Below are 72,089 nucleotides of genomic sequence, written 5' to 3'. Positions count from 1 at the left end.
CCAGAACTGCTACAATTGCAAACTGAAGAGCTGCTAAATTAAAAGTTAAGTAACTCAAAGACCACAAATAATAAAAAATTACAAATGCAAATTATCTCAGAATATCCCCAACTAGTGGCACAGGAGTAACACGTTGCTCTCAAATCCCTTGTTGTTGTTCCCAATGGCCTCAAAGCAGGTGTTTATTTTTTTAATTCCTGGCTCAGAGGCAAGTTTTGTTTGCAAAAAACACAGGTGTACTGCCAAACAGAGCCTCTTGAAGGCTGCCAACAAACATAGGGGCTACCAAATAGCCAATCACAGTCCTTATTTTTTACCCCAGGAACATGTGCTGCTCTCCAACTTTTTTTACATGTGGATATGGCTCATGGGTAAAAAAGTTTGGGGACCCTTGCTCTGCATCATACTAAAAGTTAACTCAAACATGAACAACCCAGTGCACACTTTCAGGCAAAAATTCACTAAACAGGGTGACTCACGCATCTCTGATGTCAATGAAAAATATTCTCTTGTGGGTACTTTGTACTGTACTACAAGTAGAGACAACCATAATGCCCTGTGTGTTTTTTGGCTTAGATGTTATACTGTACATTTGACGCTTTAATGGCAAGGTCTTCAACATTGACAGCAATGGCACAAGTATATTTTTAAACAATGCATGAGTTGCATCCAGAACTTTCTAAATAGTGTCTGATAAGAAAACTCTTTTAACTAACTTTTCTAAGTAGCTGGAGTGGCATAAAAACCCTTGTTTGGCAGTATTTAGTACTCGTTCCTCCACCTGAACAGCCATTTATGAGGTAATTGAACGAGACCCTTCTACAAACAATCAAGGCACCTAAAGTCCTTTGGGACTTATCTGTAGCTGCACATTTTACATCCTACAGGTATATCTTATCTATGTTTAAACATTTGACTACAAATAACCCCCTTTACCTAGAGGTGGGGGCTTACAAAAACAAGCAGAAGTTCATCTCTCCCTGGAATGCTTTGCCGTCCATTACGTCTTCCACTATCACATTCAAAGTTTAATAAATCATTTTTATAAAGCCAATATACTCAACAACACCTATTATAAGAATGTAAAAACAGTTTTGGCAATGCAGAAAGAATGTGCAGGTAAACAATTGTGGGGTTTTATGATCAAAATGCAGCTCAATTAACCACAATGTTGGTCTTGCTGAACACAGAACAAACGTGTGACAAACCCCTGTACTAGAACTAATGACACCTTTATGTTGGTTGGAAAGCGAAGGAGATAAACATATAATGATGGGGAAAATCAATCTAGTTTAAAAGTGAGGTAGTAAGAGAACATTCAAACTGTAGTATATATTAATCTGAACCCACAATTAACACAGGGCAAGGGATACTGTGGAAAGTGAGACAAAAAGATGGCCAGCAAAATGTAATTGGTTGAGGAGGTTTCAGACAAGAAACTGCTGATCAACTGTGTCAAATACAGCAAAGAGGTTGAGGAGGATCAGTGGATAAACAGCAACATCCGGTAAAAAGGATCAAGAGGCAATGAAATGAATGTGGAATGACCATTACTAGGGGGTCCAAGCAAGAGTGACAGTCAGACTGTTATAAGCCTACATATCCTATGTCATTATATCTATGTGATTTCTTCAGCTTTTCAATAGAGGTACAAGGACCTGCTATCCAAAAATGCTCAGGACCTGGGATTTTCTGGATTTGGATCTTTCTGTAATTTGGATCTCCATACCTTAAGGGGCATATTTATTATGCTGTGTAAAAAATGGCAAAATAATACACCACACATCGCCAGGCATCGCCATGTAAAAAATGGCATAAGGGTTTTATGCATTTATTCTAAGCGACTGCCGGAAGCAATAACATCAACAAATCTAGCATTCGAATAGCGTAAAATTACAAAAACTTTTTACGCCGTTTTTCAGCGAATTTCATTTTACACAGCAAAATAATATGCCCCTTAGTCTGCTAAAGATCATTTAAACATTAAATAAACCCAATAGGATTGTTTTGCCCCCAATAAGGATTAATTATATCTTAGTTTGGACCAAGTACAAGCTACTGTTTTATTATTACAGAATTTTTAAAAATTCTAATTATTTGACTAAAATGGAGTCTATGGGAGATGGGCTGTAATTGAGAGCTTTCTGGATAACAGGTTTCCGGTACGGATCCTATATTTGTATTTGCTTTTAGAGAGATATACAATATATATAAGATCTTTAAGAACTTATAGTATGATGTAGAGAAAGATATTCTGAGAAAATTTGTTATTGGTTTTCATTTTTTGTTATTTTTAAGTTATTTAGCTGTTCTGGTTGCTGGGGTCCAAATTACCAAGCACTGATTTGAATAAGAGACTGGAATATGAATAGGAGAGGGCATAAATAGAAAGATGAGTAATAAAAAGTAGCAATAACAATAAAGAGAATATTTATCAAGGGTGGAATTTCGAATTGAAAAAAACGGTGAAATTCGAATTCAAAAAGACCAACCGAAATTAAGTTGAAGTTTATTTTGGTCGAATAGGTCCGTTTTCAATCATATAGGTCCGTATTCGGCCGAATTCGAATCATACAAATCGAAGGAATAGGGCATTAGATAAAATTCGATTCAAAGTTTTTCCCGAAAAAAACAATTGACTCCAAATAGGTTCTAGGAGGACCCTCATAGGCTAAAACAGCAATTCGGCAGGTTTTAGATGGCGAATGGTCAAAGTCGAATTTTTAAAGAGTCAGCACATGATAAATTTCGATATTCGAATTTTTGAATTTTTTACAAATTCAAATTGAATTTGGGCTATTCCCTAGTCTACGTCAGCGCCGATCCGCGCCTTCTGTTGCCACCACGACCCCTCCTCACGGCACTCACATTTTCTGTGCAGCAGGGGGTTGGGGCGCTGCACGAAGCAATTGCGCTCTCTGCACTAGAAGAGCCGAATTTCCGGGTTGAAAACCGGAAATTCGGCTCTTAGTTACCAGGAGCGGGTAACCAGGGGGGCGCTGCCGCCTGAGGAGAGTGGAACAACTCGCTTCATTGGTGGAGCTCCCCTGGTCAAAGTAAACAAAAATAGTTCGAAAGTTGAATTTTTTTCATTCGAAAATTCACCTCGACCTTTGATAAATCTGCCCCTAAATGTGTAACCTTACAGAGCATTTGTTTTTTAGATGGGGTCAGTGACCCCCATTTGAAATCTGGAATGAGTCAGACAGAAGGTGAATAAAACTATAAAACAGAAAAAATGAAGACCAATTGAAACATTGCTTAGAATGAGCCATTCTATAACATACTAAAAGTTAACTTAAAGGTGAGCCATACCTTAAATATAAGAAAGGGAGTGAGAGAGTGAGGTAGGTAATAAAAGTTGCAAATGTGGAACAGGAGTAGTAAAATTACGCAAGGCATGAGGGTTGTAAGCTTCAATGACCATTACAGCATTAGCCAAACAGCATTTTCAGTTGTAGGCTGTTATGTGGCAGAAAAGGAAGGCTAACAATTGAAAGAATGTAAAGAAAATAAAGAACAAACTAGGGATGCATTGATTTGATTCGGATTCTGCCGAATCCTTCTGCCCGGCTGAACCAGATCAGAATCCTAATTTGCGTGTGCAAATTAGGGGCAGGGAGGGAAATCGCGTGACTTCTTGTCACAAAACAAGGAAGTAAAAAATGTTTTCCCCTTCCCATCCCTAATTTGCATATGCAAATTAAGATTTGGGTTCGATTCAGTATGATTCGTTTGAATCTATCGCAAAGGGTTCGGGGGTTCACCGGAATCCAAAATAGTGGATTCGGTGCATCCCTAGGACAAAGGAAAACGTTTATTAGTATAGTAGACTAAAGGAGAGACTAAAAGAATAACCATATTTTTAAAGGAAACTATCTTCTTTCAGTATAATAATAGGCTCTTTATCAGATGTAGATTTCCTTGAGCTACATATGAGGTTTTGTTTCATTAACACAAACGTTGCTTTTTATGTTCAACAGGATTTCCTTTCAGCAGACTTATCCCACTGGTCTGACTCATGTGGTTTCTTTTTAATGCTTTTTCAACAAAGATAATAACATTCCAAATGAACATTGATGTGATATGAGAGCAGTAAAGGCAACAATACCAAGGAAATGTGAATAGGCAAAATCTACAAATGCAGAGGCTAAAACTGCCACATTGAAACCTGCACATACCACCAAAAGAACTGGCAACTCATGATGTACTGTGAAATGTTCTCTTTTTTGCAATTGCAATTTTGCTATTGGTCTCCTGAAATCTGTAGGAAAAATATCCCACCCATAACATCTTGCTGAAGGCAGACAGATTACCCGGGGCATTTTGGCAGATTAAATCTGCTAACAGTACCATAGCCTAAAGGTGGCCATAGACGCAAAGATCCTATCGTACGAATCAAGGATTCGTACGATTTTCGGACCGTGTGTCCCAACATTTTTCGTCCGGCGGAGATCGTCGTTTGGTCGATCGGACAGGTTTATTTTTGTCTTGACTGTCCCGCCGGAGCCTTTTGTGCTCTCATCGTAATCTGATCGTTCGCGATGTGTTGTCGCCAAACGAGCGGATCTTTGCGTCTATGTCCACCTTTAGCTGTAAATAAAGTTTACCATACTTTCACAGCAGTTTCTCCCCATTGAGGTACTTCACAGATCATTAAAATGAGTTCAACCACAGAAGAAATACTTCTGTAAGAAAAACTAGGCGAAAAACTGGAACTGGCAGAGCATAAGCATTAGAACTGCTGCTTTAAGTGAAGACGTCCTACTGCACAAGCAACTCTTACCAAATTGTGTAATGTGAATAAGCATACCTCCCAGCTGTCCCGTTTTCAGAGGGACAGTCGCTCTTTGGACAGCTCAACCCGCAGTCCTTCGTTTGTACTGGAAAGTCCAGTTTTTTCTCTGCACTGAACAGCCAGAAAAAGAAACAAAGTTTCTAACTTAATTGGCTTTTGGCAGAGAGCCCAGAACAGCCACAGCTGCAGATAAGATACTTTTGTAATAATTTTGAGATAAGCAAATAAGTAATTGTGACAATATAAGATAACAGGTCCCTTGGGAGAAGCTAGGGCAAATCGCCTTCATTAGCAAAACTGTAATAACTGGGGAAAAAAACACAGAAATATGTTCAAACTTTCAGAACCTGCCAAATTTTGTAAAATGAACATGGTAATTAGGGGGTGTGGCCACAAAAATAGGTATGGAAAAAATCTCTCTCTTTTTATTTTCAAAATGTTGGGCGGTATGAATAAGCTGATGGCTGCAAGTACCTGACCTACTGACCAGAATGCAGCAAGTAGGCCAGTGGATTTTATAAATAGTAGAATCACTTTTTCTCCAAATGGGTAAGTTCTTTGCTAACTAATGGATAATATAACAGTGGTTTTCAAACCTTCCCCCTAAAGAGACATTTTTGTTGGTAAACTTATCTTTTAGTCATGTTCTGTAGAAGTATATAACACAGTGTCTCTAATAGGACACACAACCCATTTTTTTAATAACACACGCATTACATACGGTACAGATAAGTGAGACAATGGCTTACGGTTTCCCAACTGCAATCAAATGTAATGCCCACAGCCTATACTGTATATCTAATGGCTAATGGTGCATGCCATGTTTTCACTTCCAGTCTTCTCAGGCAAAGTGCTAACAGTCAAAACGCGCTTTTATTTACTAAGCTCTAAACTCACATTTTGATAAATCTGCCCCTAACTTAGGGGGTTATTTATCAAAGTCCGAATTTATCTCAATATTTTCTGCTACAAACTCTGATTAAAAAAAAAATCAAATTTTTGCGATTTTTTTCTGATTTTCCATCCAATTTTCATGTTTTTTTTTGAAAATTTTCACCCGAAAAAACTTCGGATATTGCACGAAACCCAGTGCACATCAGAAAATCATTGGGACTTTTCCCACTGACTTATATGCAACCTTGACAGGTCTCAGATGCCGGATTTAATAAATTCCAAAAAATTTGTGATTTTTTAAAAGTCCGATTTTATAAAAAAAAATCTAAAATTTTTCGTGGTTTTTTGTATTCAGAGTTTAGCAAATAACCTCCTAATTGGGGGTTGTTTATCAAAAGTCTGAATTTATCTCAAATCTACAGTACAAACTGCTACACACTCCGATCAAATCGGCTTGGGTTTTTTATGCTTATTTATTATTAAATATTCCTGAAAATTTCCTTTCCGGGAAAAAAATCCGATTTTCATGATTTTTTTCAGAATTTGCATGAAAACTAGCGCACATCAAAAAATCATTAGGACTTCTCCCATTGACTTATTTGCAACCTTGACAGGTCTGAGATGCTGGATTTTCAGATTCAGACGTTTGCATGCTCTGGGTTTAATTAATTCCTGAAAAATTCATGATTTTTTTAAAAGTCAGATTTTATAAAAAAAAAATCACACATTTTTCATAATTTTTGCATTCAGAGTTTAGTAAATAACCTCCTTAATGTTTAAATCTTTTCAGCAGCCTTAAGGTATGGTGACCTGTATTATCCATAAAACATATATTCCACATAAGAAATCCCACAGCTGCACTAAAATGTAAAACAAAGATTAGTTTGCCGTATTTGTGCAAGGCCAGTATAACTGATCAGTTATAAATAGTCCTATGTCACAAGTAATGGAAGGCTTGTGAACTGCAGAACATATTCAAATAATATACAGATTAAGTAGACAGAAAAACTTTACTTTGCTGAATGGCTTGAATGAAAAATTATTTTTTACAGGTGTTTTTTTTTTTTTTTAAATAAGTGGTTATGCTTGTGTGTAGTGCCCTCTAGTGTTCTCTCATTAGTGTATTCAAATTTAAGTGTGGTCAGCAATAGGGCACAAGAAAAATTCAAGCAGATCAGGTAGATCTCTTAAGTCTTGCAAAATTGCAACTTACACAGCAGCCAGGATACAAAATCTGCCCAAATATTTCCCTATATCATCAGATTTTGTATCTTGCTGAATGAGCTACATGGAGCTTGCTGACTGTGTTTTCCCATTTTTTCTCTTAGTAAGCTATTTATTCTTAGAGGTGATTTACAACCCCAAATAAAACTCCACCAGCCTTAATTTTCACCTTAAAAGATTAACCTTTGTTCAACATTCTTCTGTTACCTTTTTTGCAAAGAACACACTTTAATTTTACATAGCATATAGTATTTGCTGTACATAAAATTCATTCTCCTTTAGAGATTGCAACCTAATTTTGGTTTCAGGGAATGCCTTGCATGAGATAAGCCACAATGATTTGGCAACAGAGGTGCCAGAGGAATCAGTCAGGCATTTTCCCACATCTCAATCTAGCAATTTTAGATTAAATTTGACACAGTCAAACTGTGGCTTAATGAGCAGACCCCCACACTGGGGAGAGGGGGACCATTAAATACTGTCATGGGGTTTTTTCAAAACACATCAGTTAAAGGGCATGTAAAGTCTAAAATAGAATAAGGCTAGAAATGCTGTATTTTGGATACTAAATATAAACATGAACTTACTGCACCACAAGCCTAATCAAACAAATAATTTATGCTTTCAAAGTTGGCTACAGGGGGGTCACCATCTTATGGTGGGGTCCAAAGAGAGGGACCCTTGCTGCTTAAGCCATATCTCCATGATCTGCCTAAATAACATAAAAACTTCCCTACAATTAAAACATAGTGGTTAAACATAAAAGTAGCTCTATGCCAATTTTTGGGTAGCAAAGCTGATTCTGTAACACACTTTGGGTCCCTTGGGAAAAATGATTAAAAATGACTGGCCTAAATGAAAGTGCAAGAGTAGAGGAAGACAAGATATATACAATGGCTGGTACAATATCAGTGGTGTCAAACTGCGTGAAATTAAATGAATGATGAGGAAAAAAAGAGCCGGGCCTTAAAAGCCCTGGTGCAAGGGACAATCTACCAACAGAGAAACAACGAGGCACTGTAGGCTGGACTGCTGTTTAAAACTCTCCAGAATGAAGGGACTGTTGAGACATTATCTGGTGTATGGAAGAAAGAGAAATTTGCTGTGAACGAGAACTGCTCTTGAAATACTCATGCTGAGATATAAAAGCTGCCATCTTCCGTGTTGTTATAGCATAATATAGATAGAAGATGGGTATTTACTGGATTCCTGCATTATAATTTCTTGTACTACATCTATTTTTCTCTTTGCAGAAAGACGGATGCATTTTAAAATGTATTTGTAGCTGTGTATGATGCAAATAATGCTTTCCTGTTTCCAATGCAGCCAGCCAATGTACATTATCGGCTTGCAATTCTGCAAATGTTCTGCATTATATGTTGATCAGACACATAGGGGCACATTTACTAAGCTCGAGTGAAGGATTTGAATGAAAAAAACGTTTAATTTCTACGTTTTTTTTTGGCTACTTCGACCATCGAATTAGCTACTTCGACCTTCGACTACGACTTCGAAACGAACGATTCGAACTAAAAATCATTCGACTATTCGACTATTCGGTAGTCGAAGTACTGTCTCTTTAAAAAAAACTTTGACTACCTACTTCGCCAACTAAAACCTAGCGAGCACCAATGTTAGCCTATGGGGACCTTCCCCATAAGCTTTCTTAGCAATTTCTGATCGAAGGAAAATCGTTCGATCAATGGATTAAAATCCTTCTAATCGTTCGATTGGAAGGATTTAATCTTTTCCTTCGATCGTTCGATCAAACTAAATGCGGTAAATCCTTTGACTTTGATATTCGAAGTCGAAGGATTTTACTTCGATGGTCAAATATTGAGGTTTAATTAACCCTCGATATTCGACCCTTAGTAAATGTGCCCCATAGTGGTATTAGATCATTATTACTTACTTTTCTTTAAAGTAACAGTAAAAACTATTCTGCAATCTGGGTTTCAAGGTGCCCAGACCATAATGCTTATCTGTGTACTCCTTACAACTTACAACTTTATTAACTGCCATTCCCCCCCCCAAAACAAAAAAAAAACAAACAAATATATATATACAGTATATAGATAGATGGATAGTCTGACGTGCAAGGACATTAGGCTGGCAGTCATTCGTCTGCTTCTTCACATTGCTAAAGTGAATTTTAGGACCTGTGTTGTTCATAGTGAGTGGTGCCCAGATTCTCAGAAAAGCTGAGTATCGATGCACTTGAATAAGCCTATGTCTAAAAGAGGAGTATTTTTTCCATGTAAAGGTCAGAACCTGTCAAATTTTTATGGCTTGTGCTTATTAAAGAATATGATATTTATTATTATTCGTTATTAATGTAGCACTGACATATTCTGTAGGACTTTACAGAGATTGTGTGTGTTTCACTCTAGAGCTAACAATCTACGGTGTGTATCATATTAACTATAATGTTCATTTGTCAGGACTAATTGACTTGCCTGTATTTTTCTGGGTTTGTGGGAGGTAACTCATGCAAGCACAGGGAAACTAGGACCCCAACACTGACCCTATGACATATTATTGAAAAGTTCAGACAAGTGCCACAAACAACCAGTATAAGACATTGTAGCAGTTAAACTAAACATTATAATCACAGTAGTGCTGACACTCTAACTGATGAACAAGGTTAAAAATGCCCCTCGGTACTGCATGCATGTTAGTTAAGAGCTGTCTAAATTGAGTAATGTAGTAAATTGTTAAAACCCGTTTTTTTTTCTAGTCAAGAAAAATCTTTAGAGAGTAGTGATGGGCGAATTTATTAGGCATGTGCGAATTCGCAGCGAATTCCAGAGATTCGCAAAACCGCCGCAAAAATTCGCCGGAGAAAAAATGGACGCTGGCGTAAAAGACACAAATTTGTTGCCGTTTCGCGAATTTCGCAGGAAATTCACAAATTTCTCGGTGAAGCGAAACGTCCCAAATTCGCCCATCATTATTAGAGAGAGGAAAAAACTCAAATTCAAATCTAAAACCTGTTGAACTCATTTGAAATGTTAAACCTGTCTAATTAATGTAAAAGGCAGTGGCAGCTGTCCCTTTAACCACTTGAAGATGTTTTTAACCTTCACGAACTGTGGGAGTTTTGGGGTGTTTAAGGCTGGTTTTTTTCTCTCAAAAAAACTCAATAAATTAGAGTTTTTGGAGTGGCAAACTGATAAAGTCATATGATTCAAATTGAAACTTTTTTTTTGTTTTTAAACCAAAAAATTCAAGGTTTTTTTCCACCTGAAATATTAGTAAATAAGCCAAATTTGTGGATGGGTCTTAGGTCGAGTTTGTTTCTGGTAAAAAAAAAAAAAAGTTTTAGTAATCAGCTGCTACAAACTCCAATCTAACTAGCTCGAGTTTTTAACGCTTATTTATTATTACATTTTCCTGAAAATTTTCTTTGCGCGAAAAGCTTCGATTTTCACGATTTTTTTGTGAATTTTCCCCGAAATCTCTGAATTTTTCGTCGTTTTCAAAGCTCTGAAAACATAGTAAAATTGCCCGAAACACAACCAAAAATCAATGGGACCGTTCCCATTGACTTTTATGCAACCTCGACAGGTTTGAGATGCCCTGTTTTTATATTCAGGATTTTTAGCCCTCGGGGTTTAATAAATTCTTAAAAAATTAGATTTTTTTAAAAGTTTATAAAAAAAATCACAATTTTTTCGGATTTTGGGTACTCGGAGTAGTAAATAACCCTCTTAGTGTAGTGTGAGAATTTACACAGTGGCCATAGTGCAGGAAAAAGCAACACGTGACTGGCAGTTTATACAACATTGTACTTAATATTCTAGTTGCTAAAGACCAAATTTTATGGTAAGCCATTTTTAAAGCAACCCTCATAGCTAGAAACTGGTTATTTGAGGCAGTCTGAAAGACAAGACCGAAACAAGAGGGAAAACACTGCAGATGTTTGTTAGACAATGGATTTTCTTTGAATAATTTATCATAGTATTTCTTTGCAAGTTTCTTTTTCCTGTCAAAAGAGGAAAATAAAAGCAAATAAGTGGGGCACCAGACTTATACAATGGAACTCACTATGAGAGACATTTAAAATTAGAGCAGTTATACATTTTTGATGTCAATAAATATATTTCTAATTTTAGGTAGGTTATTTGAAGGTTTCTGGTGTGCGTGTTTTGAATAAGCAAATTGTAATGCATATGATGACTTTTCTTTTCGTTTAAATGCACAAAAAAGGAAACTGTCTTTATATATCTGTATTATAGCTTTATGAAATACAAATGGTGCATTATTAGCTCATGGAGTGAACTGCACTTTAAAATAAAGGTAGAAACTTAAGTCACCGAAAAAATTAATGGGATGCCTGCTAAAATACAGACCTCTATATTGTATCTTCACATAGAAACCAGCTAAATATCCCTCTACAGATTGTGCTTAGTGATGGGCGAATTTGCGCCTTTTCGCTTCCCTGAAAATCGTGAATTTCCCACGAAATTCGCGAAACGGCGAAAAATTTTGTTTTTGACGCCAGCATCCGTTTTTTTGACGTTTTTTTTTCTCTAATGACATCCAAATCTGTGTTATTACTCTCTCTGCAAACAAAAACAGCAGTAAACATAACAAAATAGAAAATGTTGTACATTTATGACCTATCCACAACACAAAAGTGTGCAAATGCAATTAAATGAGCATGCCAGTCTGTCCAGGCCTTGTGACCTAAATGGTGGCAATACACGGGCACATTAAAGATATCAATATCAGTCCTTTAGACCGATCCTGCATCTTATCTGCCAGCGTATGGGGGGGGAGGGCTTCCAAACGAGGACAACTTTGTCTAGTTGATATGGTTCTCATCCTGTCGGCTCCCAGTCTTTTTGTTGTAATCCAATCATTTGGCCATTGGTGGGCATATCGGTGGAAAGATCTGCACGTTTGGGGACCTCACCAAATGAGCGGATCTTATCGTATATAGCCACCTTAAGCTAGTCTTGTTGTGTTGCAAATGCACAGGTATGAGATCTGTTATTCGGAAACCCGCTATCCAGAAATCTCTGAATTAAGTAAAGCCTAATCCTTATTGGAAGCAAAACAAGCCTATTGAGTTTATTTAATGTTTACATGATTTTCTAGTAGACTTAAGGGCAGATTTGCTAAAGGGCAAAGTGGCAAATGCTGACGACAATTCAACATCGTTACCGCCCGTGGGGACATCGCGCGGGCGCCAATTCACTAGCGAAAGAGATACTCATTCACACCCTATCGCCAGGCAACAATTCGCTCTGGCGAATGGATGTTACTTGGCAAATTGACTAAAATGCGGATTTTACTGAACGTTACCTCTTTCGCCAGACTTGCCTTCACCAGCTCAGACCAGGTGAAGTACATTGGAGTGCATAGATCTTCCTCAATCTTCTGTTACTTACATCATATTCTTTAGTGGAAAAAGCATCAAAGTTCAAAAAACGCTGGGTCTTTTCCTTTTTTCAGAGTGATAGCCTGCAAAAGTCCTTAAAAAATTTTTTTTGGGTAACCGGTTTCCACCATACATTTTCTAACATTTTCTATTTCTAACATATGGAACATTAATTATACAGTGGGCTCATGTGTAGGGCATTATAACAACTTTAATGTCTTTATAAAGGTTCCCTGGACATGTGTAATTAACAAAATGTAATGTGGAAATGTAATCTATTTGCTGCAACATATAACATAAAGACGTCCATTCGCCTGGCAAAGTGTGGCGTTGAATGCAAAGCAGTCGCTGGTCACTTTTCGCAGGTTAGTGAATATGCCCCAAGATATGATCCAAATTATGAAAAGATCCGTTATCTTTCTGGATAACAGGCCCCATACCTACTGAGCTTTCAATTATGAATTCTGCAAGCACATGAAAGCTGGTAATATATTAATGAATGCAGAAAACTCGAACATTTGTAAATTACTCCTAAGCTAATATGTTATGAAAATATGAGAAATATATGCCAAAAAATAACTAGTGTTTCCTGCAATGTATAAAATAAAAACAGTACAAAAATAAAGATCTTTTTAAAAAAAATCTTGTTTGTCTGATCAAAAGCTGTGTTTAAATCCAAATTCTAAGGAGATCAATATGTGCTGGGCAGCATTATTTAGAGACAGGATATGACATCATCCTAAAAAGAAATGAATAACACAATTTTATAAAGGTATTTTGCAATCAAAACCACATGAAATTATGTTCTGTAGCCAAGCTAGCAATCACAATAAGCTTATGGTTCCCCATGCAGTCAAAATAATTGTTTAAAACCTTTGAATTCATATAGTATGAGTTCAATCTAGTGTATGAAAAACTTTCAGGGTTCAGTCGTTGATCCTTTTATACAAGGTTCACATTTGGCCAAACTTGTCTTGTGAATTTAAAGCAATAAACAATTGAAAACACAGTTTTGGTTGCATTGCCAGAATTTTGGATCTCATTTGGCATACAATTGATAAGTTCAAAATGTTGGTATTTGAACTGATCTCTATATATAGAGTTTGCTAATGAATGGTACATTTAGAGTGTTTTAAGCGTGATATACTTACAATCGCAGATATCTCTGGTAACAAGTTATAGCATGATATTTCCATGTGGTGGGGGGGGGCAGGTTGGCAATATCCAACAGCCAAACAGATAGGAACACCAAGATAATCCATGCTCAAAGTGATTGGCTCCTTGCACACAGTAAAATCAGCACATAAGCCAAAAGCAGTTCTCCAAAAACTCTCAAAAGCACAAGGGCTGCTGAATGTACAAGCAGGTGCCATAACCAATATATTGTCCTTTGCTTGCCCCACTGGGGTTGCTGATTAGGTAATATTCTTATGGCCATAAAGCACAGCATGGAAGCAGCTTGCAATGGTTGTTTTCAGTTGTTTAGTGCCGTAACTGCACAATCATTGTCTCGTTTACTTGCAGGGCTACATGGGAACATTTTTTTGCAATACAATAAATCACACAAAAGATACATTTATCCATAATTAAAAATTAAGATTTGCCCAATAAGTGCCATACAGAAGCATGTATAGCCTATGACTTGTTTTGATTTCAGCTTCACTGCTAAAGATATGAATATAGACACATATATACTGTAGACAACGGTGGGCGTATCTACTGTATATCAGTGTCGGACTGGCCCACCAGGATACCAGGAAAAGTCCCGGTGGGCCCAGGTGTCAGTGGGCCCTCATGCTGCTAAACATTTGGCCTATTTCATAGCCATTCCCTATTTCTATGAGAACAAATTGACTAAATAGATGGAACAATAGATTACAGTATGTAAAGAAAAGAGACTAGGGGAATAGAGGTTGGGTGAGAAGATTAAGAATAATAGTGGGCCCCTGGTCTAAGGTTTTTTGGTGGGCCCCTGGTTTAAGGCTTTTGGGTGGGCTCCTGGTGTCCCAGTCCGACACTGCTGTATATAGATGGAAGGAGTGAACGGTTTCAGTATTATACAGACAACTTTAACATTTGCTATGCTTTCACTGTCTCCACATTCTAGCCATACTCTTCTTAGTTTATATATCCTATATAATAAAGTTGAAGTGTCTCTGCGTCCAGTCCCTGTGTCCGTGGGATTGCGCTACTGCGCATGTGCCCCACGGACCGTCTGACTACATATGTTCTAGCGCCCTTTAATTTAACGGGTTTAATGTCTAGTAAACATATAAAGGAACAGTGTCCTTTAAACACAACATATTAATTGTCAAAACAATGCCCTAATAAGAACTGTACAAAGTATTCAATCTTTAATGAGCAGTTAAATTTATTTATTTCCATTAATTATTTGCAGTTCTCCTGCAGTTCGCACACAACCTTTCTTTTTGAAGAATTGGTATGTGCCTTCATAAAGTACTCTAAAGCCCTCATTACTTAACCAGGCCTGTTTTAACTGGGTGCCAAACTTTTGTCCACACGCAAATCACCAGTGCATCTTTTATCTTCATCCTGCAAGACTATTTCAGGAATTGGTTAAGTTCATAGTTTTCTTCATCTACATGGAAACTCACATATGACCAGTTATGTAAATATTATTCTGTTTATAAGAATTAGAAGTGTAGCCCACCCGTAGGTGTAGCTTTTGCTGTGGATTAAGGTTGTGTGTGACTAGGTCAAACTGCTTGTAGTGTGCCCTGGACCCCCAGTGTACCTGTGCAACTCCCTGCAAATTCCCGGTACCTGGTGTAGGCCGATACAGCAGAAAATCAATCCAACACGGTTACTGTGCGATCAAACGTAACTGATTTATTGGAAAAGGAAAATAGGAATCAATAGTGTTGTAGCCTCTCCAGATTTAAACGGACAAGTTTTGGGGCAAGTGTTACTACATGAACAATATTGAAAAGGTAACACACCACTCTTGGAGGATCTTCCTCTGGATCTCACCCTCTCTCACTGGATGATAAATCCCTCTTACTGGGCAGTCCTAACAGTCAGGAATTTCCCTTGGGGTCTTGTGTCTTGTCTGGTCCTCACCTCACCCTTTCTGTGATCTTGAATATGGCATATAATAGCCCCACAGCCGAAACACTCGGAAGTTGATCACACGTTGAATGCGTGAGACCCGACAGAAAATATCGGGATCAGCTTTCCCAGGCAGAACCCAGAAATTTCTCTCTTCTTCCTTTGAAATCTTTTCTGGGGCCCACAAACTGTGAGGCAGGTGAAAAAGGGGCGCTTGTGTCGCTCCATCTGGCTCGGCTTCCGCCAGCTCTCCTTCCCAGCCAGAAACGGATTCCGCCCCGAGAGACTGTTGGGGTGAACGCACTCCGGCAGCACTGACTGGCAACACTTCTTGTATAACCTGCCGGTATGGAGGGGGTGCAGGCGCCTCCTGCTCGGCTCCCTGCATGGGCTTTGGTGTAGATCTTCCCTCCTGGGCCTCTAGCACCTGGTGCTCTTTGGGCGCAATCTCCCCTCCCGAGGATAACAAGCTCAAGGTCTTACTTGCGGTGCCGTCCCCGCTCGAGGTCTCCGCCTCCTGGGCTTCCTCGCTCTCCGGAACGTCTGGAAGGGCTGCAAGCTTCTCTTCCAGACTGGCAATCGGCTCTGCGAGCATGGCGGTGATTCCCTCCACTATCTCTCTCTCTCTTTCTTCCACCTCCGGGTGGTCAGACAGGCTGGAGATTGTGGCCGATCCGGTATGTGAACTTGATAAATCCCTCTTAGTGGGCAGTCCTAACAGTCAGGAATTTCCCTTGGGGTCTTGTGTCTTGGCTTCGATCTGGTCCTCATCTCACCATTTCTGTGATCTTGGATCTTGGCACACTATCTAGTCCTCAACTCACCCTTAGAACAAGTCCCTATGCTAGTGGCCCAAATGCCACGGGGTTCTAACCCCACTATTCCTCCTCGTTGGAGCGATGGCTGCTCACCACACAACCTAACTCACCATTCACTCCTAGAGCGACTATAACACAGATAAATCCTCACACTAGCTATACCTAATCTATGCAGAACCAGGTCCCTGGTCCTATAGTACCTCCCTGGGAGGCGCCCAGAGGAGAAAGGCCCAGAACCCCTATTATCTTCCCTATTTATAAACTCCCTCTACCCTCTAGTGGTGGCTTACTTTAACTGCCCAACCAAAACATGGGGTCTCTACAGAAGAATAACAGTATTTTGGATGCTGGACCTATCCAAGTATAAAACTTCTAGAGATGCATCCTGGTCATCTCACCTGTAGAAAATATCAAGGAGGAGAGTGGGTGGTTCACCGTCAAGTTAAATTTTAGTATGTTATAGGATTGCTGATTCTAAGACATTCTAATTCTTTTAACTGGCCTTCATTTTGTATAAATAATAGTTATATAATAGTTTTTGAATTATTTCCCTTCTTCATCTTTTTATAGCTTTTAAATGGGGATCACTAACCACATCTAAAAACAAATGCTCTGTAAGGCTTCACATTTATTGTTATTGCTACTGTTTCTTGTTCATCTTTATATTCAGCCCTTCTCCTATTAATATTCCAGTCTCTTATTCAAATCAACGCATGGTTGCTAGGGTAATTTGTACCTCAGCAACCAGATTGTTGAAATTGCAAACTGGAGAGCTGGTGAATAAAAAGCTAAATAACTCAGAAACCACCAAAAAAAAAAGTTCTCATAAAATCACTCTATATATCATACTAAAAGTTAATTTAAAGGGTAATAATCCCTTTAATAGCACTAATTACAAATGCTAGAAAAGGATACGCAAAAATAATTTTGAAAAGAGAATTGGGGGCTTTTTTTTTAGACTTAGTCATGCACATCCAGTACATACAGTAGTTTGATGAGAAGCTACAAAAGGCATGTTCCTTCAGAAACTAAAACTAAATCATAGGGCCCCTCTACAGTATATGACTTTTTTTTAACTCCTTATAGGGTTGCATTTTAAATATCTCTAGCTGAGCCTTGCTGGGTGCAGTAAGAGGTGGCCTATAACCTATTGCTAATATGATGCCATCATTTATTGACACAGACCTGGTTATGTGAAGGCAAAAGTTAGCATAGGATGTAGAGAAGGAAGCTCAAAGAAGTAGTTTGTGCAAGGTAGCAGAAGGTCTACTATAAATAAAAGCACCAGTCACAAAGAAGCCTTCCTTGCACATCTCAATATTAGGACTCACCTTATTGTACAAAAAAAATAATTTTGGAGTTATTAATAGGAGCTGCCATACTGTGCAGGATCAAGCAAGCAAATGACTGATCCTATTCTTATATATAATTGCAAAGTTGTGGAGAAGGAAAGTTCATACTTTACTTTAAGGGAAACATACAGAAGATATGCCATACTAGGGCCCATTTACAAACACAATTGAAAAAGTTCAGTTACGGGTGCAAGTTGCCATGGTTTTTACCACAATGCAGTGTTTTCCCATAGTTTCAGAATCATTGCATCCTCCAGTTACTGTGCAGAAAATCTTTCACGTGGTGATCATCATTTCCTACACTCTTTATGGCCAATTATGCTGCATCTCTTGACAAAAGCTGCTTTGGGAACTCTGAATTTCTCTGCATCAATAGGTGCACTGTGGGGCAAATTCACTAAACGACGAAGCGCCTAACGCTAGCGTGAATGCGCCAGCGTATCGCATTTTCGTTAATTCGCAGATTCACTAACGGACGCTGGCGTAAATTCGTTAGTGTTACTTCTCACCCTTACGCCTGGCAAATTTGCGCAACGGACGTAACTACGCAAATTCACTGATGCGCGGATTATTCTGAACGCTACCTTTTACGCCAGACTTCCTTCGCCACCTCAGACCAGGTGAAGTGCAACAGAGTAGATAGGGATTGCTTCAAAAAAAGTTAAACGCTGGCGTTTTTTCATTTTTTATGGGTGGTAGGCTGAAAAAGATCGAAGTTTTTTTGGGGCTACCCTCCTTCCCCCCTACATTTGCTAACTCATGGCACCTAAACTATACAGTGGGCACATGTGTAGGGCAAAATAACAATTTTATTTAGTTGTTTTGAAGGTTTCCCAGGCTTGTGTAGTGCTGCTACATATACCTCCATTGTAACTTCAATTTGGCGCCGTATGCAAATTAACCATCGCTAGCATAACTTTGCTTTGCTTGGCGAATTAACGCTAGCGCAACTTCACAACCTTACGCTTCCCCTGAGCGCAACTTCGGATTTTAGTGAATTTGCGAAGCGCGGCGAATCGGACGCTGGCGCAACAACGAATCTTAGTGAATGTCCCACTGTATGTGATTGATCCAAACAGACTGGTAAAGCGCATTGATTCTTTGTACCGATATGTGCAAGTGCATCGGCTGTAGATGTAAGTACTTTTATGAATGGCATCAATTTGTGCAACAACTACAGCCATCTTTGCATAACTGCAGTTGCATTCTGTAAATGAACTGTTCTTTCTTTAAACACACAGGGGCAGATTTATCAAGGGTCGAATTTCGAAGTGTAAAATACTTCGACTTCGAATATCGAAGTCAAAGTATTTTTCACCGAATTTGGCCATCGAACGATCGAAGTAAAATCGTTCGATCGTACGATTAAATAGTTAGCATCGAACGATTTGAACGATTTTAGCTTACGATCGAACGATTTTACTTCGATGTGTGAAGACTTAAAAAAATGGTCTAGAAGGTCCCCATAGGCTAACATAGCACTTCAGCAGGTTTAATTTGGCGAAGTATTGAAGTCGAAGTTTTTTTTAAAGAGACAGTACTTTGATTATCGAATGGTCGAACAATTTTTACTTTGAATCGAAGTCGAGGTAAATTCGAAGTCATAGTATCCTATTCAATGGTCGAAGTATCCAAAAAATTACTTCGAATTTCGATTTTTTTTTACTTTGACCCTTGATAAATCTGCCCCTAAGACTACTATTGTTTAGTAATGCACAAGATAATGAAAATGGGCCTAGTTGGCCCAAAACTTTGCCTTTTCGTATGATGTGGTCTTAATAAATGTATTTGTGTGCACTACTACAACTTATCTCACTGTGCTGCTGGTATTTTCTTCTACATATTGATATACCTTGTGGCAGGAGTGGGTCCTCCAGTACAGCACCTGATACAATAAAAGTGTTTTTTTCTTGGAGGTGAGCACTCCACAATAGTGATTCTTAATTACACAAAGTGATAATAGATTAACCATTTCATTTGTATATGACAACCTCCGTGACAAGTCAGGCAAAGGCCTCAGTTAGATTCAGAAATGAGAGGAACAGATTCTTCAAAGCCACCTACATTATGAGTGTATGGCACAAACCCATTAAAATTTTAAGATTAAGGTACTGTAAGCTGATACACTACAACAGTTCAATGAACGAAAGGAGATCACTCACCCGCAGATTACTGCTTATTTATTATTCACACTGATTAACACAACATGTTTCAGGCTACTGGTGCCCGAAACATGTTTTGTTAAGCAGTGTGAATAATAAATACTTATCAGCAGATAATTGACAAAGTGGATAATTTTGGATGTTTGGCACATCCGTGTGAAAGGATTGATGCACAAAGACGCCATTAATAGGCTGAGCGCGGATCTTCACAGTTGTATACACACTACAACAGTTGTTGATGGTGTCTCCATGTGTCTTGGCAGCATTATAGCGCTACTGTGGAACAAGATATAAGACACATTGGTGGCTATAAATTGTGTTAATGATGGAAAATATTTGAGACCTGAATTTTCATGGAAGGCAAAAACTATTTTAATCTAGGCAAAAAGAGGTAATACGTTCCAGGAGACATTTTTACAATTCTGGGAATACACAATACAATTCACAGCACATACTGGTTTCCAACCACAGTTAGATCTAATTGTATCTTATTTATTTTAAGTCTTTTATCATTCTAGGAGTCACCACGTTTCTTTAGATACATATTGAAAAGAAAAATCTATTAATTTTGCCTAGTTATTTTCTTTTGCTAAGAGTCTAACAGCAGAATCCCAAGGCATACTATTTAGAACCAAATCGAGCTAGTAAAATACACAGGAAATTATTGCTCAGTGTAATGTAGTGATACGAAGGGTGATCTTGTGATTTGTCATGTAGTTCTTTTGGTTAGTACACATCAGCAAAGCTCTGATAAGCAACTGTGTTGTGAGCTCATACAAAACCACTGGCCATGGACCACCTCCATAGTGTGTCCTATGGCCAACAGTGACTCATACAGTGGCAAGTATTCTGCTTGCATTGTCAAGAGTAAATAGTAATTGCTTTCATATGGGCACATTGGGCAGACATATTCATTGTCAATACGGAAGTAAGAATTACAAAATCAATTTATTTATCAAACCTCTAATTCTTATTGGTTTAATAAATATAAACCATTATGGGACAGAATGTTGGCTGTATAGCATTGCTAGCAATGAATTTAAAACCAATGCACCCCTAAGCCAGGCTGCCCCTAGACTGGCTGATGATCATGTCTCACCCTGTGCGCGCATGTACTTACTAGGAGAGCTGAGGGTAAGTGCCCACATCTTTCATCCATCTTCACATATGCCCCGTCACCCTCTACCCAAAAAAACAGGAGCCAGACTAGAGGTGCAGCAATTTCGAAAGCTGGCACAGTCCACCATGTGGTTCTGTCAATATGGCAGTCAATGGCATGCCGTCCCTTTGTTGCCTTAGGCCTGGGCCTTTGTGGCCTTGCGTTAAATCCAGGCTTGAGCATTGCTGCCTTTCTATACTGAGGTCCTTTGTTTCACTCCAGCTAGATCACTATGGTCAAGGAGTTTGTATGTTCTCCTCTTGCTTGTGTAGGTTTCCTCTAAGTACCCAATTTTCCTCACACACTCTAAAAACCTCCAGGCAGGTTAATTGGCTTCAAATAACTCTGTGTGTATGTGAATATAAGATCTACTAGGGCAGTGAAGGATGTCAAATATCTGTTGAATATATCTGGAGTTGTGCGAAAAGAGTGTCTGTAAAGTAACATTTACACCCAGTGTATTCAGTATTTTGTCAGTTTTCTTTTGAAACAGCGTTGCTACAGTATGTACTGGGTGGTGATTCTGTTGGTTGTCTCTGAGTTTAGTAAAGCAATCCATGAGGATATGATAGAACCTAAAATGTAAACTGAGAATCAGCTCTTAAAAAGTAAACGTCATTGGCCACAACTTTATTTTGGAAACAGAGGCCAACAGGAAATGGTTAAAATTAAATTCCAAGTAATACCGTATTAAAACTGCAGCCAACACTTTGTTCATGTCTGCTCGAGTCTATAGAAAAACACAGTAAATGAATCATGGAATAAACATAATACAATCCCTAATTCAAATAAAACAGATCAAATATTATGCATGGAGAGTTTCAGTTTCCCTGCCAACTAAATATATTATACCTTATTTCACAAGGTCTGTTGTTTATACGTGACCTGTCACATGGCATTGAGAATCCAAGCCAGATTGTGGTATCTGATTTTCAACACAATTGCCCCTTGAAACATTGTTTTTTTTTTGTGTAACCGGTTTCCCCCATTTTATAACATATGGAAACATTATTTTACACTGGGCTTTTGCGTAGGGCATTATAACAACTCAATTGACTTTATTAGGGTTCCCTTCGCATGTGTAGTTATCAGTGTAAATGTAATGTATTGGATGCAGCATTTAACATAAAGACGTGCATTCAACTTTAAATTTCCCACCATATGCAAATTAACCTGAGCGCAAGATCTCTAGCAAAGTTGCACTAGGCAGAATTGAATGCTAGCGCTTCTTCGGTTTGATTTGCTCGCATTACCAAAGTAAAGCTGGCCATAGATGTTGAGATTTTTAAAAGATCAGATCCTGATCGTGAGACCACGATCTTCTCAGAACGATCGTACGAATTTACCATCAACTAAAAAGACCAATGTGCCAGGAAAACAAAGGGGAGCTGCCTGCTTGGCCCTGCAAACATAGATAGATTGCACTGGGACCGATAAAGATTTTTTGACCTGGCCGATCAAAGTTGCCAGCGATCGACGCCCAGGAAGAAACTTTGCATTTTAGTAAATTAGAGTTGTCTGAGCGAATTTTTGCCTGACGTAGTGTAACAATGGGTCCGAAACTGGCTGGCGAAGTAAATCTGCTCCTAAAACTGTTACTTTGGATGTTCTTACCAGGAAATATTACAAATTATAAAAACAAAGCCCAATGGACAGTCCTGTTGCACCACTGTTTTTTTGTTTTTTTCAGTAGTCTGCTACTGGTTCAACCTTAAGTTATGTTTTCCTTTACATAAGTGTGGCATTTATACAAATGGCCTGCAGATGTCATTGTGCTCAAGACTTATACTGTGCATAATTCCTGGACAGCTTAAAAGTGAAAGTTACTGTTGTGTAATGGCTGCATGAGTCTCTGCTAATAAAGCACTGTTACACTCTACTCATACTCGGCTATCCAAAACATAACAATAAGCACTTTTTTCATTTTATTTTTTTAGGGCAACAGCTCAGTTTTCAGTAAAATGTACTTACACAAACCCAGTTCAGCATATCTCTTAGGTGTAGATGCAAATTATTTTATTGCATTTATTGACATGGTTAGTGACCAGCCTCTTTGAATAATGACCTGCCTTCTACATGTTCTGCAGGTCCTAGAGTGAGCAGTCGCTCCCTCCCAGCCTGTACCCTGAAGACACATTAAAATTAACAGAGTTCATTCTCCATGTTACTTTTTTTACCTAATTCCAAAAAGGTAACACAGGAAGCACAGTGGTGCTAATTTACTAAGATGGTGTAATGAAGCTGTGCTAGCCTGTGTTGCCAAGATAAATTCCAATATATACTGAAGATGGCTGCTCCTACTGGGTTAACCAGGGGTGACTATCTCTGCAATATTTTTAGATATTGGTTAGACTAATTATCATAGGCTCTGTTCTGTTTCTTGTATGCATATCTGGCTACATAGGTATAATGTGTAATATATTGGGCAAGTATGGACTGCAATACCCATCCCTGAAGCCAGATCTTTTACCCAAGAAGTCCACTGCCATATATCCCTTTCTGAAACAGAAAAATCTTCTGCTTTTTATCCTCTCCTTTAATTCTACCATGATCCCCATAAGCCTATAGTCTTAGCAATTCTCTTTGTATTGATATGGTCACCCTTTATCTACCTTCACATTCTTAAATTTTAATGATCCATCTGTGTGATTGTGGAATTTTACAAAAACTCGTCCCAGACTGCAGGAGAACAAAGCATTTTCTGTAACAAAACAGAAACTGCATAACAAGCCTGGGACCTGTCTTTGCCTTCTTTTGAAGTAGCCATCACCACAACAACCCAACATCCCATTCTTAGGGCCAAGACCAATGGCACAAAACTGAAAACAAGGAAAAATGACTTCCAGACCTAGTTTGCCTCCAGAGAATTCGTAGCAATTGGAAATCAAATTGACATGCAATAGTCAGGGGGTATACAATCCAATGAAAAGTTCTATTTTAAGGAACCCATTTATTATCCTTAGACTGCATGAGAGAAGGACAAGTCTTTTATTCCTAATGCAGCAGATTGGTAAAGCATAATGTGCAGAGAATAGTCTTCTTTGTCCTGCAAACTTTTAGCTATCTGCCTTGCTTTAGTTAGGAATGTTTTAATAGAGTGACCAGACTGCTAACATGATACGAATGTCCAGGAATAACATTAAGAACATGTAAACTTGTACATCTTAAATGGGTTTTGGGCTAAACATTGGATAAAATCTGCTACTGGCAGGTTTGAACACATTAGGTTATTATATTAATAGTTATTATAAATGGGGCCTTGATTATTTCTGTTAACTTATAATTGGCATTATGGAATTGCTTACATTTGTTTTTCATCAATCAGGTTTCTTTATGACAAAATACTAGCAGTATAACTTAACATATAAGTAGCCTCTGTTTATCTAACAGGTGGACCACGATCTCTTTGTGACCTTACACAGATCTCCAATTGTGTTATAAACCCATTACCAGAAGGTACATGGCCTAGCCATCCAAGCAGGGCCTATCACTATTATGCCTGTCAGTGCATTGTAAAAAGGAAAGGATTGGAGTGCATGGGCATTTCTCAGCCTGCTTAGAAAACCCTGTGTGCCATTAGCCTAAGGCGATAAAAGGCTACTCCTTTCTGCTCCCTGCTCTGAATGCAGGGCGAACAGATCCTGCCACTGGGAGGGGAGGTGATTGGAGATTTAGTTTAGCGTTGGGCACCCTCAGCACTGTGGACCCAGCACTGTTTATAATAAATTGTGAAAGAATAGTGAAATTTTTTGAAAAATGGTGGCAATATATAATTGAGTCCTGAACTTATCGTAACTGCATTATAAATACAGGGCTGCCATCAATTCAGTGGTAATTTCAAGCAAAATAAGGACATAGAAGTAGTGCACCAAACATAAATGTATCTACAGTTTCTAATTATAGGGAAAGGAATCCTTTCTCTGTCTAAGGCATTTATTCCCAAACTGTGGGCCTGTCGCCCTTAGAAGGGCTCAAAGCCTTAGTTGGCAGGGGCCCAGTCTGAAGGCATCTTTGACATTTTAAGATAAATTAGATTTTGGATGAGTATTTGATTCCTTTATTACTGGATCAATGGTAACATTTTCATATATTTGTGACCTTTTCATGAATTAAGAGGAATCCTAGACAAATGTTGGGCCTCCATGGGTAGCTTGAACCAAATGAGTTGGAAAGCCATTGCTCTAAGTTCTTCTGTACTTTATCAGGTAGGACAATAGCTTATATTTCCAAATCTATCAGGACCTTTTAAATTGTTATCCTACAGACTGTTCTTATTATTGCTGATTAATACTATGATTCCTCACTACTTATTAGGCTTTGTTTTGCCTATAAAGTACATGGATAAGTAATAATCACCCTTAATCGGGGACAAGAAAATGGGAAATGTATAAGGTAAGTACATGCTGTTTCTGAAAAAAAATTGGTGTATTAAATATACATCATACAAATGTGAGTTATGTTTTAGTCCACTCCTATACTATAAACTATGGTCAGTAAAGTGCCAAGCATATTGCAGATGTTGTGCCATAAAAATTATGAATGTCTTATACCTGTTAATTAGTAGGTTAGAAAAAATGATATAATATATCAATGACAATATATAATAGTCAACACAGGCCGGGGCAGTTCCTAACACGACCTGACAACTTAGACTGACGAGATAAAAAAAGAAGAGTTTAGGGCAGGCAGCAAATGAGCCAAATGAATTGTATAATGAAGTCAAAAACTGCAATCTATCCACACATTCTGCATTCCCTCCTTAGTTTGCTGTCTGTAGAATGAAAGTTGCCATTCAAAGTTCATTTTATAATGTTCACTAAATGCAGATGGTACAGACATGTAGCTAATATTCTGTTCAGAACAACATATTCTTGGATCTTTTCTTCCAATCTGCTTTATACACTATTATAAATATTGGCATGAAAAATGCCATCTATTTTAAAACCAACCTTCTGTTCTACTTATGTCATCCAACATTTTTACTTGTTAGAGACAGGATGAAAGAGCTTTTAATGTTCAAGTGTACAGTATGTGCCTCCAATTCAAACAGTTTTATGCACATTAATCCCTATTGTATGGATAGTAATCGTTTAGATATTGTTTAGATACAAATGTACATTTTTCTTCATTGTAAATTGTAAAATAGTAATAACAATTTGTAGCCTTTTATTTAAGTTGGACTCAATTGGCCAATTTTATCAAAATCCAGTTAACCTGCCTGTATGTTTTTAAAGTATGGAAGTCCATGCAGACACAGGAAAAACATACAAACTCAATGGGTGTATACACTGAACATACAGAATACAGTACATACAAAAACAACCAATAACCAATAACTGCTACAAGAAGTAAAGAGGGCCCTACCCAAAAGAGCTTCACCAATTTTCAGTGCAGAAGATCAGGGCTAAGAACTTAAAAGTTCAAAAGAATGAACTGAAAGGAAAGCATGCCCGTGGGGACTGAAAGGCAGTGGAAGGAAAGGGACATGACAGGGCAAGGAAGAAAGAAGGGTTTTGTGGGAAATGTAGTAGGGAGGAGCACGAGGAGTGAAGTGTATAGCGCCAAAAGGGATCGGCGCCATTTTGTAAAACAACCCCGCCCGCCTTAGATTGGAACAAGAGGGGAAGGGGTCTTTTACAGTCGCAGCTAAGGATTGAAGTGTTAGGAGTTTTAATTATGGCGTAAGTTGTGTAGGTCTGAGGCTAGGGGTGATGCTGACTGGCCACTGTTAAGAGAGGGAAAAGAAAAGGAATAGCCTCAGGATTTGGACAGGTGCTTGGCAAGTGGATCTCCACAAGAGCAGCCTTCAGCGGCTAATGGGGATGGGGAGATTCCAGTGAATAGTTTTTTAAGATTATTTGTTTGGGAAATGTTAAGAGATGGAAGGTTAACTTCTCTGTTACTAAAATGGCTGCAGCCTTTTCAATCCACAAAGGAAATGTGTAAGGGGCCCATTCACCAAGCTCGAGTGAAGGATTTAAAGTAAAAAAACTTTGAATTTCGAAGTGTTTTTTGGGCTACTTCGACCATCTAATGGGCTACTTCGACCTTCGACTACGACTTCGAATCGAAGGATTCGAACTAAAAATCGTTCAACTATTCGACCATTTGATAGTCGAAGTACTGTCTCTTTAAGAAAAAACTTCGACCCCCTAGTTCGCCACCTAAAAGCTACCGAACCCAATGTTAGCCTATGGGGAAGGTCCCCATAGGCTTGGCTAAATTTTTTTGGTCGAAGGATAATCCTTCGATCGATGGATTAAAATCCTTCGAATCGTTCGATCGAACGATTATGCCTTCGATCGTATGATCGAATTTTTGGAGCAAAATCCTTCGACTTCGATATTCGAAGTCGAAGGATTTTCATTCCAAGGCAAATATCGAGGGTTAATTAAACCTCGATATTCGACCCTTGATGAATTTGCCCCTAAGTGTGTTTATTGAAAGGTGTTAGAAAAAGGAAGGAGGATCCAGAGATTGATGATGCTCCCTAATAAATTATTCTACATTCAGAGAAACAATAAAAAGTAACAGTAATAATAAAATGTTTTCTCACGGAGAATTCGAGATTCTGGAGACAGACAGAATAGAAAGGCAGACAATTAAAAAAATCTAAAATAAAAACCTGAAAAGTTGCAAAAAGAATTAGCATACATAAAGTGATGTTCCCCTTTAAAGTTGTATTTAAGTATTAACAAGTAAACCAATACACACACATTCTGTTTCTAATTATATGATCTGCCTATTGGTTTTACTCTGCTTGCTTGCTATACTAACTTGAAGGTTCTCAAGCAAGGATCTTACGTACAGGCTTACAGGTCAATGAACAATTTACAGTTCATTAATTTCTACTACAGAGAAGTCTTAATGGAGAATGTGAAATGGTTCTTTATTGCTTGCAGAGACTAGTACCAGACCCTAAGGACTCAAAGATCAGCTATGTCAGGCAGGAAGGTTGCTATGCCCCGCTGAACTAAGAGTTCTTCCCTTAGAGTAAAATGAGCTTGCAGTAAAGCTGCATTATTTATAGAGCCTGCATTACTAACCCTAAATCCTATTCCCTGGATTGGTCACCTTCTCTCTTAGGCGCTAGGCTCTAAGTCTGCACACAAATGGGGGAATGTAAAATTGGTCGCTAACACAAAATTCGTTCACAGTGCGGAAAAATGTTTACAAAGTGAAAAATGTTGCCCTTGCGAAAACTTTGCCTCTCACGCGACAGTAGGATAGCGATTGCTAATTTTACACACACACACAGTACTGGGGCTCATTTATCAACACTGGGCAAATTTGCCCATGGGCTGTTACCTATAGCAACCAATCAGTGATTAGCTTTATAAAGCCAGCTGCAAGAAGAACTATGAATGCAGCAACCTGATTGGTTGCTATAGTTAACAGCCCATGGGCAAATTTGCCCAGTGTTGATAAATGAGCCCCAGGGTGTTTTTAGTTTGCGTTTTGAAAAACACGAGGTTAAGTGTAAATAAGCCAATGAAACCACATGAGCATGATAATGTGTGTTTTTCAGTCTGTTGGTTTTTTCCCAACATGCATTTCTGTTTTTTCTCGTTCTCCAAAATACCGCTCTGAATAGAGAAAAAATGTCACAAGCAATTTACATGCAAAATGTAGCTGGACTGATTGTCAATATGCAACGTAATTGCATCACCAGCAGACAACACCGCAAATATGTATCTTCCATCTACTATCATCCAAGAGTTTGGCCACCATATTGAAAAACCTGCAGCGTATTTAAGCAAAGTGTATTTCCAAACCTACTGATCCCTTAGAGTTCAATAATATGGCTTCCTTTGATATATTGGTGTTTCTGCTGAAAAACGCAAATACTGGAGTCTCGTGGCTAGTGATTTGCGCCATTTTTGGCGCCGGCGTCCGTTTTTTCGATGCCTGCAGAAATTTTTTAGGCGTCTGGTGAATAAATTCACCCATCACTACTCGTGGCAGATGCTGGCTCAGAAACAACCAGTGGGATTTGCTATAGTGCATATTCCATTATTTTCCATAGGGCTTCATTTTGTGCGTATGTATGATCGGCCACGAGTTTTTTAAAACCCAGTGTGACCTTGCTCTTATAGTGCGCAATGTATGTAATAAAACTTCTTAATGAAAAATTTGTTTGGTTTGCTCCAAAAGTTAATTCCACCCTCAAGCAGATGTTAAAGGTTTGCAATGCAATAAAAGCCTAATGAAGAATTACATTGTGACATGCTAATTTTTATTCGCACATTTTTTCTCTTTGCAAATGTTATTACATTTCCCCCTAAGACCATTCATATACTGTACATGTATGGACTATACTGGCTTATTTGTATTATGGATATGATTTTAAAAAGAAATCCTGTATTTGGCAAAAGAGTACTCTGTTCTTATCTACATAACTAAGGGTTATTAAAGATGTTGTTAATTGAAGGGGCATATGTCTTAAAAAAAGAAGCCGAATGTCCTCATTCATTACTTTAAAGTTAAAAAATATCACTGGTAGAGAAAACCAGAATATTTGGGAGCCAAAAGATAAGATCCATAGAGCTGCATGAAACAGTGTGAATAGCATTATATAAATTACAGTTATTGCCAGTTTCAAATGAAACAATGTCCCTTGTTTTGGATTGAATTAGCGTCTGCTGACAAGTCAAATAAATCAGTCTGACAAATTGATGCACATTAACAAGGTTAATAGCCACTTCCTTATGTAAAGGACCTCTATAATATCTCAGAATGTCCTTTGCCTTATTGCTGGTCCATATGTAGTGGTGATGTTTCTGAGCTCATGGAGTTTCATTTCAGGGTCAGTTTTTGGGAAAGTCGCTTAATGCCAGACTTGATTTTTAATCTGTAAATTACTTAGAATTAGCACACTGACCCTGGGGGTTATAAGGAAATATACCATTTGACTGTTGTCCTGTGTGTATGTGTTGGGGAGGGATAGCAACACTCACAACATATATAGGGGCATACAGTATTTATTAAGCAGTGATTTGCTCCTGTTCTGTACAGAGGTTGTGGGAGCAATGCAAGGCAAAGGCAAATTAATTTACTGAACTGGATAAAATTACACCATGGTCAGAAAACATTTTTTTAATAATAAATATAACGAAATATGAAATATGACCAGAGGTAAATAGATAAATAGGAGCATGATATGGTGATATGGTGATGATTTTGAAAATGCTTACACAGAATAATTTTACCATTAATCTCAGGCCTTTATTCCATAAAATCTACATTCCTCTTGAAAACCTGAGTGTAACAAAGTTAACAAGACACACAAAAAACTGTTTATTATGGCTGACACTGCAGACTTTCACATAAAGAAAGAAAGAAAGAAAGAAAGAAAGAAAGAAAGAAAGAAAGAAAGAAAGAAAGAAAGAAAGAAAGAAAGAAAGAAAGAAAGAAAGAAAGAAAGAAAGAAAGATTAAAAATAATATATTATTGTGACAAAAACCCCATTTATGTTTGAAACGTTCATCTTTAAATAAAATTTTTTGATCTTTAGTCCTTGTTTGTGCAACAACTTTTTCTATATAACTATTTACAGTATGTAATATTCATGGGTTTTTTGTTCTGGTTATTTATATATATACTGTGTGTGTGTGTGTGTGTATACATGGGCGTCCACATATAGGGGCAAGGGGACTTGTACTTCATGCCTATCTTGCCAATGTGCATCTGTAATGGCACAGCCCGGGACCCTGAGGGAGAAGGCACTTACCCCACCACACGATCATCAGAGTCAGACTGGGACACCAGGGGCCCACCCAAATACCTAAGACCATGGGCACACTCTCAGTACTATTATTCTTCCTCTCCTCGCTCAACCGCTATTCTTCTAGTCTCTTTTCTTTACATAATATAATACTATCATCTCTTATTCCATCTATTTAGTCTTTTTGTTCTCATAGAAATAAAGAATGACCATGAAATATGCCAAATGTTTAGCAGCATGAGGGCCCACTGACACCTGGGCCCACAGGGAGTTCTCCTGGTATCCCGGTGGGCCAGTCGACACTGACTCTAAGTAATTGCACCTGGTGAAATTTTTTTTGGTTCCCTTTACCACTCGTAAAGATTTCATGATATTGAATATTTTAAGGTACTAACATTTAATTTTAGATAATTTGTTTCTCTCCTAGGGCTGTATTTAAGTCCAATGTCACCCTAGGCACCTGAGCTAAACACGCCCCCTACACTGTACGCATTACATCACTTCCGCCAACCAATTGCCTGCATGATCCCTTTATCTATAATACCCTCACTCATACTGTATGTCTAAAATGTTGGTCTTGCTGTCATTTAACCCCCCATAGTGTCAGTATTACCCTGTTGCTTTATCAGCTTTTTACAGAGGGAATTGTGTAATACACTTTTATCTTGTATAACCTTTCTCCATACAGTACAGCTCGCTATGTTCAACCCTGTGTTCATTCCAGGAGTCTGATTCTGTTTCATAAAACCTCTATAGATTATACCTTCTTACACTAATAAATGGGTGTGATAAAGGCTGGGCAGTGTCAAAGCTATATAAATATCCCACCTAATCCAGCTGCAACCCAGAATAATTTGCCTTTGTTATCATCTACTGAAGAGGCTAAATTAGTAGATTCCTTCCTAATTCCTAATACTCTGAAAAGCGAATTTCCTTCACTAGAGGGAAAAATTCCTTCCTGACCCCTTAAAGGCAATCGGATTTGCTCCCACGATTAATGCGCCACATTGAATCAAGAGGAGCGAAGGTGGGGGGAATATGGTAAGGTAAGGAACTACGGTGAAAATATGAGAAAGAGAACGGTATATGGCAGCATAAACTTGGGCACATTTAAGCCACACGATGAATGCTGCATTCCTTTCCATTCCATTTTACACCGGGCAGCCTGCAGACCCCAGCATTTGCAGTCTAAGGGATGGAATGAAAAGGAATGCAGAGTCTACCAATTGGCTTAAAGGAGTTCCTGTGTATAACACCATATTGGATTAAGGGGAGGAACCACTGGTGGCTGAAAGCACTGTTGGTGAAAGTGCAGTCGATGAAAGGGGGCATCACTGGTGGAATTGAGATGCCCAATACTTACTGCTGTTTCCTGAGGATGTGGTGCCTAGACTGAGGTGCATCATATTTTGTACCGAGGAAACTGCTGGTGATGCTGATATCATGTGCCATTTGTGAGTTGTTCTGAGGTCCATCTGTAAAACCAAACAAGATAACTAAAACTATGTATTTTTTTACCTTAGCAAGGGATATCCCTGTAAAATCCTTATACAGGTATGGGACCTGTTATCCAGAATGCTTGGGACCTGGGGTTTTCTGGATAACGGATCTTTCTGTAATTTGGATCTTCATACCCCAAGTCTACTAGAAAATCATGTAAACATTATATAAACCCAATAGGATGGGTTTGCTTCCAATAACTATATCTTAGTTTAAATCAAGTACATGAAACTGTTTTATTATTGCAGAGAAAAAGGAAATCATTTAAAAAAAAATTGGATTAGTTGAATAAAATGAAATCTATGGGAGATGGACTTTCCGAAATTTGGAGCTTCTTGGATAATGGGTTTCCGGATAACGGATCCCACACCTGTAATATTTAGGAGCACATTAAGCACAAATCAGGTGATTAAGCTAAATGAAATGATTGACTAAGTGTGGGAAAGAAAAGGATGAATTATATAGTGGACCTGAATATCTCTCATTGTTCTAAATCAGTATGGCCTTGTTGATCTTCTCTAAGTCTTTGTAGAGGTGTTTCAGGCGGGCCACCATTTTGTAATCTTCACACAGTCCTTGGCCATCCACAGATCATAGAGTGATCATTGGTGATCTTGTCCCTGATGCACTCGAGATAAGGGCCTGCCAGAGGATCCTGAAAATCCCTCATCTCAAAGTTGTCCAGATCAGGCGAGATCCACCGTGAGTGCTAGAAAAATGTAAAAAGCAAGAAAACATTGCTAAACCCTGTCAAATTTCTGTTTCTTTGTATTTACACAGAAGATATGCCATGCTTAGCATTGGGTTAGCACCTCCTTTAACCCCTTGAATACCTTTCTCAGCAGTCAGAAAATATAATGAGGAAATTAGCTGTGAGCACCTTTACCTTTTCATAGCGCCACTGGTAGTAAAGCCTGCTACTTGCACTCATGCCCATCTTTGATGTTCCTGTAATATAAAATAGAGATTTGGGAAGGTTAGAATTAACGTAAAGATGTAAGACCCCCAAATAAACAGCATAAGAACCCTTTTCATTCAGAAACTATGGTTTTAATATGGTTCCAATTATAAACAAATGCTTACTTATGTAGTGTATATAGAATGCCCCTCCCCACCAGCTCCCCATGTCCCCAATTTTAAGACAATACCAACCCATTTTATTTGGTCCACAAATCAGCCCATTATTTCTGTCAGGGCCCTACTTTCCTCTGGATCAGCAGTTACACAAAAAGGTGGACCTTGATGGAGATGTCTTTTTTCAGCCTCATCTACTGTATAATACATATTACAGATGGGATTGGGAAAATGCAGGACCCTTATCTTCCTCCAAATAACCCACAATAGGTTGGGCAAGTTGTTCTTCTGCTCCTGATGAAAGTTGATAGTCTTTAAAAAGACTTTTGTGTTTCTTCTTTATCTCCTTCTGCTCCTGGGAATCACTGAGAATCTTTGAGAATCACTAGGAATCGCTGAGAATCACTAGGAATAACTCGTCTTTCACTTTATGGGGAGAGAAAGAGAGAGAAGAGATTGTGAACGGAACCCTCTCTGCCATATATATCTGTGTATACTGGATTTCCCTTAATAGCTCAATGCTGTGCTACAGAATATGGTTGTGCCTTATAAATAACCAGTAACACCAATCAGCAGCAACTTTAATAGAATGAAGGAGCTGATTGGGAGAGACAGAATTTATTGGTGCAATCAAGGGCCCTAGACACCCCTGCTAACCAAGGTTGGGTCCTGGTGACATAATGCACAAACTAATAGTTAAATGAACACATTGAATCACCCTCATTCATTTCTATGCCAATTGCTTTCACCAGGGCTCAATTAAATTGAATTTAGAAATGAACGGGAGTGATCATTTGGGAGTGAGCATTTGGTTGGCCATACACTGAACTGGAAATCACATGGGGACAAAACATCGCAAATCCCCCTCTGTGCCATTACTGTAAAGCTGTATGTTACTGGCAGGGTGTTATAGGGGCAGAAGACCATTAGAGGCCCAGGTGAGTAATGGGCCCACTGGGGCTTTTCATAATCAGTCAAACTCTGGTCAGTGCCCCTGCACGCATAACACAAGTCACCCTAATTCTAGGCATGTAACTATTGTTCTGGTTTGTGCTACTTGTCTTTCTTCTCAGGTCCTCCCTTACCCATCATCTACTCTAATGCTGAGGCCACTAGGATGAGTCGGACAGTTGGCCAATGGCAGTTGGAAAATGGCAATTGACATTAACAGCTAAAGAGCAGCAGAGCAAATGGTCTAACACTTCAAAAGCTGTAACAAGTAAACAACAAATACCAAACACACTATATTCTATAACTATAAGTCAGCCACAGGGGGTGCTAGGAATTGTAGTTAAGGCACAGCTAGATAAGCATAGGTTTAGAGTCAGTGGGACAGCAAGTTCTCATGTTGTCTCACTTCCCTTAGCAATGGCACACAGGCAGATTTTGGGTACTTTGGCACCCACAAGTTTTATTAGTTTGGGAAGGGGCAGGTCTGCCCCCAGAAACCATTTTCAAGGCCCCATCATTTCTCCGGCGGCATCTAAGCCTAGATGGTGGCGCCCATAAACCACGTGGGCCGATGCGATGACATCACGCGCACGGCACAAAAATGTTAAATATAAGCACTTCCAGGTCACGGGTTCAATGCCTGACTATAGGAATTGCTGAATTGTGTTCTTGGGTTTTCTAGCTTCCTAAATTACTGTTTCCTGGATTCCTGACCCTCTGCAAGACCTTGATTCTTGCTGCCTGCCTTTTTGAACTCTTGTCTGAACTTGAATGCACTTACACCTGGCCCCTTTCCATACAGCAAACTTGGACTTTAACCCCTAAGCTTCCTCCTTGGTCTGGACCTCTCCTCTAGAAGCCGATGGGCCCCTGACAGCAACCACCCTCTGTTTTGTAATATTATACTCTTAGGTCTCCCAAACTCCAAGTGCAGTTGGGTGGCTCAGTAGCCAGTTTTTCCTTTATTTTAGGAATGACAAATTCATATAAATCAAAAGGTTGTTGTTTTCCAATTAATTATAATTCTAACAGGCAAATGCTATACCCATTCAGCAAGACATTTTTTTGTCTGTACAAAACTCTATTCATGCAATGTTTAAATGCATAAATACTTTAGAAAATCAGGAAATACTTCATGGTAAATAATGCCTGTCCATGTCCCCTCAACAATTAAAAAATAATAAAACATGGATAAACCATGACCTCTTTTATTGTACGCATGCTTACAGACCGAAATAGGATAATATCTTATAATTTCTGTGTTACAATTAAATACAGAAACATTAAGGTTGGTCTTGTGCCCTCCTTCTAGGTGGTGTTTACCAATTCTGCATTATACCTGAGATCCTATTCACAGCACAGTAAAAGCATTTCCCAGTATACAGTCAATAAGATGTTTTCTTGTCCCCAGCTACTAGCATGAATAGAAAAATGCAAGTGATGATGCAAGTATTCCTTTGAATTGATATTTTATTCCAGATGATGCTACTTCTTTTAATCCTGTTGGCTTTTTCTGTGCCCTGCAATATGTCAACGAGCATTCCCAGTGGGTTTAAGGCAGAAGTGATCCAGTGAAAATGATGAATTCCCTCCCCTTTTTTCAGCCCCATCAAAACATAAAGCTGTACTATTTTTGGTTACTAGGAGAGGGCCTCCCTTTCAAAGCCGCAAGCTGTGCATTTTCAAAAGGGCAACACATCACATTTGTCCGCTGTGTGCTTGATGTTTACATGGAACTGCATGTATTCTCCCATTCGCTTCGGTACTGACAAACAGTAGGAGATTCCCCTCTTTAGTCTTCTTGCTGCACACTGCTCAATCCACAGCTCAGCGGTAAGCAGCAGAGGCTCTGAAGAAGAGGCAAGAACCCAGGGAGGGAGACAGAAAGAGTTGGACTGGCCGGACAATAGACAAGGACAGCTGAATAGAGATTAAAAGAAAAGACATTTTTCATGGTTTGGGAAATCCTTGGGGCTAGCTGGAATCATAGACGATCCAGAGGATGGGGACTGTCAGCAGATCCTCTGCACGGATTTCTTTTCTCCTCAGCTTTTCATTTGTGCTTCTGCTGATCAACTGGAGCGAGGGCAGGAAACCTAAGTCGAAATGCCCTATCTGGTGTACCTGTACAAAAGACAATGCTTTATGTGAAAATGCCAAAACTATTCCTCGCACCTTCCTTCCTGATGTTATTTCACTGTAAGGGCTGTAAGCATTTTCTCATTATGGCCATTCTATAATGCTTTTTTTTAGTACCAATCACCTTTTTTAAAGCTGTCGTACAGTAGCATTTTGCTGCTAGCTGCAATGATCTTATGTTGTGATGCCATTCTGTTTTTTTTTTTGTTATAATTTCATTGTGTTAAATATGTTGTGCAGAATACAGAAAATTCAAAGGCACTTTGGTTAGCAGACCAGGAACCAAAGACACATATCTCCAGACCATGTCTAGCACCCAAGGGTTCTCTTGTTTTTGCAGCAGCATTGCATGTCTTTTGATGTGACACTGCATGAATTGCATTTCTTTACCCTGTTATGGTGTTTATGTATATCTAGACTGTTTTCAAGGCATTGATATATATTTTCTTCCTATTTTGTAGATCCTTTGTGAGATCTGAATTTACAGAGATTCCAGAGGGGAGTTTTTTACACATACCATCCCTACAGCTCCTGTAAGAAACCTTGACTTCTAATATAACCCTGTTAGTGTGCTTTGCAGTATGGAATTATACAGCAAGAGTAGGATTGCCTTTTCATAGGGGAAATATGATTGCCTTTCTAATAAATTACGAGGCAGGGTAACAGCTAGGGCTGAGACTGGCTTTATATGTAAGCACTTATAATCAATTGATTTGATGCGGCTATTTCTGATGGTTATACTATGCCTGGACATTGCAGCAAGCTTGAACACACATATCTGCTGCAATCTGCAGTTTAATTTCTTTGTTACACTGTAGGGTGAAATCATATGGATTAACTTGATGTATCAGATGGGTTGGAGGCTTTTTGCTGAGGAACCTGTGGTTTCATTGCTTTTTGCTTAGCTTGCCCACAACAGAATTCTAAATACCTGTGTCTAGGAATATTACATTTATTTGTACTGGTATCATGCCATCAACCTATGCTGTAGTAAAACAGTAGGAGTCCCAAATGGCATTGCTGTCATTTAAATTATGTTACCTGAGTCATGTTCATGTGCTTCCACTTACTGAATTTCTTGGCCGTGGCAGTGAGAGAGAATATATAACATACATGTGCTTTCTTTTGCACTAGTAAAATAACAGTACTTTATACAGATGACTGTGTTTAAGACTGGGACTCCTATGCTGTTCCTCTGCTGAAACCCTTGGGTATATTGCTGCACCATTCCAGTGGATATATGCTCTAGAAAAGGATTCCACGCTTATTTTTCTTGACACTATAAAATCATGGATGCTGATACAGATAGGAGCCAGCCTGGACATAGTAGTATTTTATATTTAGTATTCATGTCAGGGATGTTCAACAAGCTCAGAGTCTCAACTCTGAGTCTTTATGGTTACAGTCCCAGTTTGGTGTGTCTGCATGTGCATCTCTTATTTAATAATTGAAACTACAACTCCCAACAGCCCCTGGCAGTCCAGAGTAAGTATGTTGAACATGCTTCTTTAGGTAGTTTTTTTTCTCTTTGATTTCGTATATGTTACCAACCCTTGTGTATTGATTTCAGCCCTCTACTTTGGGTCAAACCAATATAAAATCAACCATAATCCATAAACGCTTCTATATATTCAGTAATATGTATGATGTGCGTATATATCTGAATTCTCTACCAGAAGACCTCTTATTAGAGAATTCTCTGCAATCTAAAATATCTATCTTAGGATAATCAATGACGAGGTCAGCCATACACATAGATAAGATGCTCCATGCTCCTGCATTGCTACAGCTGCTGCTGTATTTTTTGCACAAAAAAATTGCTGAATAAAGGTATGGAGTGCACCATGGGACAATTTCACCATACAATGTTAGGGGTGCCAATGCTAGGAAGCAGCTTTATCTGGTATGTTACGTTTTATGCTAACACCACTTCAGATGTGGCAGAAAAAAGTCCATCCCCAAGCATATAAGAATCATTTTGGCAGAATAACTTTGCGACATAAGCTTTAGTCCATGGGCGCTGTGTATTTGTATATATATATAACCTCTGCAAATATGGCCCCAGGATAAAGGACCCCCTAGAGAAATTAGTGACTTTTTAACCAGGAGGTGGCTAATTATTTTTTGAAAATGTTATGTAAGAGATAGGTAACGGCAAATAATCTTCCCAGTGATGTATACTCGCCTGCATCTAAGACGCGCACACACTTTTATAAGAGTGTGTGTAATATTTATAACATACAGTATTTCTCTTGCTCATCTTCCAGGCCTGATTTCTAGGGTCTTGCAATCAAGTCAGGCAATGTCAGCAGAAAATTAAATGCCAAAAGCACACAAAAAAGCTGATCAAACACTACTGACTACACCATAAAAATATTTTAAGGTGTGTTTCCCCTTTAAATTCTCTTTCAATTAATTAGTACCCCCTAGTGGCTACGCTATTGTAAAAATTATATGTTGGTTTGTGGTGATGACACATTACACACATTACACATTACTGTAGGTTTATCCAGACTATGAAATTACAAAGAAAGGATTAAACATATTACAGCCACTGGAAGTTCAGACAATCATCAGAAATGTCATTATGTGACATGGCCCTAAAGACAGGGCAACCAACATAGTTCTCAGGGGGCAGGAGGCAAGCGTTCTACAAAAGCCATTAGCCATTTTATATACTAAAATACATAAAGAAAAGACCAGTTTTTAAGCTCTATCAATTGAATTTTGTGTGCTTATTTTTGATTTTGTAACAGCGGTTCCATGAAACAATAACTGTTACTGTCTGACAGCACAGAAAGGGACTAAACTCTAGACAAAATGTAAAGGCACATTGATATGTCAGTATTATAGCATGTACTGTATATTAAAATTCCAACCATTTGCCATTGCATGCATTAATAGCCTTTTGTAGAACACTTGCCTTTTGCCCCCTGAGAACTTTAGCCCAACCTAAAAGACACTGGGGGTCATTTATCAACACTGGGCAAATTTGCCTATGGGCAATCAGATTGCTGCATTCATTGTTCTACTTGCAGCTGGCATTAAAAAGCTAATAACTGATTGGTTGCTATAGGTAACTGCCCATGGGCAAATTTGCCCAGTGTTGATAAATAATGACATCTCTGGATGTCTGATTTCTGTCTAAACATCCAAATGAAAACAGATATTGAAATATCTCTTTATCTTTTGTAATTTCACAGTTTGCTTTAAATGAGCCTACAGACCAATGGACTGTATGCTTTAATTATAGACATCTATATAGGATATATTTAGAGCCATAGAGGTAGTTCCTTGACCTAATAAATAAATGTGATTAATGGTGTCCAATATGTGTTCCACCTACTGAGAAAATATCACCACCTGAATGTTTTTCATATAATAATTTAAAGGTACTGTTATCCAAAAACCTGTTATCCAGAACGCTCCTAATTATGGGAAGGCCATCTCCCATAGAATCCATTTTAATCAAATTAGTCATTTTTTTCTCTGTAATAGTAAAACAGTACACTGTACTTGATCCTCACTAAGATAAATATATTTATATAAGGTATTAATACTTATTGTAGGCAAAATGATCCTTTTGGGTTTATTCAATGTTTAAATAATTTGATAGTAGAATTAAGGAATGGAGATCCATATTACTGATAGACCCATTATCCAGATAACCCCAGGTCCTAAGCATTCCTGGATAACAAGTCTAACCTAACCTTAATACCTGTATTGCTTGGACCACCTGAATTAGTGAAGGCAAAGCACATACCTATGATTGCTATTTTAATGTATATATTTATATGTATTTATGTTTAGGTGGTGCTAGTAATTTGGGGCAAGGGATGAAAACATAATTCTGCCTCTTTATAGGTCCCTGGTGAGGCCTCATCTGGAGTATGCAGTGCAGTTTTGGACTCCAGTCCTTAAGAGGGATATAAATGAGCTGGAGAGAGTGCAGAGACTAAGTGCAACTAAACTGGTTAGAGGTGTGAAAGACTTAAATTATGAGGGTAGACGGTTGGGGTTGTTTTCTCTGGAAAAAGGTGCTTGCGAGGGGCCGTGATTACACTTTACAAGTACATTAGAGAACATTATAGGCAAATAGCAGGGGACCTTTTTACCCATAAAGAGGATCACCGTACCAGAGACCACCCCTTTAGATTAGAAGAAAAGAACTTTCATTTGAAGCAACGTAGGGGGTTCTTCACAGTCAGGACAGTGAGGTTGTGGAATGCACTGCCGGGTGATGTTGTGATGGCTGATTCAGTTAATGCCTTTAAGAATGGCTTGGATGATTTTTTGGACAGACATAATATTAAAGGCTATTGTGATTCTAAGCTCTATAGTTAGTATAGGTATGGGTACAGTATATAGAATTTAATTAAAAGTAGGGAGGGGTGTGTGTATGGATGCTGGATTTTCATTTGGAGGGGTTGAACTTGATGGACTTTGTCTTTTTTCAACCCAATTTAACTATGTAACTATGTAGTGATGGGCAAATTTGGGGTGTTTCGCTTCGCCAACAAATTCGCGAATTTCCCACGAAACTGCGATGGCGTCTCGTTTTTGATGCCGGCGTCCATTTTTTTTGATGCCTGCGAATTTTCACTGCGTTTTCGCGAATCGCTGGAATTCACGGCTGGCGAATAACTTCTCCCATCACTAGTGGATGCCATCCCAGCATATCAGACATGCCTGAAGGCTCATGCACCAGCAATGCACTTACCATTTAGTACACAGTCTGCAGTGCTGCACAGAAAGGGTTCATTTTGATGCTTTGTGGCTGCAGTCACAGTCCCCTCTTTCTGCCCTGTGTTCACTTCAAATTTAGTTCACTCTGATGAACAAAGCAGCTATGGGTATGTGCCCTAAATTGTGCCATGATTCAAGATGTAACAGTCAGCAGGTTGGAGGTCTTTACAAAACAGAAAACCAGTCTGCGCTCTTTGGTTCTGTACAGGAAGGACATTTGAGCCTCAAGTGACTGACAGGTGTTAAATATAACGTTATAGTCCTTCTATATCAGATTAACATGTACGTCATTGCTATTTCTTTTTTGTTCTGTACCTGAGTGCATAATAATATACCATTATTCCTCAAAACTAAATTACCAGTCTGTCTGTATTCTGCTTTCCAGTCAGTTTCAGAGTTGCTATAGCAACCAAAGCAGGTAGAGCCACTGATGGCGTTTTATTATGGTGATTTAGCGTAAGTGGTGCACTCTTTTACTGACCTTAAAGGAGAACTAAACTCTAAAAATGAATATGGCTAAAAATGCCATATTTTATATACTTAACTTATTGTTCCAAACTTGTCACAGGGGGTCACCATCTTGCAAAGTGTCTGTGACACTCACATGCTCAATGGGCTCTGTCTGAGCAGCTGTTGAGAAGCTAAGCTTAGGGGTCGTCACTAATTATCCAGCAGAAAATAAGGTTGTCCTGTAATATAAGGTGATGCTACAAGGCAATTATTAAATTCTGATGCTAGTTGCAGTGGTTTCTGTGCTGCCATGTAGTAATTATCTGAATTAATTATTCATCAGCCTTTTATTGTGACATTTCTATTCTATGTGTACTGTATATTGTGAGTGGGTCCCCTCAGTAAGTGACAGCAGCACAGAGCATGTGCAGTGAATCAGCAGAAAACAAGATGGGGAGCTACTGGGGCATCTTTGGAGACACAGATCTTTACTGCTAAAGGGCTGTGGTTGCCTTGGGCTGGTACAGAAGCCCAAAACATAATGTATAACATTTCTGGCCAACTTCTTCAGTTGGGCTTTAGTTCTCCTTTAAAAAGTAGGTCCACCTTATCGGCATGAATGCATATATTTGATGATCTTAACCTAGTTGTTATAGATATACAGAGAATATTTTACCCCCTACTGTAAAATATAAGTTATCACTGAACATATAGCACTATAGAGGAAAAACAACCTATTTAACAATGCATTAATATTTTTATACCCATTTGCATTAGAAAAAAGCAAAGTATGAAGCCACATCTACTGTATGTAAATCCAATTTCTACATTACTGGTAGCTGCCATATTGTTGAGGCTGCAAAAACAAATGCAAATTATTTGGCTCTCCTACTTATCACCAGATCCATTTTTGTAGCGTTCAATAGACTATATATATATATATATATATATATATATATATATATATATATATATATATATATATATATATATATATATATATATATAAAATAGGAGCATTATATTGTAAAGAAATAATAATGACCCTGTGTATGTAGAACCTTGTACAGAATTATACGTGGAGTAAGGCAAAAAAAATAAAAAAAAGAAACAGAAAATGCTCCAGTGCAGTGGAAACTGCATGTTGGGGAATAACTTGTGACATGACAACCAAATGTAATATCCTTTCTTGCACATTTACTGTATTTTATAGTATTCTTCAGTGTCCATGGAAACTGAGCAAAGAGGGAAAGGTTTTGTGAAAATGTTGGAAGCCTTAAATTGATTTATATACTGTACTATATCTTCCAGTGGAATTAAAACAGTATGTGACATCACATATCATTCGCATTAACTGAGACATTAGACAATAGAGTTGTAATAAACAGATTTGTCAGCAAACTGGAACCCAGTAGGTGTAGCATGAATACCACTAATAACTGTAATATAACACTACTGAAAATCCTTATGTATTGGATGTATGTAATGCCTTGTTGGAATATTGTACAGGTATGGGACCAGTTATCCAGAATGCTCGGGAACTCGGGTTTTCCGGATAACGTATCGTTCTGTAATTTGGGTCTAGAAAATCATGTAAACATCATATAAACCCAATAGGCTGGTTATGCTTCCAATAAAGATTAATTATATCTAAGTTTGGATCAAGTACAAGGTACTGTTTTATTATTACAGAGAAAAAGGAAATCATTTTTATTTTATTATATTATTTATTATATTTTATTATAATGGAGTCTATGGGAGACATCCCCTCCGTAATTCAGAACTTTTTTGGATAACGGGATTTCAAATAACGTATCCCATACCTGTACATTGGATGAAAGCACTATTATGGTCAGAAACAGCAGCTGAATGGGTGTGCAGTAGAGAGTACAAGTCCTTTCAAGTCCAATATGAGCGGAACTTATTTGTTGACCAATTAAAGTATTTTCACTTTATTTATTTTAGTTCCCTGACTGCTCCTATTTGTCCATACTCGGTATAACCCCAATTTTATGTTTTTCAGGGGAACAGAAAAAAACTGTGTAAAATCCAGGAAAAATGTAAAATAGGAAAATCAAATTATGATTTTATTATATTGGTGGGACAATAAAAATAATGTGAAATGCAGGAAAACTTAATATCAGGGGATGCCACCGTACACTGCCTGCCATAGTGCAGCCTCTGTCCTATGATGCCAAAGTTAGGGAATTGTAGAGGGCAAGAGTCATGGGCACCTAGCTGCTACCCTTCCCCTTCCTAATACACCCCTGCTGAATGTAACAGGGAAACCAGCATGAAAGTGGAAAAAATGAACACAGTATTGCACCCACTTTTGATCTTTACACACTGCCTTGGGGGTCATAAATTAATAAGCTGTATGTTAGCACAGTGGCTAGCATGGTAGTCTCAAAGTCATAGATCTTTATGGCAATCTAAATGGAGCTGGTAGCTGTGTGTATGGGTTTCCTTGGGGTACTCCAGTTATTCTCCTGGCAGGTTGGCAGCTGTACTGTATGTCACTGGGGGTGATTTATCAACACTGGGCAAATTTGCCCCTGGGCAGTTACCCATGGCAACCAATCAGATTGCTGCATTCATGGTTCTACTTGCAGCTGGCTTTAAAAACCTGATCACTGATTGGTTGCTATAGGTAACTGCCCATAGGCTAATTTACCCAGTGTTGATAAATGAGTCTCTGTGTGCCTTGGGCAGCAAATTGGATTGTAAGGTACACTCAGGCAGGAACTAAATGTAAATATATTTACATTTATAATTAATTATAAATAAAATTATTTATTTATTGTATATGGGCTTGAAAGCTGCCACAATGCTTGCATATGTTCAAATGTATAATTCTTCATGCACATCAGGACATTACAATACGAACATTGTTGTCAGATGTTGCCAAACATCCCACCAGTATTTCCTCTATCTTTGGTGAACAAAATTCGGTCAACCATGTTGTCTCTATAAATTGGCACACAACATATATTTTGTATGTATATGATTTAATAGCTTGTAGGCATTATGCTTTTTGGGTCAGATCCTTTACTCAGCTTTATTGCTCCATTTTATTTTCAGCATGTCTGCTCAAAAGGGCAGGATTGCTTCCCATTCCATTGCTGGTTGGTCTCGTGATTTCTCAGTCTCAAGGAGAACACTATGGTTGTTTAGGATGCAATGTATTATGAGTATTTGTGTCCTGATTTGCAACACCTTAAGATCTGACCTGGGTAGATTGATTTTCCCTGAGTATAAACCTCCACAGCAATCAATACAGTGGTTTATTGTGCTAGCAGTGGTAAGCAGTGCAGGGGGTCCTGAGTATCTTTCTGACCAGGAATTATTATGCTCCGGAGAGGAATTTCCTTTGGGTGCTATTGTTTCCTCCCACACCCCTTAAATATACAGACAGATTAATTGGTTCCTTATTGTATTGACCCTAGTGTGTGTTGTTTGAATGTGGTTCCGACCTTAGCTTGGAAGCTCCATGGTGCCAGTGAATAATGAAGAATATCTGTGCTATGTAAGGTCATATTACATACAGTATATATATATAGATATAGATATATATATATATATATATATATATATATATATATATATATATATATATATATGTGCGTGTGTGTGTGTGTGTGTGTGTATTGTGACAGGGGGTTTAGGAAACACCATTGTCTTGGAGGAAAGTGCTTTGAAAAGAGTGCATTTAAACTGCATGATATGTGTTGCAGAGGGATACCCAGCACAGATAGGGTTAATACTCCCTCTCAGCCATTTATTTAAGTGGAAGCTGACAGAGGAGATACCCAAGGTAAACGGCCTGGTTCCCACAGCTTAGAGCTCTCTGGATACCTCCTAGAGTGGAGGAAAGTGGGGTGCTGCTGGGAGAGACAGTGCCTGGCAGAAGGGGTCTTGGTGCCAGCAAGAGAGTTCCAGAAGCTGGTGAGCCTAAATCCCTGGAGGGGAGAAGGGACTGGCAGAGGGTAGTGAGCCTGAGTCCCAGAAGTGGAAGCCAGGAGGACTGAGTGAGAAGCCCGAGTGCTCTGAAGTTCCAGAGGGTTAGCGTTCCCCTTGATGGTGAAAGCCCAGAGGGAGGGGGAAAACCCTGAATTTTTTTCATTGAAGCTGTTGAACTGTACCCTGAACATTTTCTGTTGCCTTTTGTTGGGAATGCCCAGTGCTTTAGGGTAGGACTACATGGGCATTTTCGTCAGATCAATGCTGCTACTTCATGCGACATTTGCATATCTAACCTTATTTCCGTTGCATCCGACTTGATGCCTGCGTTTTTGTGCAGTGCGTTGGATCGCGCTGAAAATGCCTGTGTAGTCCTACCCTTATAAACCTGTGTTATGTCCGAAGCCTTGGTGTCCCTGTGTCTAAGCTCAAAATCCTACGCTTACCTGTCTACCAAACACTAATTCCCCCAAAAAGTGCATGTGCAGGGGTGCTGTCTACAAAAAACAATTCACAGAAGCTGATGAAAGGCAGTAGTTGCACTTCAATTGTAACAGTTTTTACAATTTAAGACCTGCGAGGGCGTCTACCTTATATATATATATATAAAATGTCTGTGTATAATAAGCTGTGTTTATAAATATGGTTTTAAGAGATCATTAAACTGTGGTATACCAATACTCTTTGGTGGCAGAGTAGGCACAAGTTTTGCTAGCATCTCACTATATTAAAAGGGAGTACCATAAAAAATAAATTGTGCTGAAATGAATGCAGTCTGCTTTCAGCTTCTTAGGTGTCTTAGAAAAAATCTTTATGAATGAGTGCCCTTTTCACTGAGGGTTGGGGAATCTCCTCCCTTGTATACATCAAGAAGTCCCCCAACACTGATACCATTTCTCTTTGGAAAATTAAATTGAGGACACGTTATGTACAGATGGATTTCCACGACATAGGCACATATATTTTTACAGGTTTCTCAGTGAATTGGGGCCCTGCATATTTTATTAACATGTGCAAGAAAAAACAAAGGAAGCAGGAGCTAATTTATTGTGACAGTATAACTACACAGACACTGCAATTAGGCAATTAGGATTTTGGCAACCATCCCATGTACTTGTTCACTTAGTTACAATTGGTTCATGAACGGAGAGCAATAATGTGGCTGAAAATTCCAGTAAGCAAAGGGACAGTCATTAGTGAAAGGGTGCTGCTCAGTGCTCTTGTTGCCTGGGTGCTCCAAATACTCATACATTAATACACATGCAAAGGGATTTCTTCCTCCTTAAAACATGACATTGCAATTACATATGTGTTTATGTCTTTTTTTTTCAATTCCATATGTTTAGTGGTGCCAGAGAAAACATGATGGTAAAGATTAAACTGCTAATGTGAGATCTTTCTCTAGGACAAGGATTCACTTTCCCACCCTTTCTGCCCAGACCACTGACCTAATTACAGGCAGATAAAATGTCAGCAATCACTTGCTGAAAAGGTAAACAAGAGTTGCATGTTGTTAATTGCCCATAGGGGAGATATAATGTACTAGAGCTTCACACTGCCTCACGAGGAAAAACCACGCTGTATTTTATTAACATGTACCTATGGGGCAGTATTGGGAGTCATTTGTGATGTTCAGGAGGTGGTAGGAAGGTTCCTGAGGTGACTTGCATTATCTTAATGTGCTTTGTTTTTCTCTAAATTACAATGCATAGATGCACACACTTCTTTGCACTGCAATGTCATTATATTATTATTCTATATATCGTGCCAACATGTCCTGCATTTTACAGAGATAAGAGATAATTCACATCACACATTTTTAGTGACTCCTGAATGTCTGACATACCTGTGTTTTATTCAAAACTGGTTACAATAACTTAGAAGTTGCAGAGTGCTGCGAGTGCATTAGTGCAGGCGATTCTTCATTCAAGCAGACGGAAGGCAGTTCGGGCAGATTGTCGCCATGCAGAATCTGCCCGTCTGCCCCAACACTAAAGCAATTTTTTGCATTGAGTGTGCCAATTATCTGCCATACTGCAAGTTTGAGGGCAAGATATACTGTCTATAGCAGGGATCCCCAACCTTTTGAACCCATGAGCAACATTCAGAAGTAAAAGGAGTTGGGGAGCAACACTACCATGAAAAATGAAAAAGTGCTGTGATTGACCATTTAGTAGCCCCTATGTGGATTGTAAACCTATATTGAGGCTCTGTTTGGCAGTGCACCTCGTTTTTATGCAACCAAAACTTGCCTCCAAGCCTGGAATTCAAAAATAAGCTCCTGCTTTGAGGCCACATACAGGGGAGCAACATTCAAGGGGTTGGAGAGCAACATGTTGCTCACGAGCTACTGGTTGGGGACCACTGGATAGGTTGTGTGTCGGGGGGGGGGCAATAGGCATCCTCACTCCTACACGTCTCCTTACTTGAGTGTCATTCAGACAAGCAAGTCAGGGAGTGCCAGTACTATGGTCTTTTTTAGGGTTTTTGTATTAACACTAAGGGGTTTGCCCCTTAATGATCTAACACTTGCACCAGGGTCATAGTAAATGGCTGCTATGGTCTAACGGAACACTTTTTTTAACCTGCAAAATGTAGGACCTATCTCCCACCCATACCCTCCAGTCCTTCTTCTTACACTACTTCTGTGCATGCCTCTGGTTCCAAGACAGGGAATCTTTAGCTCCAGAAAAGGATTATATTTCCCCCAGTCTGACTAGTACCCAATCCAAACCTACAATGGTTGCCCAAATATCAACCTCAACCCACCTAAACCATGTATCAAACTGCTCATCACTAGTCAGCACTAACTTGAGACTGTCAATAATCATGTTGCTGCCAGTAAGTACAAACCAGCAAGCATAGTTTAATAGTCAGTTCCCCATACAAAGTATATGCATACAGTGACATAAAACACCCTCTTTGGGGTTGTATTATTGTTGTGTAAGAAACATAATTTCCTGGGTAGCAGGAAAGGGAAACAGACAACTAGGGAACACAGAGGTCGGGGGCATACTGTAAATAAAAAGTGATGGACAAATCAGTAAAGGTTTCTGTGAGTCCCAGTCACATAATTTGGGTTTTCCTGCAGGCTAAGGTTACCCTGCATTTCTGCTTAGACCGTTGACAAACATTAAACTTTATTTTTTATTTAGTTACCTGAAAAGATGACTTGCAACCCTGTTTCTTCGACTAATTATTTGCTAACATCAATTCTTTTTTCTTCTGTTCTAATTTTTCATATGTTATGCAGACTGTTCACATCAAACGCTTTTGATGCTATTAGTGATGATGCTTTTACTGGTCTCCCTCACCTAGAGTACTTGTAAGTATAATTAAAGGAAACATCAACATCACTATAATAACCCATTACCAAAGCAAGAGCCTGGCTCAGATCCACTAATGTTATCATCCACATTTTATTTCATTGCTGGCTTTTTTCATTGTCATGTTACATAAATCTAATATCTATGAGTCACTCCATTGCCGAATGAAGTTTCAGTCCTAAATATAAATTCTTGTGAATTTATTTAGAACACCAGAAGGCCCTACAACATTTCTACATGGACATGACTTAGCTTCACAATTCCACGAGCTACTTGTTTGTCTGTTTGAGCACTGATGCATGGTTCAGTCTTTATTGCATGTCTTTTATGGTCCCTAAGTCTCTATTTTAGGGATATTAACAGTCATGAAAGCACTGCCATTTGGTCAGAGAATTTGCCCCTTTTTAGCATTGCTTGCGTGTGCATGTATGGCACCATGGGGCAGTTTCATCCTATTACAGTCATCTGTCTGGACTTACTGTAAAACATTATCAACTGATGCCTTATTGTGATGGTTGGGCAGCTGTAGTTTTAGAAGGGAAATGGGTTCCATTCAGGGTCACTAGCTCAGGCCACTGGCTGAACAAACCTAATAATCTGATCTCTTCTATTTGGCCATCCAGTGCCAAGTGCATTTTACCATTCAGCCTTAATTACCACCTTAATTACAGATTATTTCTTTTTACTCAGTGGAAATTATTCATAGCTTGACCCCTTAAAGGAGAACCAATAGTGTTGTACACTATTTTTTGGGCTTCTGTACCAGCCCAAGGGAACCACAGCCCTTTAGCAGGGAAGATCTGTGCCTCCAAAAATGATCCCATAGCTCCCCATCTTCTTTTCTGCTGATTCACTGCACGTGCTCTGTCCTACTGTCACTTACTGAGCTTAGGGACCCACTCACAATATACAGTATTTATACAGAATAGAAATGTCACAATATGAGGCTGATTAGTACTTAATACATATAATTACCACATCAGCTCAGAAACCAGTGCAATAAGCATCCAAATTTAATAATGAGCCCCGTAGCATCAGCTTATATTGCAGACAAACCTCATTTTCTGCTTGTAAATTTGTGACAACTCCTAAGCTTAGCTTCTCAACAGCTGCTCAGAGCCCACTGAGCATGTGAGTGTCACAGACTCTATCCAACATGGTGACCCCCTGTGATGTCCTGGATCATTGCTGCTATTGAGCAGCTGAAAGTTTAGGCTAGTGCAATAAGTTCCCTATATAAAATATGACATTTTAACCATATTTATTTTTACGGTTTATTTTAATTTAAAAAAGCCGTTATTTATTTATAACCGCTAACGGTAATGTTACTGTTGTCATCTATGTAGAATGTTTAATTACAACTTTACAGGGGCAACTGATATGGCAGAAAAGGGTCATGCACCCTTATAATTTCTGTTCATATAGACGAAAAAATAAACAGAGTTCCTTCCAAATATGCCCACATAATCAACGCAGAAAAAAAGGTTATATTCCCTATAAAGTAATTTTTTGTTTACAAGGCAAACAATCTGCTATCATTTCCACTTTTAAAAGAGAACTAAACCCTAAACCTATGGCTAAAAATGGCATATTTTATACACTGAACTTATTGCACCAGCAATTTTCAAGTTTCAGCTTGTCAATAGCAGCAATGATCCAGGACTTCAGACTTGTCACAGGGGGTCACCATCTTGGAAAGTGTCTGCGACACTCACATGCTCAGTGGGCTCTGAGCAACTGTTGAGAAGCTAAGCTTAGGGGTCGTCACAAATTATCAAGCAGAAAATGAGATTTATCTGTAATAGAAACTGATGCTACAGGGCTGATTATTAAATTCTGATGCTAATTGCACTGGTTTCTGTGCTGCCATGTAGTAATTATCTGTATTAATTACTAATCAGCCTTATATTGTGACATTTCTATTCTATGTGTACTGTATATTGTGAATGAGTCCCTAAGCTCAGTAAGTGACAGCAGCACAGAGCATGTGCAGTGAATCAGAAAAAAAGAAGATAGGGAGCTACTGGGGCATCTTTGGAGACACAGATCTTTACTGCTAAAGGGCTGCGGGTGCCTTGGGCTGGTACAGAAGCCCAAAACATTTTAGCTACTTCTTTAGTTAAGCTTTAGTTTTCCTTTAAAGGAGGAAAACTGCTTATGGAATTCAGTGTTGTGGATGCAAGTGTATTTAATGGATGTGATTATCTGTCAAGAGCCTTTACCAGCATGAAAAGAGAAAATACAGATGCTGCAGGAAGGTTCACTGTCTTCAAAATGCTCTCTCGGTAACCTAATAAAATCAATATCTTCCACCCCCAGGCCTTGCTAAGCAGAATCTCTGTAATGGATCATCTGAATTAAAACAATGTGAAAAATACGCATAGAGGTATAACTGTATGTGTGGGCCTCTACTTAGTTCTGTACTGAAATAAAGTTAACAAGTAAAATTAAAAGTGAAGTACCCCGGGCGGTTAGATGGGGACCCTGTGCAGTCACTCTCCCATACCCTAAAGCAAAGTTTTTAAATAAAACATCATTGTAATAGTCACCCTGCAATAGCTCAAGGCTCATCATCTTCTCCAAATGTTATATTAATGGCCCTTTAAGTGTAACACCCCCTCTGTCTTTAATTGATGAGTTGGGAAGTTATTCTCAAAGACATTTAAACAAAGCTGACTTATGAAGACCCCATGGCTAGAAAAACAACTGTCAATTGTGAGTTTTCCTTACTAGGGAACATGAAGGTGGCAAGAGTTATACATTTGACTAGGTGAATACTGAGTTGTCCCAATTAACCTGACCTAGAGATTGACCAGACACATGTGTTTGGAAGCAGTGAGCTGCATGGGATAGGTTTAGCCTGTTGCAGAGAACCCAGACTATAACTCAGCTAAAACATCATGGGAGGGTCTTCTGCCAACAGCATCTAACTTGCTCTCAGTTATATGGTTTCTACACTATATAGTTTACTCCTGGCAGAACCAGTCTGCATCATTTTTGGATTTTCAAACCTCTATCTTAGGCCTGTCCACATTTTCTCTTTGCTCACCTTCTTAACAGAATTGAAATACATCCGATAAATGTTCTTTGCAGTTTTTATGAATCGATACTCTATACTCTGTAAGTGTGTAGCTAGTCACTTGCCGAGACTGGCAGTAAATCCTCATAGAAAAGAATAGACTGTAATAGATTTCAGTTTATACTAGTTTATTTATAACTAATGATTTAGCCACATGAATTCTAGATATCTTGGATGAGCTCAGCCTGCAACATTCACAGCAATAAAGAGGGACATGGTGGTCCCATCAGAGTCTGTAGCTCTCGCTTCAGGATGTATCCAGAAGAAAAGTTCACATGTTGTGATTATTTGTGTTATTTTAAGGAATTCCTCAAGAATATATTGTGTATTGTTTTAATGACCAGATGCTATTTTAGTTGAAAACTATCATTGAACTATGTTGAAGTTAGGATTTATGAAGAGTAAATAATTTCTGTTTCATTATTGCTTTATTCGTTTGACAAAGAGTACAAACAACATTTGGGCATTGGGCTCAAGACATTGCTCATAAACTGTTCCGTGTGTGGGAATTTCGACACACCACCTATATGAGGCCAAAATAAATTCAAGTGAAGATGTCATATCAAGAAGTCTAGGTAGCTTATGAGTGGTCTGGTTATCTTAAAAATCTGCTGGAGACATCTTGTCTATGGGCTTCCACTTCCACAGGGAAAGGGATTACTATTCTTGTTCCCTGTGCCATTATCCAAAAATAGGAGGTGGGTGGACCACAAATGGCAGGGCTGAAATTGCACTTGTGCCTGCTGCCACCCCTTTTGCTTCAGTTATACTGAAAAACAGCCCATGTAGCGTTATTTTGGTAGAAATGTTTATCTATGTATGCGCAGGCACCTTTTATATGTTAGCTATCACTGTAATCGACATAAAATATTGCTCTGTCTGAAAACAGTGTATAATGTTAAGTATAAAGTAGAGACACATTAGATATGCAAGGCAACTAATAAAGGTGGCCATAGACGTAGAGATCCGCTCGTTTGGCAAATGAGCCAAATTTCTCCCCGATATGCCCACATTGAAGTGGGCGATCCCGGGCTGATGTGATCGTGGGCCCTAGGGCCCAACGATCGGATCATAATGCACATACACGCACACATCCGACGGGATTTTTTCACCTCCCCGATCGAGATCTGGCCGATTTTCGGCCAGATATCGATCAGGAAAGCCCGTCAGATGGCCCCACACATGGACCAATAAGCTGCCGACTCAGTCTGTCGGCAGCTTTTATCTGCCCCTGTTTGGGACCTTTAGATATAGCCACTATTTCTGCTCACATTGCTATGTATCTTGCTATTACTGGCAATGGATCTACTTCCTACATGAGCCCTGTTGTGCCATTTGGCTTTGTCTCTATTAAGACTTGTAATACCAGTTGCAACATTTTGTGATTTTGTCATCGGATTTCATAACCCACTTTAACGTACATTTTGCATTTTTGTACATTTTATTTGCCACTTAACAACACCACACAGGTGTGCTACTAATCCTATTTGCTTCCATTTCTTTCAGGTTCATAGAGAATAACAAAATAAAGTCTATTTCAAGAAATGCTTTTCGGGGTCTGAAATCACTAATTCATCTGTAAGTATAAACCACTAAAAACAGCCATTTAAAAAATACAAACCCTTGTACTTTTACCTGTCATCTCACTGCAAGAATGTTACTTCCTGCATAAATGTATAGAATCTATTTTGTGTAATATTTTGGGAAGTAGGGTTTTCCAGATTAAGGATTTTTCTGTAAATCAATTCAAAAATATTTAGACATGGAATAAACTCGATAGGATTGTTTTGCCACCATCATTAGTATTAAGTACCTGGTACTGGTTTTTGTTAGAGAAAAAGGAAATCGTTTTTAAAAATTAAAATGATTTGCTTAAAATTGACTCTATAATAAATAGCCCTCCCATCATTCCAAACTTTCTGCCTAATAGGTTTCCGAACAAGGGATTCCATAACTATAATGTATAATGTTTATTTTTCTGAAGACAGATAAACAGCCTTCTGTAATGTAACATGGTAATGGAGTCTTTAAGAGGAGCATGAGGGATCCATTATGACTTCCAAGGAAGTGTGGAAAGTTAAAAAGAAAATGGGTGCAATGATCTTGTTTTTTTGCACTCTGCTCAATGCCTTGCCTCGATTTTGAAACCTGCAACTTATTCATGAGGGCTGGGGAAGGTACATAGGACTCTACCCATCCCCAAACTTGTATGTCATTCAGATAGGCAATATAATTCTCCTACCACACACCTGTAGTTCACCAATCCTACAAGCTGGTGGTGCGTTCCTTCCGTTGACCCGGCCGGGTCCCTTAGCAACCAATGTGTAAATGAAACGGATCCGCACACACAACGATTAATGCAGTCGGGGATTATCCCCTTTTATTCAGCCACCAAACATCAAGCCAGTGATCAGACACAGGCCACAACAGGGCCCTGACTTGGGTTGACCTACATCCCTGATGCTGCGGTTTGAATCTAACCCTGGATTTTTTGTTCTTGCTGAATGAGCACCTTTTAATCTTTCGTACTTCTACGACCAGTTTAAATAAATCACCCTGCAGGCTCTTCAAAAGGAAAATAAATATATTATTGGACTCTGGGTCTTACTGGGCTGGCGGGAAAAAATCTGATGGGCCCCCAGCTCTTGCAGGCCCCGCTGGCCCAGATCCACACCCAGATCTGAAAATCGGAAGCTTCGCTCTGCCGCGACCTCCCTTTGTCGGGTGGTTGCAGCAAAAACGTTGCTCAGCAAGTGAGGCCAGAGGGGGGCCTTGGGACAGCAGCCCCGGTGGGCCCCAAGGGACTGAGTTCAGCAAACCTCGAAAAAGGTTGTTCAATATTCAGTATTCTGCAACATTTTAAGTTGTAACTTGTTTTATACAACATATTTAACTTTATTTCTTTTATACTGAATATGAAATAAATCTCTCAAATGCGTACAATAACTTTCTTCCCTTTAAAAATGCACCGGAAAATGTTAAAGTTTAATAAAGATGTATTGTAAAAATGTTCCCTGCCAAGGAGAAACCTATATCCAGGGCATCTAATCAAAGCCTGCCAAGTGCAGATTATGCTTCCTGCTGATTCTTAAACGGCTTGTTCACCTTTAAATAACCTTTTAACATGATGTAGAAAGTGATATTTTGAGACAAATTGGTTTTCATTTGTAATTATTTTTTTTTTTTTAGTTATTTAGCCTTTTATTCAGCAGCTCTCCAGTTTGCAATCTCAGCAATCTGGTTGATAGGGACCAAATTACCTTAGCAAACATTATTTGTGGTTTTATTTTTAGTTATTTAGCCTTTTATCCAGAAGCTCTCCAGTTTGCTATCTCAGCAATCTGGTTGCTAGGGTCCAAATTACCCTAGCAGCCATGCATTGATATGAATAAGAGACTGGAATATGAATAGGTAAGATGAGTAATAAAAAGTATTGCTGTAAAATGGAGTGTACAGGCCTGCGGTGATTTGCACAGATCAAAACCCAGTGTAAAAAGGGCAAAAAAAATGGCTGAAAATGGCTGCATTCTGAATGACCGCTATCGACTTATTTTAATTGCATAATACATTCCTACGCATTTTGAACAGGGTGTCTATTTAAACCTAAATCTTTTATGTCTTTCTGGACTTCTTTTTGTACCAGTGAACTGGTTACTTAGTTTCTATACAATACAAGATATTTAAATGTTACTTAAAATACAAAAATCTTGAAAACTTACACTAAGGGGGTTATTTACTAAAGTCTGGTCAGGCTTTTTGGTGCAAACTTTGATTTTTTTTTTTTCAGGTTTTTTTTTAAACTTTCAATTTTTCAGGATTTATTAAAGTCCAATGCTGCAAAAAGTCCCGAATCCAAAAATCTGCCATCTCAGACCTGCCTAGGTTGTATATAAGTCAATGGGAGAGGTCCTTATTCTATTTGGAAGTTTCTGTGGTCTGCGCTGGAATTAGCCCGACTACTTCTGACTTTTTGGGTAAAAATCAATCAAGAGATTCGGGAAAAACCTCTGAAAAAATCTTATGATTCAGGTTTTTGATCGATTTTATCGAGTTTTCCCCCTGATCAGATTACATTTTTTAATAATAAGTAAGATCAAATAGTGGATTCTAGTTTGGTCTGACGTTTTTTATTTAAATATTCTGAGAAGTTTGAATTTTAATAAATAACCTTCAAACACTAACAACATTACTACAATTTGATCTTGAGGATTGATGATCCCAAGCTATGGGTTAGCTCAGTAATAGAATAGGAAATACATAATTCATTACACTGCCAGTAACATGGGATTTCTTGAAAGGCGTTGGAAGTATGTAAGTGGGTGTATATTACATCTGTAGTACATAGAGGGCTCTCACATAGGGTCACAGTAATCTACTGTAATTTTTTTTTTTTCTAATTTACAAAAGCTCCAATTGTTAATAATGTCAAAAAGAGAAAATACAACATGTGAACTCTTATACAAAATGGTGTGCACTGCAAATCCTCAAACTGCCTTAAGTAGGCCATAGATGTTAGAGATTTTTAAAAGATCTGATCATCATCGTGAGACTACGGTTATCTCGAAAGATCATACGAATTGTCCATCAACTAAAAAGACCAATCTGCCAGGAAAACAAAGGGGAGCTGCCTGCTTGGCCCTGCAAACATAGATAGATTGCACTGGGACCGACAAAGATTTTTTAACCTGGCCAATCAATTTCCTGACAGATGTCGGCCGAAAAAAAAGTAAGATGTTCAATCGTTCGAATCCCACTAACCGCACAATAATTTCGAAGGATTGGTCGGACTTTGCTAAAATCAGTTGTTCGGCAAGAGAAATCTTTGCGTCTATGGGGACCTTTATAGAGTAGAGTGCACCCTATCCTCCCTAAAGAGCTCTGCGTAGACCAGAGGTTCCCAAACAGTATTTTACCGACCCTCCAAGGGGCACCTGAGTATGTTCATCAAGGGGTATCACTGCTAATGATCTTGCAGACTCCTAACAATAGGCTACTTGCAAACATACACCCAACAGATCATTTTACATGTGACAATCTAGTTCTCAGAAAAGTTAGTGATAAGGTTTAGCCTGTTATATTTTTGTGCTACCTCTTGTATGCCTGCCATGCTTCATAGAGAGCAGATTATCACATTCTGCGGGTTATGCAATAAAAGGTGCAAAATTGCTGCAGCTCTCTAGTCCAGGCCCGGATTTGCGGCAAGGCTGCATAGGCCCGGGCCTAGGGCGGCAAAAAATAGGGGCGGCATGCTGCCCAGTCGCATTATGGGTTCGCGTCCCCGTTCAACTACACCAGCTGCACCGGCGTTTTTTCGCCGGCGAGCTGGGAAGGCGGGCGCTAGGACCGCACGGCCGCCTGGTCGGACCGCGCGGCCTAGGGGCGGCCGGAAAAGAAATCCGGCGCTGCTCTAGTCACCTATAGTAACCAATCAGAAGGATCCATTTGCTGGTCACTTTAATTCCATTTGGATCACACAATTGCTTCAAGTGCATCTCCACCTTGCCGATTCAAATTACCTTAGAATTGTGGTTAAAAATGCACATTGCACACTTCATTTTTCTCATAAATAAGCCCTTAAATATCTGTGCAGATCTCTGTATATGAACAGCGAGAATTCAGTACTCTATCCTCCATATGTAATAAGACACTTATTTGATTTGGCACTGGTATGGTATCCCATAGCAATCAATACGATGTTTGATAAATAGTTACTGCAGTAAAATACACATAAAATGAGTCTGCGGATTAAGGATGTGGTATAAACAGAATTACTCAATAACAACATATTATTAAAACATTGTGTAATGATTTATAGGGCAGATTTATCTTTTTTTAGTATGAGATTTGATCCAAAAAAAAAAATTGACTGTGGGGCTTCAATATTATTGTTTTGTTATTGTTGTTTTTTTTATTGCTTATGCTTCATCTTTTTGTCTTTGTTCAAAACTGCTTAACCCCTTATTAATCCTAGCAGCCAGATAGTAGTTCAAATTCCAAAAGTGATAGATGCAGAAGAAAATATGAAATGAAATTTATAAAATATACTAACACTATGGGGCAGATTTACTTATGGTCGAATATCGAGGGTTAATTAACCCTCGATATTCGACTGCCGAATTGAAATCCTTCGACTTTGAATATCGAATATTCAAAGGATTTTAATCCATCGATCGAACGATTTTTCTTCGACCCAAAAAAGCTTAGAAAGCCTATGGGGGCCTCCCAAAAGGCTAACATTGACTTCGGTAGGTTTTAGGTGGCGAACTAGGGGGTCGAAGTTTTTTCTTAAAGAGACAGTACTTCGACTATCGAATTGTCGAATAGTCAACGATTTTCAGTTCGAATCGTTCGATTCAAAGTCGAAGTCGTAGTCGAAGGTCGAAGTAGCCCATTCGATGATCGAAGTAGCCAAAAAAATCATTCGAAATTCGACTTTTTTTTTATTCTATTCCTTCACTCGAGCTAAGTAAATGGGCCCCTATATCATTTTGATAAATAAATGAAATGCTCATTGCCATTTCTCTTGCTAAAACATTTGAAAGGACTTTTCCCTTTTTCTCCATGGGAGGGAGCCCTTACTTATCTATTATTTGGAGTTGCCTGTTATTATTTCTACCTAGCAACATACTTTCTGTAAGATTGACTTAGAAAACATAAACCTGTTCCACTTGTTTACAGTGTTTATGGGATATAACTGCAGATTGACTTGTCCATTGTTTAGAACAGTAGCAGTGGCTTGAGGCAAATTTGGACAGAACAGCGGGGAAAAAAGTCGTAATAGTTTGAGATTGTGAGAAATCATTATGAATACACAATATTCAGTGACATTATGAATACACAATGTTCTCTACTCTATGGCTGTGACTGTGGGAAAGGCATATTGATTTGTGTGACATTTTGGAATAAGGAGTTTTCTGTATGATTGGACAGATTTCCCTTTATTTGTTGAGAAAGGGAATGGCAAAGAGAACACAGAAATAACCCGCTTATGAGAAAATCTAAATTTTTAAAAAACTGGAGGGTTGGGAGCCACATATGGCTCTCCAAAGTATATTAATAATGCCACCACCTGCTTATCCAAGATCTCCATAGAATCATTTGCATAAAATCAGTTGAAATTAATCAGTCCTGCCAAGAATTAGCCTATTGGGTAATTGACCTACTGCTTGAAACGACCTAAATAGAATTGACTTAAAATAACTATTGTATAGCACTGTAAGTGGTTATAGCTACACATATATAATACTATGGGGCAAATTTCCAGCGTGACGTCATTTTGGCACTTCGCCGTTTTACTAATGGTAGCTGGGGTAAATTCGCTAGCGAAGTAGACAGACACTAGCGGTACTTCGCACCCTTACACCAGGCGAAGTTGCGCTCTAGCGAAGGGATGTAACTACGCTAATTCACTAAGTTGCGGATTTTACGGAACGTTACCTCTTGCGCCAGACTTTACTTTGCCAGTTTAGACCAGGCGAAGTGCAATAGAGTAGACAGGACTTTCTCTAAAAATAGTTATAATTTTTTCTACGTCCAAAAAACGCTGGCGTCTTTTCCATTTTCAGGGTGATAGGCTGAAAAAGATTGTCATTTTTTTGGGGTACCCTCCTTCCCACCTACATTTCCTAACATATGGCACCTAAACTATACTGTGGGCACATGTGTAGGGCAATATAACAACTTTATTTTATTTTATTAAGGTTTCCCAGGCTTGTGTAGTGTAATGTATTTGCTGCAACATATACTTCCAGTGTACTTTAACTTGGCGCCGTATGCAAATTAGGCATCGCTAGCGCAACTTCGCTGTGCTTGATGATTTAACGCTAGCGCAACTTCGCTACCTTTTGGCTCCCTCGACACAATTTCAGATTTTAGTGAATTTGCGCTGCCCTGTCGATTTTACGTCTGGCGAAGTGTTGGAAGTGAGCAAAGCCGACGCTGGTGCAACTTCGGAGCTAAGTAAATTTGCCCCTATGTTTCACAAAGACGGTTCTCTTCAACAGTTACTCAACTAAATTGCAATAGACTGAATTTTCAGATTTAATAGACTGAAACTGTAATGGTTATATGACAATGAAGATGGTATGTAATGGTTATATAAGTATAAGACTTATATATGTAATGGTTATCTTAATTATAAAAAATGTAAGAGGGCAGGTGGGGGAGGGGGACGCTAACCTGCTCCCTCTACCTTCCTCTGGATCAACTAGCAATTAGGCAGGTTAAAAAAAGGTTGAACTTGATGGACGTGTGTCTTTTTTTAAATATGTTAGCCGCAGGTCTCTGCTTTAAAACGGAGGCCAGAGCTCTGGGGCAATTTGCAAACAGTAGAATGCTGTTGTGACATTTTTGGCACTTTGTACACTGCATTATGTTGTGCAACTGACCCCTTGATGTTTTGAGCACAAACTTGCTGTCCTGTTCTTTTAAAACTGGAAATGTCTATTCAGAGAGCTTGTTAAACATCCAAGCAATGGAGTAGTTGTCAGAGTAATAGAGGTATGGCATCTAGTTTCTGTAATTCTTGGGATTTTTGTGCCATGCCATTTAAATCACCCATGATCCATTTTCTATGATTTCTTTTGCAGGAGCCTGGCAAATAACAATCTTCAGTCCCTTCCAAAAGATGTTTTTAAAGGCCTGGATTCCCTTACAAATGTGTAAGTTATCTTCTGTATTGTGCAGCTGTCATACGCCAAATTAATACACTTAAAGGGGTTGTTTACCTTTTAATTAACTTTTAGTATGATGTAGAGAGGAATATTCTGAGACAATTTGCAATTGTTTTTCATTTTTTATTATTTGTGGTTCTTGAGTTACTTTTTGAGTTTTTTATTCAGCAGCTCTGCAGTTTGTAATTTCAGCAGTTTGGTTGCTAGGCTCCAAATTACCCTGGCAACCATGTACGGATTTGAATAAGGGACTAGAACATGAATTGGAGAGATCTGAATAGAAAGATGAGTAATAAAAAGGAGCATTGAAAATAAATATGTAGCCTTACAGAGCATTTGTTTTTTAGGTGGGGGTCAGTGACCCCCATTTGAAAGCTGGAAAGAGTCAGAAGAAGAAGGCAAATCATTTCAAACCTATCAAAAATAAATAATGACAACCAATTGAAAAGTTGCTTAGAATCGGCCATTCTATAACATAGTTAAAGTTAACTTGAAGGTGAACCACTCCTTTTAAGAATAAACAAGGTATTTTATACCATATACAGTATCATTTATATATATTATTAATGCAAGTATCTGTATATTTTTAGAATCAACTCTTGATTAACCCCCACGTTAACCATTTGACTGCCAGTGGCTGCTCCAGTGCTGCCTGCTGCCTTAGTGCATATCTTTCATTGATTTTAATTGTACATTGGAACACAAACTCATTGCTGAATATACTGTTACAGTATTTGTAATATTTCCTCTAAGCTAAAATCAATGAATGGACAGCAAACCAACATTTAAGGGCTAAACTTCCATTTTTTATAACTGGAGGACATTTGAATTGTAGGAGAGAAGGAAAACATGTACTCTTTGCCAGACAAGTCATGAAATAGTTTTCTAGGCCAGCAAGACTGTGAGGCTGCTGTACCCTCTATAAAGTTGCAACATTATAGCTCTAGCTCTGTATATGTTTGCCAGATTGCAGCAACCTTTGAACAGTATGTCAATCTATCACTATCACATGTATTTGTGGCTGCACAAGAATTACATAAGAACCAATTCTGATATCTGTTGTCAGATTAATTCAGATTTCATATTGGCTGGTTTGTGTTTTGGAGTCTCAACTGATCTGCATGAAAATCATATGAGTGAAGAATTCAAAAGAGAACTAAAGCTTAAAAAAGCAGGTTTAAAATATTTTGAGTTCTTCCAACTGTAGTCCATCCCACCCCTTTGGCAGCAAACATATATGCCTGGGAATATGCCCCCAGCAGCTTCCATCTTTTTTTTTTTTATTCATGGTACATGCTCTTGGCTGCTGTTAAATTACTAACTCACAATATACTTTATATAAACAATATGTCACAGTACATGGCTGATTAGTAATTCATTTGAATTCACATTAAATAGCATCATAGAAGCCAGTGTATGTTGCAACTTATCATCACAATCAGTCCTCTAATAGCAGCCTCTGTGACAAATGTAGCCTTGATTTTTGCTAACGTTTAGATGACCCCTTAGCAGTAGCTTAACTTTGGGGGTGCTCCAAAGTTTTTTTTATTCAGACTCCCACTCCCCACTGTCTAAAATCATGGGTCACCCTTGCTACAGACAAAATTATGGCTCAGCCCCCCTACAGAGGAAGCAGACCAGGGCTCCTCATAGCCACAGGGTCTGCTTCCTCTGTAGTTACACCACTGCCCCTAACCTTAGCTTCTCAATGGCAGCCCAGAGCACACTGAGCATGTGCAGCGCCACTGACACTCCAAAGATGGCCTAACAAGATCCAATATGGGAATCCACTATGGGAAGCTTTGAAGGCCTGGGTCATTATGGTTATGAAGCTCTGATTTATGTGCTTCTAGAATTCAGAATTATAGGTGGAGTAAGTTTTACTTCTCTAATTCTCCCTATTGACTGATGTGAGACTTTGCCAATTTGGAAGATTTCTGCTGGGGGCAGACTTGGGTAACAATGATTTATGGACACAGCAGCAGTTTCAGTGAAATGCTCACTGTCTTTATGTCTAACCTCAATGGCTGCCAGAAGGTACAGTTACTTATAGTAAAACGTAGGCCTGAACTCAAGCCTTTTATAGCAGTTTTGGCCTGTTTAGCTCTACTGATCTTCCATCTGGACACATATGGACATCTCAGGAGAAAGCTTTGAAGATCCACCCTGTGATCGGATCATATTTTGTCTGTCATAACAGATTTTGTTTTATTTGTCAAAGCTCAAAATTGAGTATTTCCAGATACCAGAGCTCCCTCTCCCCCCTTCCCTTCTATTCAAGTTATTTTTCAAGACAAATGGATCAATGTGCGTGGCCAAGCTGCAATTTATGTGACCAGCCGATTTCCAGGCTAAATAGCAGTTAACACATAAGACTGTCCATGCAGGACTTCCATCAAAAATCACTGGCCCCTGTACAGCAAAATGTTCTGGTCCCCACCTACCCCAGATCCCGCCCCCAAGCCCCATCCCAGAATCCGTCCACCCCACACCACAGTAAAAAGTCCACACAGACATCAGCTCTAAAATCGGTAAAGCCCCACAAGTTATTAAAAGCCATTGGTGGTCCCGCCCCCAATGAATTAAAAAAAACATAATAATAATTGTGTAAAAATAATGCAAACTTGTCCCACTTGGAAATGTTCATTTAACCCAACTGGAAATTGCATATTTTCTAGTGTTTTCCATTCTTGTGTACAGGCAGATTCCATTCATGTCCTACACACATGGAGTAGCCTCCGGCAGGAGCGGCATATTCTCTACTGGGTTTTTCCACCATCCTGACCTGCAGACTAACTGGTGTAAAACTGTCCAGTTTGATGGTCTACAAGGATTGCAAAATAGCATTGATCATGTGAAATGATAGGCCAGTCAGACAGTTCGGGATAGGCCATGTGGGGACATTTTTATGTATTAAAGGGGACCCGTCACCCAAAAAAATTATTCAAAATCCTATTTTATCACATTATTCAAGCAAAATGAACTTTAATTACACTATATAAATTATTTGAATTGTGTTTCCTTCAGTCTGGGAATTCATAATTATAGCAAGCAGGCAGGAGCCATTTTGTGGACACTGTTATTAAGACAAGCCTTGTATCTTCTCAGAATCTTGTTTGTGCACCAGAATGGGGGACCTGATGTCCATCCCCATGCACTGGTTACACAATTAAATGGTAAAGAGAACGGGGGAATGTGGGGAGACCAGTGATATCTAGGAAGTGCTGAATGGAAAGTGAAAGTAATTGTCTGCCCCGCCTCTATGCCACTGGCAGACAATATTTGATTGTCAGTCGAGATTTTTAAAAGAGTTTACAACAGCTATGAATGCTTTAATAAAAATTTAAATTGTATTTCATGTTTAATTTGAAAAGGACTTTTATTATACAGATTTTTGTGTCTGGGTGACAGGTCCACTTTAATAAACTATATTTTTTTTACTACAAACATGCATGCTCTTGGGATTGTTTTCATGAATTTTGAACTCTGGATAGAAACAGGAGGGTTCTGTCATCCCTTCCACTAAATGCCAATGATTTATAGACATACAGTAGATGAACCAGTAAGTTGAGATAGATCAGAAGGGCTTTTTGCAAATGCAAGTTAGCAAAATGCAATTTCAGACACAATTCACCATGTTTTTTACGCAGAATAATAAACCATTGCATCATTAAAGGGATACTGTCATGGGAAAAAATTTTTTTTCCAAAATGAATCAGTTAATAGTGCTGCTCCAGCAGAATTCTGCACTGAAATCCATTTCTCAAAAGAGCAAACAGATTTTTTTATATTCAATTTTGAAATCTGACATGGGGCTAGACATTTTGTCAATTTCCCAGCTGCCCCATGTCATGTGACTTGTGCTCTGATAAACTTCAATCACTCTTTACTGCTGTACTGCAAGTTGGAGTGATATCACCCCCTCCCTTTCCCCCCCCAGCAGCCAAACAAAAGAACAATGGGAAGGTAAACAGATAACAGCTCACTAACACAAGATAACAGCTGCCTGGTAGATCTAAGAACAACACTCAATAGTAAAAACCCATGTCCCACTGGGACACATTCAGTTACATTGAGAAGGAAAAACAACAGCCTGCCAGAAAGCATTTCTCTCCTGAAGTGCAGGCACAAGTCACATGACATGGGGCAGCTGGGAAATGGACAAAATGTCTAGCCCCATGTCAGATTTCAAAATTGAATATAGAAAAATCTGTTTGCTCTTTTGAGAAATGGATTTCAATGCAGAATTCTGCTGGAGCAGCACTATTAACTGATTCATTTTGAAAAAAAATTTTTTTCCCATGACAGTATCCCTTTAAGTATTTGGTAGCTTCCAGAAGGGCTGAATCAGGTAATTTCCCAGGAAACATGCCTTGAGGAACCTTTTCCCAGTTTTGCATCTCCAGTATCTGTCATGACTCACACCAGCATCAGATGATTTATCAAAAGGAGAAGAAAAAGCTATCATAACATAATTTCCAAAATTAACTCCTCCCCTAAACACTCACTGCTCTATTTATTCTCTTCTCAATTTGGTAATCATGCCTTAAAATATTTGAAAAATGCCATATGACTCATTAATATTTCAGTCATAGTTACTGCAAAGTATATATCTTATATTTATACATGGTTTTTGTAGACTTTGCATTTATATTTAGAAACTTTTCCTATTATTTGAGGCAACAGGCATCACTTTGGTTTTGGATATTTAAATGTCAGAATAGTTACTGTATGCTTGGTATTCATCGACATAGAATGGGGTTGGGATACCAGGGGCCCTTCAGATTATTCTGAACATCTTGAACAGCCTTAAACTGAAGACAAAGGTGAAACATCCCCAGCGTAGGATACTGATGACCAACCGTATTCATAGTTGTAAAACCACTCCCATAATCCTATGGAAATGTACAAAATGCATATTTATGACATGACACCGCAGCACCTGTTCAGGAACTCTGTTTCTTCTTTCCAGAGATCTAAGAGGCAACGTATTCCGCTGTGACTGCAAGCTGAAATGGTTAGTGGAATGGCTGGATAAAACCAATGCCACAGTTGAACAAATTCACTGTGAAAGTCCCCCCGAATATAAAGGAAGAAAAATCAACAGCTTGTCGGCCAAGGATTTTGACTGTATAACCACAGGTAAAGCCAGCACTACTCATGTGATTAATTGCATGCATTTTTATATTTTATCTTCTGAAAAATATATCCACAACTACATGGTTGATTGCATTTTCTAGGGATGGATCTACAGACAGAAATAATAAAAAAAAAAAATTTGTTAATCTGACGTGATCAAAGTTTTTATTGTTTGGTGGGAAATGTGAAGAATTTGCCAATCTAGCCAAGTGATAAGTCGGAAGAAGTTTCCACGGTTAGGGGAGGCCAATATACAGATGGAGCAACTTTAAACCAATCTTTAGACTTGACTTGAAGTCTGCATCCTATTTAAGGGGAAGTGTGCTGATCCAAAAAACAATATAAACTTGATCAGTCGTCTTCTGAACAGTTTTGCTTAGTCACCCGGCGACAAATCAACTCTTCTTCGGGCAACTAATCTCCGCGAAAATCCTTCCCGCCGGCTAGAATCGAAATAGCCGGCGGGATAGCACTCAGAACGCTTTGATTACATTCACGGCACTGATTTAGTCTCTAGCTGGCAGGAAGGCTTTTCCGGGAGGATAGTCGGCCGAAGAACAGGTTATTTTTTTGCCGGGCGATGAAATCTCCCTCAATCGTAGCATTTGCCCTTACCCTAAATGCCCTCTGCTTTTCGGCTTGGGAGAGGTGTAAGCAAAACAACTAAAGCTTAATTTATTGAAGCAGAAAGGCTCCTGCTGTTTGGCTGCTCAGTTAGATTGCTCTTGTCACTTGATACAATTTGCTGTTCTGTCTAGTTGAACAGCAGTGGGTGCTCTGATTACACATATTTGATATTAATAATATAAAATCAGAAAATCTTAAAAAAAATAATCGATGTCAACAGCAAAAGAGTGTAAAGAAAACTCAGAGCAATTTTTTAAGTTATATGGGAGGGCATTTATCGCCGTTGACGGGTGCATTACGGAACCTTCATCCACAATAAACATTTAGTGTCGGAGAAAACCCCTGAACTGAGAGTAAGAAATGCCCCTTAGCACACAAATACTGGTGGTAAGTTGCTAGCATCATTGATTTTTAACTTGCTCCATCTGTATTGCCTCTAATACCCAGTAACAAAACTTGGTTCATGTTACGGATACCTACACAAAGAAAACTATATTCACAATGGCTGTGGATCTGTGTTAACAGGTCAGATGTAGTAACTTTTCATTTTTAATATCATTTTCATTAGCCATACATTATTTTTTTTAAAAAATAATAGATCTGGTATCAGTGACAACCAGATGCCCAGCTCCACCCCCACCTCTAGCAAATGATTTAGAGCAGGCGGATCCACCATGCAGAGCTAGTGATGGGCGAATTTGCGCCGTTTCTCTTCGCCGAAAAATTCACGAATTTCGCACGAAATTCGCAAAATGGTGAAAAATTTGTGTAATGGTGAAACAGCGCCCGTTTTTGACGCCGGCGCCCGTTTTTTCAACGCCGGCGCCCGTTTTTGACGCCAGCGTACGTTTTTTCGAAAAAAAATTGACGCTAGCGAATTTTTGCCGCGAATTTTCTTGGGCGTTTCGCGAATTTATTCGCTGGTGGCGAATCGCGCAAATTCGCCGCAAATTCGCACCTGGCGAATAAATTCGCCCATCATAATGCAGAGCTAAAAAAAAATGCATGTGCAATAAAATTTGGTGTTTCATGAAAAATGCAGATAAAATATCTCTTATCCATAAACCCGTTATCCACAAATCTCAGAATTACAGAGACTGTCTTCCATAGGCTCCATTTTATCAAAATAATCCAAATTTTGAAAAATGATTGCCTTTTTCTCTGTAATAGTAAAACAGTACCTTGTACACTTGATCTAAACTAGGATTGGAAGCAAAAGCCAACCTTATTGGAAGCAAAGCCAGCCTATTGTTTTTTTTTAATGTTTACATGCTTTTCTAGCAGACTATGTATGATGAAGATCCAAATAATGGGAAAACCCATTTTCCAGATTTTCCACCTGTCTGCTTCAAGCATTTCAGGAAACCCTGAAAATACAGCACTTTTTCTAAATAGTGATGGGCGAATTTGCGCCGTAACGGCGCCGGCGTCTCGTTTTTGATGACGGCATCGGTTTTTTTTTTTGACGCCGACACCCGTTTTTTACACCAACGCCCGTTTGTTTGACGCAGACCCCCCTTTTTTCGCCGGCTTTCGATTTTTTGGACGACGGCGACAATTTTTGTTTGACGCCGGCAAACTTTCGCCAGCGAATTTATAAATATGAACTGATTACCAATGAGCACGACATGGGGATCCAGTATAGACTGCAACGCATTCTGTGCTGTTCTCTGATCTACAATGCAAGTAGCAACTTTTCCCTTCAAAACAGGTTCATATGATCTACTCATTAATGTATGACCAGTTTAATAGTGCAGGCCTTTCACTAACTGCAGGGAAAACTGAAAACGAATTTTTAGTTATGGCCACTTTTAAGAATCCAATGTTACTGAACAATTAGTTAAAGCAGCATAATAATATGTGGTACTGTAAAAATCTGTAACTGGAATGAAAATATATCTAATTGATCAGTATCAAGTGCCTTTAACTTGTTTCTTTTTCTTGCAGAATTTGCTGCATATAAATCTTTACCGTATCAGTCTCTGTCAGTAGACACCTTCACCTACATGAATGATGAGTATGTTGTGATTGCTCAGCCTTTCACTGGGAAATGCATGTTTCTGGAATGGGACCACGTGGAGATGTCTTTTAGGAACTATGATAATATCACAGGTTGGACATAGACAAACTATCCTCTCCCCTCTACCCCCTCAGTTAAATCCTGCCTTCGTTTTACTCCCATTTTCTTTTACAGGAACCTCAACGGTGGTGTGTAAGCCGATTGTCATTGAGAAACAGTTGTATGTCATTGTGGCGCAGTTATTTGGTGGTTCCCATATTTACAAAAGAGATATTTTCGCCAACAAGTTCATCAAGATTCAGGACATTGAAATATTAAAAATTCGAAAACCCAATGACATTGAGACTTTCCGAATTGAAGAAAATTGGTACTTTGTGGTTGCTGACAGCTCGAAAGCTGGTTTTACTACAATCTACAAATGGAACGGGAACGGATTCTACTCCCATCAGTCGCTACATGCCTGGTATCGAGACACTGATGTTGAATACCTTGAAATGACCAACAAGCCCCATTTAATTTTGTCAAGTAGCTCCCAGCGGCCAATCATTTACCAGTGGAACAAGAAGTCTAATGAATTTGCAAAACACACAGAAATTCCTGACACCGAAGATGTCTATGCTGTGAAACATTTCACCATAAAGGATGATGTATATCTTTGCCTGACGAGGTTTATTGGGGATTCCCGAGTCATTAAATGGGAAGGAGGTTCTGATTTCCGTGAAATACAAAGGATGCCATCGCGAGGATCCATGGTTTTTCAACCAATTCAAATCAACAACCATAAATATGCCATCCTCGGAAGCGATTATTCTTTCACCCAAGTTTATCACTGGGATTCAGAAAAGGGAATGTTTGTAAAGTTTCAAGAGTTGAATATTCAGGCACCCAGGTCCTTCACCCATGTTTCCATAGACAAGCGCGACTTCTTATTTGCCTCAAGCTTTAAGGGAACTACTCAGATATATGAACATGTTATAATTGACTTGAGCGCATAACCATCCAGATTCCAGTAGCGTGAGAACAGACTTTACAATATGGACATGATGAACTAAATGCATGATATATCTTTCTCCTTATCATACTTCTGGCTGACTGGCTTTAAAAGTCATGATTGCTAGAATAAAGCCTATGCTCGTCCTTCGTCATTGATAATCATGGCTAGTGGTTTTGGGAGTCCATCTTTTTAAAAGGTTGATCATTTGCCGATCTTTGCATTAACAAATTGTAAATACAGTTGCCTATTCTCATCTAAAGGGAGAGTTCTATGTACTTTTCCATTTATTTATTCACCTGTTTGAAAGAAAACTGCCAAATAAAATGTTTACATATTCTGTCTTTCTTGTTACAGATAACGCTTCTTTGAGATATTTTTGTCCTAGTTTTCTACCTGTCTGTAAATATACTGATGGTTGAGGACTGAAATGCTACAATCTATAATCTCCATAAATGAGATCATTTTGTAACATTAGATGTGAAAACAATTTTTCTTGTTTTTTTATAATTTAGCCAGTTTACTCTAGCTAACTTGTGTTATTTTTATTGCAATTTTATTGATATATCGTTTTCTTTGCTATCCTATCACTTTGACTTACTAGTTCTAATGTGAGACTTACGTTTAATTGAAAAGTCTTAGCTGAATTAAACTATTGAAAATGAGCTTTGCTGTTAAATAAATATTTTTCTTTTTAACCGGTATATGACCATATATTTGCACGATTCAGGTAGTAACCTTCCTGCAAGCAGAAAAAAGGAGTAATGGGAAAATAAACTTGTTTGGTTAATGATGTTTGAAATCTATTATTTTTATTATTTATAGTATTTCATTGAGCATAACATTAATAAAATAAAGACTACAGAATACAGACTACTTGTCCCTGAGATTCCCCAACATTATGGGGCAGATTTATCAAGGGTTGAATTGAAATTATTCAAGTTCAATTTTAGTTTTAAAAAAAAAAATCAGTTTTCAAGATTTATCATATTCTGGCCCTTTAAGAACTCAAATTTGGCTATTCTTCTCCTAAAAATTGCTGTTTAAGTCAATGGGAGACGTCCAGGGATCAATTTGAATTTGTTTGCAGCCTCTCTGACAATTGAGTTTTTTTAAATTCGATTCAAATTCAATTTGAATTTGATTTGAGTTTTTGGGCCGATATAATTTATTCAAGTTTGAAAATTTTGATTTTTAAAATAAATTCAGAATTTAGAATTTATGGCAGTTTAGGGAAGTTTTTAAAAACTCACATGAATTCGAAATTCGACCATGATAAATGTACCTCACGCTTGAATTCATATAGTTGAAAACTCATGCGGCACTTTGGCACATTTCACCAAATTGCAAAAGTGCAAGAAAACATTTTGGAAGCGAGAACCTTTAATGAAATGTGGCAATTTGCACAACTACTGTGGCAATTGTAGTGCGATATGTACTGTGGTTGTGGGCCCTTCGATATGCAATTTTAATGTTTAGGTGTAGGCAGTATGGTTTAGGTGTATGTTTACAATATACAGTACAATGATAATGAGGGACAGTGGGAGAAACTTGAATAGGGATACGATCAATTAAAAGTAAAATTATTTATAGAAGTGGAAAACCATTAATATTACATAAAATTACATTTTATTTAGGTTATATTTATTTGGGGGCTATATAAATGCCATTTCTAACCACAAATGAGTGAAATTTAAATTCACATGGAGCATAAAGTATGTAGTATGTTACTATCATGATGATAAGTGATTAAGGTTGTATCATAGAATGTAGTGCTTGAGCCAATAAAGACCATTAAAAGTAATTGAAAAGTCCATGTTCGTTTCCTATAAAACTATTTTAAGTTTGAGTCCTGATAAAATATACTGGAGAAGTATACTTTGTTCCATCTAAAGCAGAATCCACCTGTTGCTAATATAAAGAATTACTGAGGTCCCACCACTCCTTACTTTGCAGCCATTGTTGAGTAATGCTCGTGCCAAAACAGTCTGTCTGGGTAAGTTACTTGCAGCCAACATAGTTGATACCAAATAAGCCATTTAAGAAAAAATGGTTCCATCCAGAAAACTGCAAAAACAGTTGCATTAAGTAGCTTTTAGGGTTTAATACATATTGTGACAAACAGGTAGCATATATGTTACATGCCACAGTTGAGAGATTAAGAATCATAACATGTAATTGCCATTTTTAGTATTCAGGTCACAATAGCTATGATAAAATAGCCAACTCTAAAGATAAAAGTTTGAGTGGTCTCAGATTATTATTCAAATAATATGAAACATCTGCCTTCCCATAGATATTAATAGCTCTGCTGCCCTACTTGCAGATTCCTGACACACATTCTGTTTGCATTGGAAATATTGTTAATATTCTTCAACTGCTAGTGACATTGGAAGCAAATGTACTGGATTCTACGTGAGGTTCTGCACAGATGCAGTTTTCCTGGGGGAGGATAAAATGTAATCTGATGAGTTATTGAATAAGCTGCAATATACTCTTATGCATTGCTGTGTATTTAACGTGTTAAATCAAACCTATTGCTTGTCTTGTCTTAAAAGCACCAACTGTTGCTTAATAATGAGTTGTGTGTGGGGTGCCATGGGTATATGCAAAAATATCCTCGTTGCACAGGGTAATAGTAATTATGACCATGTACAGTGGTAAAAATATAGAAGAGACATATTTCTAGTAAAAATTCAATGTGCACAAAAGGATATTAACGTATAGTATGTTATAGAATGGTATAATCTTAGCAACATTTCAGTTAGTCTTCATTTTTTCTTTTTCATAATTTTTGAATTATTTTCATTTTTCCTCTTTTTGCATATG

General features: G+C 38.5%; 1 protein-coding gene across 2 annotated transcripts; it reads left to right on the top strand.

The window, feature by feature from the left end:
* Nucleotides 1–35,713: 35,713 nt before the first annotated feature.
* On the top strand, nt 35,714–69,958 carry lgi1.S (leucine-rich, glioma inactivated 1 S homeolog). 2 transcript variants are annotated; one of them, XM_018227509.2, is made up of 8 exons: nt 35,715–36,310; nt 36,712–36,783; nt 48,660–48,731; nt 53,318–53,389; nt 60,400–60,471; nt 65,456–65,625; nt 68,197–68,361; nt 68,444–69,958. In XM_018227509.2, exons 1-8 carry the CDS (start codon nt 36,114–36,116, stop codon nt 69,262–69,264), a joined length of 1,641 nt encoding a protein of 546 aa, XP_018082998.1. In that variant the 5' UTR covers nt 35,715–36,113; the 3' UTR covers nt 69,265–69,958. The 2 variants fall into 2 exon arrangements, with proteins under 2 accessions (XP_041426955.1, XP_018082998.1); XM_041571021.1 differs by lacking the exon at nt 48,660–48,731 and having other exon boundaries at nt 35,714–36,310.
* The last annotated feature ends 2,131 nt before the right edge of the window (nt 69,959–72,089 follow it).

Source organism: Xenopus laevis, chromosome 7S, assembly GCF_017654675.1.
Source record: "Xenopus laevis strain J_2021 chromosome 7S, Xenopus_laevis_v10.1, whole genome shotgun sequence".
In the NCBI taxonomy this organism is placed as follows: domain Eukaryota; kingdom Metazoa; phylum Chordata; class Amphibia; order Anura; family Pipidae; genus Xenopus; species Xenopus laevis.
The sequence above is the reverse complement of the archived record's forward strand: the minus strand, read 5'-3'. Positions and strand labels throughout refer to the sequence as shown.

Excerpts from the sequence above, each read along its gene's own strand:
- lgi1.S (XM_018227509.2), top strand. The coding sequence starts at position 36,114 with ATGGGGACTGTCAGCAGATCCTCTGCACGGATTTCTTTTCTCCTCAGC. Across the intron at positions 48,732-53,317 it reads CTCCCTCACCTAGAGTACTT|GTTCATAGAGAATAACAAAA; the intron begins GTAAGTATAATT and ends CATTTCTTTCAG. Across the intron at positions 65,626-68,196 it reads TTTTGACTGTATAACCACAG|AATTTGCTGCATATAAATCT; the intron begins GTAAAGCCAGCA and ends TTTTTCTTGCAG.